General features: G+C 49.5%; 1 protein-coding gene and 1 long non-coding RNA gene across 2 annotated transcripts; one reads left to right on the plus strand and one right to left on the minus strand.

Moving 5' to 3' along the window:
- Nucleotides 1-40,431: 40,431 nt before the first annotated feature.
- RRM2 (ribonucleotide reductase regulatory subunit M2) lies at nt 40,432-46,268 on the minus strand. The gene is made up of 10 exons (XM_006073779.4): nt 46,104-46,268; nt 45,925-45,999; nt 45,426-45,569; nt 45,024-45,140; nt 44,399-44,532; nt 42,991-43,085; nt 42,744-42,877; nt 41,332-41,436; nt 41,134-41,247; nt 40,432-41,053 (listed from the first exon to the last, which is right to left on the minus strand). Exons 1-10 carry the CDS (start codon nt 46,200-46,202, stop codon nt 40,901-40,903), a joined length of 1,170 nt encoding a protein of 389 aa, XP_006073841.1. The 5' UTR covers nt 46,203-46,268; the 3' UTR covers nt 40,432-40,900.
- A 2,159-nt stretch (nt 46,269-48,427) lies between these two features.
- LOC102390730 lies at nt 48,428-55,253 on the plus strand. The gene is made up of 4 exons (XR_006543584.2): nt 48,428-49,005; nt 49,610-49,700; nt 53,834-54,158; nt 55,195-55,253. It is a non-coding gene; the product is annotated as an uncharacterized LOC102390730 (long non-coding RNA).
- Nucleotides 55,254-60,948: the final 5,695 nt, after the last annotated feature.

Genomic DNA, 60,948 nt, shown 5'->3' on the forward strand with positions numbered 1-60,948 from the left:
TAATAGCAAATGAAACAACTGACAAAGAATTAATCTCAAAAATACACAAGCAGCTCATGCAGCTCAATACCAGAAAAATAAATGACCCAATCAAAAAATAGGCCAAAGAACTAAACCGACATTTCTCCAAAGAAGACATACAGATAGCTAACAAACACATGAAAAGATGCTCAACATCACTCATTATCAGAGAAATGCAAATCAAAGCCACAATGAGGTACCATCTCATGCCAGTCAGAATGGCCACTATCAAAAAGTCTACAAACAATAAATGCTGGAGAGGGTGTGGAGAAAAAGCAACCCTCTTACACTGTTGGTGGGAATGCAAACTAGTATAGCCACTATGGAGAACAGTGTGGAGATTCCTTAAAAAACTGGAACTAGAACTGCCATATGACCCAGCAATCCCACTGCTGGGCATACACACTGAGGAAACCAGAATTGAAAGAGACCCGTGTACCCCAATGTTCATCGCAGCACTGTTTACAATAGCCAGGACATGGAAGCAACCTAGATGTCCATCAGCAGATGAATGGATAAGAAAGCTGTGGTACATATATGCAAGGGAATATTACTCAGCTATTAGGAAGAATGCATTTGAATCAGTTCTAATGAGGTGGATGAGACTGGAGCCTATTATACAGAGTGAAGTAAGTCAGAAAGCAAAACACCAATACAGTATATTAATGCATATATATGGAATCTAAAAAGATGGTAACAACGACCCTATATGTAAGACAGCAAAAGAGACACAGATATAAAGAACGGACTTTTGGACTCTGTGGGAGAAGGCGAGGATGGGATGATTTGAGAGAATAGCATTGAAACATGTATATTACCATATGTGAAACAGATGACCAGTCCAAGTTTGATGCATGAAACAGGGCACTCAAAGCTGGTGCACTGGGACAACCCGGGGGGATGGAATGAGGAGGGAGGAGGGACGGGGTTCGGGACGGGGGACACATGTACACCCAAGACTGATTCATGTCAGTGTATGGCAAAACCATCACAATATTGTAAAGGAATTAGCCTCCAATTATAATAAATAGATTAATTTTAAAAAGAAAGAAAAAAAAAAGATGAGGGTTAAAATCACAGAAGCAGATCCAGCATGAATTCAAAATTAACCTTTCCTAATTGCATCCTCACCCCATTCTTCCAGGACAAATTCCCTCTAGGAATGGAATTCATCTGAGCCTGGGACACGCAGCGCGCTCTCCTGAGGGGCCTTAGTGGCAGGAGGAGTAGGTGGGTTCCCCTGTCCAGTGGGAGAGTGCTGGGCAGGCCGCCTGCAAGGCGGGACTGAAGCTGCTCCCCTGGGTTCACTCACTTTGGGTTACTCTCAGTGGGGAGGGGGCAGGACCCAAGCTCGGTGAACTGGGTGTCAGCCAAGGCCACTAGGGCCCTCGGGAGCTGGGAAAACCTGACTCCCATCTCTTCTTGGTCCTGAAGTCAAATTCGCTTCAAGACTTCAGACCCCCGGGGCCTCCAGGATCCTGCTTCCACACCTCAGGGATCCAGGTGTGAAACGCAGCTCAGAGAACCTGAACTTCCAGTTTATTTACACAGCCTTCAGGAGCCAATGGTCTTCAAGAGGATTCTGGAAAGGGCATTGTTCCCTGGTAGCTCAGTGGTCAAGGATCCACCTGCAATGCAGAAGACGCAGGTTCAATCCCTGAGTCTGGAAGATCCACTGGAGAAGGGAATGGCAACCCACTCCAGCATTCTCACCTGGAGAATCCCATGGACAGAGGAATCTGGCAGGCTACAGTCCGTGGGGTCGCAAAGAGTCAGACACGACTGAGCAGGGCCTTTCTTTTCTGTTCTCATGCCGGCAAACCTCCAAGTAGCAGCAGGCCCTGCCAGTCTCAGAATGTCCTCTGCTGGGAGGGCCTTGGTTTCCCCCAACCGCCCCCTGGCCCCCCACCCCGCACCACGCTCGCCTTCTCATCTTTTACTGTCTCTGCCTCAGAATGCAGACTTGTCTCATACAGAGCATCTTTCCATCTTCTCTGTTGAGTTGGTGCCAAGGACGACTAGGCCTCAACAGGGCATATGAGGGCATCCTTGGTAACAAAGACAGTCCCTTTCCTAACAGCAGTTCTGGAACCAGTAGCTAATCCAACCCATCTTTCCCTCTTGTGCCAAGTGTATGTATGTGCGTGAGTAGTCACTTAGTCGTGTCTGAATCTTGGCGACACCATGGACTATTAGCCCTCCAGGCTCTTCTGTCCATGGGATGCTCCAGGCAAGAATATTGGAGTGGGTTGCCATTTCCTCCTCCAGTGGATCTTCCCAATCGAAACCCTGTCTCCTATGTTGGCAGATGGATTCTTTACCACCGTGCCACCTGCAAAGCCAACATGTGTATAACTGTACCTAAAATGGGGGCTCCAACCTGAGAAATTATAAAAAGAATCCAGTAGCCAGGGCATAAAAGGCTGACTGCTTACTGATGAATGAAATAGATAAATAAACAGATAAAGAAAGAAGACTTTTGGGAGTTTCCATCATCAGACTAAAGACAGATGCTTCTGGGAGGGGAGCTGCCATAAATCTCCTCCCTGGCGGGGTGGGGATTCCCTCCAGGAGAAGACACAGGACCACTTGTATAAACAAAGTGGTAAGGCATCAAGCTGTCTTATCTCTTAAAGCCTGTAGGTCTTCCCTAAATAAACTCATTTTTTCTTTCTGTCCCTCCCCTCCCCCTACTGTTAGGTGTACAACCTCGTCTCCAGTTATTAAGCTGCTTCTTTTGTGCTCGCATCTGTATGTGAATCTTTTCTCTTGTTCATCTGTCCCCTTGTCAGTTAAAGTCACAGGGCCCCCTCCTCTGAAGCCAGATCTAAAGAATGAAAGTTCTTCCTCCTAACAATTTGATGTGTCACTGTCTCCAAGAAAGCCCTGGAGACAGTTCCTCTGGGCAAGCAGACGTTTGGCCAAAGGGCTTAGCAAATGCAAGGAGACAGAGACAGGGCCTTGCGTGGGAAGAAAAATCAGAACAGCCGCAGTCATGTTCAATTTGGAAAATGGGACTGGGCAGGCCATAAACAAGGGCCATGAACTACACTGGGAGCACACTGCCCCTGGAGCCGGGGACACTGGCCCCGAGCCCATCTCTCCCATCTCTGTCCAGCCAGCCTGGTTTCTCCTGTCCCTTGCCGTCCCCTGTAATGGATAACCAGGCTCCAGCTGCTCTGGTCTGGGGACCAGGTCTCTGATCCATGCAGGAAGACTCTGGCTGCAGCCTTGACTCCATGGACACCCTGCCTCGATCCCCAGTCGTCCTACCCAGGTGCTCAGCTCCTGTTTTGCCTCCAGCTCCTCCTGGCCCAGAGAGGAGAGGGGCAGAGACAGAGGCAGGAGACCCAAGGGAAAGAGGACCTTCATGACTGCTGTGTTTTGGGCCTGCACCAGCCCAGGACAAGGCACAGCCCATCAGTGGAGAAGATCGGCAAGACGGGATCATCACCTTCGAGCCCCGAGGGTCCGCTGAAAGCAAGCCCACAGACATACACCCACCTTGCACTGCCCAGGAGGGTGCCCACCTTGGGAGGAACTCCAGACCCTGGCCTGCCCAGGCTTGCTCTCACCTGTGTAGGACATGGGCACTTCCTTTCTAGGCCTGGGTACAGAGGAGGTATCTGTCCATCCTCATAGCCTGCAGGGCCAAAAGGTGTCTCTGGGAGCTGAGCAGTGAGGTCCAGGAGCGAGGGGAGGGTGCGATGCCTAGGGACGCCTCCTCCCAACCCACGTAGGGGATCCCCTCACAGACTCTCATTCCTTTCTCACCCACTTGCTAATTCATGCCTTAATCTGCCCACTGCTTCCTCTAACAACCATTTGCCGGATGTCTACCAGGCGGCAGATCTGGGGAAACTGAGGCAAATAAGACTCAGCGGCGAAGGGCATAGTGGAGGGACGTCCTGGCAACCAAGTTCACAGCTGAGAGATGTTCCAGGGGAGCTGAAGACAAGGCCAGAGAGCACAGACACCTCATGGGGGAGGTGGCATCTGAGCCCGGCTCGAGAGAGTCTGGGGCAGGCCTCTGACAGGTGTCAACCCACGTGCCTCGGACAGAATTGTACATCTAGCTCTTGAAGGCACAAGCTCTCATTCCCGCTGACATCCACCCCAGCAAAGGGAGGGGCGCTCTGTGAGAGACACACTTGAGTCTTTACAGGGCGAGTGGACCCCTCCAGGCCTCACAGGTGGGGAAGGCTTGCCCCAGGAGAGATGGTGGGCGCACCGGCTCCTCCTGACCGAGTCCCCCTGGTGGAATGCTCAAACACTGCGGGGTGCAGCACACACGGCTCCGGGGCTTGGGGGTGCCTTTCCTGGCCCCATAGGGCGGGGAACATGCTTGGGCTCCAGAGTCAACAAAGCCAGCCTGAGGGCCCAGCACCGCCCAGCAGGCTTTAGTTTCTCCAGCTGTAAAACGGGATCATAAATAATCGTTTTCCTCTTGGAGCAGATTGGAGGATTAGCGGAGACCAAACATTTCACCCACTTGCCACACAGGGTGCCCTTGACCCTTGCCTACCCCAAGACAGAGGCCCTGGTCACAGGCTGTGGGGGTCCAGGGAGGACAGAGGCTGTTAGGAGCCAGCGGCTGACATACATCGCCAGGTTGGCAGGAGGCTGGGGTATGGGGGCGGTTGATCCGAGGGAAGGAGTGCAGGATCTAGGAGATGGACCGCAACCCGCACTGCGGGGATCCAAGGAGCCTCCCAGCCCCGTCCCCCGCCACCGTCGCCCCCACCCCCTGGGCGAGCCACTCCTTCCCCATGGCTCTTTACCCCGCCCTCGGCTCTGCAAGGCCTGGTTAATTCAGAGTCATTCTAATCAATTAGATGAAGTGTAAAATAACTGCTCTCTGCTCTACTCAGGAAATGGGGCTTGTCATCTTTAAGGCTTTATTGAAAAGGCACTCAGTTCAGTTCATTCACTCAGTCGTGTCCAACTCTTTGTGACCCCATGAACTGCAGCACACCAGACCTCCCTGTCCATCACCAACTCCAGTTCACCCAAACCCATGTCCATCAAGTCGGTGATGCCATCCAACCACCTCATCCTCTGTCATCCCCTTCTCCTCCTGCCCTCAATCTTTCCCGGGATCAGGGTCTTTTGAAATGAGTCAGCTCTTTGCATCAGGTAGCACTGGAGTTTCAGCTTCAACATCAGTCCTTCCAATGAACACCAGAACTGATCTCCTTTAGGATGGACCGGTTGGATCTCCTTGCAGTCCAAGGGACTCGCAAGAGTCTTCTCCAACACCACAGTTCAAAAGCATCAATTCTTCAGCAATTAGCTTTCTTCACAGTCCAACTCTCACATCCATACATGATCACTGGAAAAACCATAGCCTTGACTTGCCATCACTTTATTGGCCAAGTGATGTCTCTGCTTTCTAATATGCTGTCTAGGTTAGGATGGAATTTTGTGTTCCCAGCAGGTAGGCAGCGGAGAGGGCCAGGGGGAGGCCGATGGACAGAGTTCCCCCAGCGGGGCTCCATCTGCCCCAGGCCACCCTCCTACTCGGCCCCACGGGCAGACGGACCGCCAGGCCAGCCAGCCCACCGGCAAACTCCCTCTGCGCCTCCCACCGCCCTTTCCACCTTCAGACACCGTGGCTGTGGGAGGGCCGCTGTACTCAAGCTCAGTAAAGTGGACAGAGAAGCCCCAGGGAGCCACAAGGCACACGACACACACCCGCAGTGAACAGGGACCCAGCCGAACCCCGAGTCCAATCAGTCGCATGTCCTTTCCAGTCTCTTCGGGGGGAGAATCCTCCCTGACCTCTTCACCTCCTTCATCCATCGTGTTTTGGCTCCACTCCTACCGCAGGTCACTCATGAGGGGATGCTAGTCATATAACCCTGAGCGCCTGTTGGCACGATGCTATTTACAGAGCTTGTTTCAAACCATTTTATATCATGTAGGCGTTACTCTACTCTCTCATGTCCAAAAGGAGCGGCTGGGGTCAGGAACAGTGGGTCCCCTGTGGTGCTGGCAGCCCAGTTAGCTTTGCCCAGCCTCCTCCCTGCACGGAGAGGGGTCCTGGGGACATCAGCTACCTGGCCACGTGTCCTCAGCGGCCACCGCTGCTCTCAGCCATGCCATCCTCTGGAAACTTCATCGCTCAGGATTCCACGAAGGTGCTCAGTGGGAAACACGTGTGGCGGCTCCAGAATTTCCTTAAGTGTCAAGATTAAAAAGTTGAAGTTTGCTGCTCAGTCGTGTCTGACTCTTTATGACCCCATGGACTAAAGCCCACCAGAAGCCTCCGTATGTGGAATTTTCCAGGCAAGAATACCAGAGTGGGTTGCTATTTCCTTCTCCAGGGGATCCTCCCGACCCAGGGAAGACCTAGAATTGAACCTAGGTCTGCAGCATTGCAGACAAACTCTTTACCATCTGAGCCACTAGGGAAGCCCAATGTCGAGATTAAGATAACCAAAAGATGAGACTTCCCTGGGAGTCTGGTGGCTAAGACTCCGGGCTCCCATTGCAGGGAATTGGGGTTTGATCCCTGATCGGGGAACTGAATCTCACATGCTGCAGTGAAGATAAGACCCCAAGTGCCACAGCTAAGACCAGATGCAGGCAAATAAATAAATATATGTAAAGATAACCAAAAGAATAGAGTGACTGTCTTCTGAATGTGGAGAATGCAAAGCCTTTAATCAAAGGATAAAGGAATAAGCCAAGGAAGATCCCTCTCATGGCCTGGGTAGCCTCTTCCCACGTGTGTGCTGAAAAAGCCGAGGCTGGTGTAGCAGCTGCATTCTCACCCCTGGGGACCATGGGAGGGGCTATGGGGGCTGGGAGACTCCTGCAGGGCCCTGGGCTCCTCACAGCAGACCTGGGTCACCTCTAGGGCCGGTTTGCTAGCCACACGCACACCTATCCCCAGTTTCTGCACTGGAAGAAGAGGGTCTGTCTCTTCTATCCAGGTGTAGGTATTCACAATAGTTAACAACTGACATGGTCCAGCACAGACCAATAGCACAGATGTCAGCCTGGCAGCCTTGCTGTGAGCACTGGTTGAACCTGAGCCCTGACTCTCTCATTCAGCCGTGTGAGAACAGAGTCATCCCCCAGTCGCCTGCTGGCACACGTGTGGCTCGGCGTGACCCTGAGCCATCACATAATAAGGATGACGACGTTAAACTCTGTTGAGCACTTACAAAGTGCCAGTCCCTGCGCTGAGTATAGTAGTTCCCATCACTTACCTATGAAGTGGATGTGATCATTATATCGAGTGAGAAATAAAGAAACTGAGGATCAAAGTGATTATCACACAGCCGCTGAGAGGTGGAGCCCTGATGCAGGCTCAGGCAACAACCTCAAGGCTGAGGCCCTAACACTTGTTTGCTTCTCTTTATTTATTTTTAATATTTATTTCTGTATTGGCTGTATTGGCCGGGTCTTAGTTGAAGCATGTGGAATCTAGTTCCCTCACTAGGAATTGAACCCAGGCCCCCTGCACTGGGAGCACGGAGTCTTAGCCACTGGACCACCAGGGAAGTCCCTGCTTCTCCTTAAAAGAAAATAAAAAATGAAATATGCACCCTGGACTCCATTCAAAAAAGGTAGGAAGGCACATCCTCTATTTTGAAAATGCTATCTAAACAGCCACACACTCACCCAAGCTTCCATCATGCGGAGAATGAGCTTGCGTGGACCTTAGTTTCCAGATGCTGTAGCAGTGATAACAAGCATTCATGACCCACCGGGAGCCAGGCCACTGTGTACCACAATGTACCTAGCTAAGAAAAGGCTTGGGAGAGGTTAGGGAGCATCCCTAATGCCACAGAGCTAAGAGGAGGCACAGCTGAGATTTGAACTGCCACCTTTCTGAACTGGAAGCCCAACAAGGCACTCGAATTAGGATTAGAATTAGAAATTTTCAGGACTTCCCTGGTGGTCCAGTTGCTAAGACTCTCCGCTCCCAACACAGGGGGCCTGGGGGTTTGATCCCTGGTCAGGGAACTAGATCCCACATGCTGAAACTAAAGATCCTGAATGCTGCAACTAAGACTTAGCCAAATAAGTAACTATTGGGGGAAAAAAAAAATTAAAAACATTCTTCCAGTCCAGGCAGAAAACTGGGAGGGGGAGGAGGAGGGTGCAGCCATGGCCGAGAAATGGCCAGAGGACCGGGGCCGTGCCTGGCTACAGGAGCCCTCTCCTCCGGCCCTTCCAGCACCATCTGCTCTGGACCCCTCGGCTCCCACCTGTCATTTCTGTGATGGATGGCTCCAGCCGGTCCTTTCGCACAGCCTTCATTCTTCAGACTCAGGGAAACCGAGACCCCACTGAGACCCTCGGTTACTGGCCCAAGGTCACACCACCCACCCCTGCAGCCTGAGTGTGCACAGCCCTCCCTGGTCCAGCCCAGAGCTCTCTGCTCCCGCCTAATGGCTGAACCCAGCCACCCACCCCCCAAAGGCAGGCCCAGCAGACGCCCCGCTTTTTTTTGCTGTCTTTTCTCCCAGTTCTGTGCCCTTTGGTTCTCATGGGAACAGGCTGTCATTCACCATGATTAGCTCGCTTCCCCTCTTGCCGCAGCCAAGAGCTAATCGTCCTGATTTCCTTCCAAGAACGGTCTCTCTGAATAGCCTTCGCAGGCACAATTAGGCAGGTTCAGCCTGGCTTTCACACTCCAACTCTGAAAAAAAATAAAATAAAATCAGCCAGGAAGCGGGGCCTCTCGGAAGTTCTCTGAGAGCTCCTTTGTGCAAGGAACAAAGAGCACGCATAATTACCTGCTTAGCTGATGAGCACTGGACCCCAGAGCCACGCTTGCAGCAGAGCAGGGCCCGCTAGCCCGCCCCCACCAAGACCCCGTCTCTTGCCCGCTCCATCAGCAGCTGTTCCTGGGAGCAGCCGGCCGAGCGCACCTGCCTCTGGGATGTGCCATGGGGATGGCGGTGCCCTCAGGGCCCCCTCCCTGGTCAGCCTGGCCAGCTGCGGCCACAGGCCATTAGTCAGGGCCTGGAAAACCCCTGATAGCTCAGTTGGTAAAGAATCCGCCTGCTATGCAGGAGATACCAATGCAGGAGGTTCGATTCCTGGGTCGGGAAGATCCGCTGGAGAAGGGAAAAGCTACCCACTCCAGTATTCTGGCCTGGAGAATTCCATGGACTGTACAGTCTATGGGGTCGCAAAGAGTCGGACACAACCGAGCGACTTTCACTTTTGGATAAACCCGGTCATGCAATGCTGGAGCTGCAATGCCAGGCGCCTCATTGTCATGATGGAGGACCCAGGGTCAGAGAGGAGAGACGTCCTGCCCAAGGTCATGAGGCCAGTCCAGGCCAAGCCCCCACTCGGAACCCAATCTCCCTGCAGGTGTGCCCGCCTCACGCTGACCATACAGCTGGTTTGAGATGCGCAGTCATCTTGGCCAGAAAAAAGCAAAAGCTTCCAGCCAACTAAAGAAAATCATTTTTCCCATCAGACTGGCACATGCCTCAGATTGTCGACAGGCCGAGGAAACTCCAGTACTTTGCATGGGGACAGAGAGTGGGTCCTTTATCTCCATGTGGAGAAACCAAGATCCAGAAGGAACTGGTTCAACTCAGCCAATAAACGGCAGAGCCAAGACTGCTCCTGCATCCCCTGCTCCCTGGACCAGGGCTCCCATCAGCTATCCGACACTGCAAACTCCCAACACTGTACCTGCTGTCCTAATGAGACAGCATCTTGAGTGACTCGGAGAGCCCATGCAATTGACAGGTGGTTCCAGACCATCTCACTAACCAACAGCTTTGGAGACTCTGGAGCTTGGGAGAGACCAGTACAGGCGAGGGACCCCTGGAGGTCACTCAGCTCCTCACTGAACTGTGTACCTGGGCGAGTCCCTCACCTCTTCACACCCCTGCGTGTGTGCAGGGAGTGTCATGCCCTCATGTGTTTGGGAAATACCACATCGTATTCTTCTCCTAAAGCAGTGAAGGCTCTGAGCAGTCCTGCAGGAAGGAAGCCTGATAAACTGTTTCAGTCCAGTGATCCCTAAATCTCATGCCTCCTGGAGCTGTTTTTTCCTTTTTTCCTGCCTGCAGAAGTAGAATCCTGATTTGGAAAACATCATTGCGTGCCCACCTGTCCGTGAGGGCCTCATGAAAAGACCCTGCATCCCATTTCAGGATCCCCAGCACAGAGGACACAGGGTTGTGAGTGGGACTGAAAGGGAGAAGAGCCTCAAGGAGGGTAGCCCCAATCTTGTGAGAATCAGAGGAGCGGACCCTGCACAAACACTGCCGGCCAAGGGGAAGGAAAAAACAAGGAACTCGGAGTGCATCCCTGATGCCGAAGGGCAGGAAGGATGGAGATGCCGTGGCCCCTGGGGTCCCTGGGTGTCACTGTGGCCCCCTGGGCTCCCTTGGGTGTCGCCGTGACACCCTGGGGTCCCTTGGGAGTTGCTTGCCCCGCCCCCCCCCCCCCGCCCCAGGGCCCCTTGGGAGTTGTAGTGGCCCCTTGGGGTCCCTAGGGAGTTGCAGTGGCCCCTTGGGGTCCCTTGGGTGTTGCAGTGGCCCCCTGGGGTCCCTTGGGAGTTGCTTGCCCCCCCCCTTCCCCCGCCCACCGGGCTCCCTTGGGAGTTTGCAGGGACCCCCTGAGGTCCCTTGGGTATTGCTGTGGCCCCTTGGGTCCCTTGGGAGTTGCTGTAGCCCTCCCCCCCCCCGGGGTCCTTCAGGGCTAAGCAAGAGACACCCAGGGAGCATGTGGTGACCACTGTTCATAGCTCTTCTACCACTCAAGCTTGAAGCAAGGTCATCTCCACTCACCGGAGAAGCCGTGCCATCTTATTCGGAGTTACAGACCCCTTTGAAAATGTCACCCGCCCCCTCTCACCTCTTAGCACCAGCTGTGACTAAAAGCAGGACCAGACTTGATCCCCATTTGAAACTGACATCTGTCTCTCGGCCAAAGAGTGCAATATAAATGACAAATTAATGGAAGAAGCCAAGAGAGTCCCATCCAGAGGGCTAAGGCCCTGCCAGCCCCAGGGGCACCACTTTTTATGGGGCACTGTTCTAATCATGAGCAGGTCCTCCAGAGGTGAAGGAGCAGGGCGTGCCCAGGGTGGGTCCACGTGGCCTCAGCTTGGGAGGCCAGAAGAACCTGCCACGCCCTCTGCTGGGAGCAGTTGGCCAAGCTCAGGGCAGAGAGCTCAGAGCTCCGGTCACACGCTAGGCTAGTTGTTATTCGAATTTAAATCAGCCTGAGAGTTCAAGAGGCCCTATTACTCCGGACACAGAAAATTAGTGAGCACAGCCCACGATTGCATGCTATTTTCATTCTCCGGATAAGGAAGTTTGGAGGTGGGAAGGCGTCAGATCCCAGGGCAGAGTCTAAACCAATCTGCTTAATCATTGCCTGATTATGTGCAGTGAGGAGGGTGGGGGGAGACACAGAGGTGTCTCAGGCACAAGCCCCCCTCACTTCCCAGAGTTCAAGAGAGAAAAGGACAGGCTGGGGCTGGAAAGATACAGCCATGACCCCTCCTTGACACTCCCGTATCCCCAGGGGTAGAAATGATGTAGTGAGATGATGTCGGGTTCACAGGTTCAAATCCTGGGTCAGCCACTTACAAGCTACATGACCTTGAAACATAAAGAGGATGAGCCAGAGTTTCTTAAGGGCTTGTCTGTGCCAGGATTGTGCTGACTGCTTTATGTAGATCATGCAACTGTTCTCCCAACCACCCACTGAGACGTACTGTTGCCATTTCACAGATGCGGAAACTGAGTCCAGAAGTTAAATGATCTGGATGTCCTGGTCCTTGAACCTTTTTTCCTTCTATAAAGTCAAGGGAGTCACCCCATCTCCAAGGCTTAAATACAATAATATTTACAAAAATGGCCAGCACCATATTTGACACGCAATAATGTTCTTTTTGGAGAAGGCAATGGCACCCCACTCCAGTACTCTTGCCTGGAAAATCCCATGGACAGAGGAGCCTGGTAGGCTGCAGTCCATGGGGTCGAAAAGAGTCAGACACGACTGAGCGACTTCACTTTCACTTTCCACTTTCATGCATTGGAGAAGGAAATGGCAACCCACTCCAGTGTTCTTGCCTGGAGAATCCCAGGGACGGGGGAGCCTGGGGGGCTGCTGTCTATGGGGTCGCACAGAGTCGGACACAACTGAAGCGACTTAGGAGGAGGAGGAGGAGGAATGTTATTTTTTGAAATGCATTCATGTGTTCATTCATTTACCTCTTTACTAATTCATGCAACCTCTTATTTAAAATAAAAGAGCCAGCAATGGTGCTGAGATGCCGACAGCAGGCCCTCCGTAAGGCAAGGGCATCACGAGCTCCATTAGCATGTGCGCATGTCCCCTTCACCCCACCCCACCACGTCAAGCTAGTCCTTACTCCTGCAGAGTAAGGAGTAAGACTGAGCATCAATTCCTCTTCCAGGATTATTCATAATTCTAAAAATGGAAACAACAAAAATGCCAATCAAAAGTAGAATGAATAAATTGTGGTGCATTCATATGGTGGGATACTCCCTACAGCAACAAAAAGGATGGACCACAGCCACATGGAAACGTGGATGAGTCCCACACATGTGACACTGAGCCGAAAAAGCCAGATGCCAGAGCAGATGTCTTATGATTCCGCTCATGTTCAGCACCAGGCCAGGTGAGACCCACCTCAGGTGACAAGAGTTGGAACCTGGCCACGCCTGTGTGGTGGGGCCACAGGGCCTGAGAGGGGCTTCCTCAAGCTCTTTCCTAGTTCTGGAGCTGACATCTCAACACATTCACTTTGTGGAAAGGCAATTATGCAGGTGCGTTTTTCTGTAACGTGAAACCTGGTTTTAAAAACGTGTATTAGACACCGCAGGGTGGCGCTGTTATAGACTGAGATGCCTGTGTGTGATGATCAGAGGGGTCAGGACTGGACAGTGAGTGTCCAGGACATCAGGGGAGCTGGGAGGCAGGAGACAGAGGAGAAAAAGGCTCAGTCTGAGGCCTGCAGGTGTTCAGAGGTCAGAGGACCCAGCAGAGGAGACAGAGAAGGGGGCCAGCAATGCTGGTGGAAACCTCGGAGGCAGTGGAGACCCCTCGGAGCACTTGCTCTGGGAGTCAGGGAAGATGGGGACGGACTGAGGGCCCGTGTGTGGGTCTCACAATGCGAAGGTCACCTGATGAGAGCATTTCAGAGGTGAAGAGGGGACAAAAGCCAGACTGCAGCCCGCTGCAGAGAAAAAGGAGGTGAGGAGGGGACGAGACGGATGCTACTGTCTTCCCAGGCTCACCTCAATGCTGCCGCCTCCAGGAAGCCTTCCATTTCAAGGCCACACCACTTTACAGTCACTCATGGCTGTCCCCACCATGGGAGCTGGGTGCTCCCCCAGAGCAGGACTGTCTCTTTGATCCTCCCGATCCTAGCGCACAGCAGGCACTTCAGAAACCTTAGTGCCTCTCTCCCTCCTCAGATCACAGAAGGAAGTTCTGAGACTTGTCCAAAACTGTTCTCCCATGTTATGAGTCACCCCTCCCCAAACAATTGTTGTTTTTGTACTGCTGTGCGAGGATTATTAGTATAATGATGAGACCTAATAATGCATTAATTTGGCGGTGAATCGTATTGTCACTGTTATTAACTCAGTGATGGCAATTTTGTTTTAATTTAATCCAGCTCCTTACGTATTCTGTCAAAACCTCCAAAAATCACATAACCCAGAACCTCGTTGCAGAACAGACTGAATATCATATTTATGGAATTCATGGAAATCTGCCTGCAGTGACCATTCTCTGGAGTGAGGAAACCCAAAGACAGCCAGCAGACAGGTGAGCCCAGGGCAAGGCTAACAAATTCTCCCGCCTCCCACATGAGACCCACTCCACTTCCTCTAGACCCCAAGGGCCTCAAGGGCAAGAACTGGGTGGGAGTCTCCTCTCTGCTCCTCTCCAGGCTCAGGGAAACACCCTGCATACAGCATGTCCGTGCTCCCAAAGCAGTGGAAGAGCAGCCTGGGAATGGAGGAAGGAAGGGCCCAGTGCCCAGCAGCACAATTTTTAGTCCACAGGAGGGCAGATGAGATAACGTGGGGTCTCTCTCCAGCTCACATCAGGACCCTGGCCCTACTCCAGGCTGCAAAGGTTGGGGAAAAGCTGACCAAGAGCCTGGGGTGACAGGAATTCATTTGGCTTTTCACTACTGGGCTTCAGTCTCTGTGCTTGAACCAGGCCATGACCTCTTGCTTGCTAAGTCACTGGTGGCTGAAATGGGTTGGCTGTCCTTCAGGAGTCTCTCAAGATGGCACTTACCCCTCGACCGACCCTACTCACTGCTGTGCCAGAATCAGAATTGGCCAGACTCACGTAACTGATGTATGAACCAGAAGCCATGTTTTGTTTTGTTTTGTTTTTTTAACGGACAATGAACAACTGAGGTGTGACAAGGATTGGGCTACTTTCTCCCAGAGATGCAGTCCTCCTTGTCCTCTTTCTGGATAGGGTCTCAGGGCCTGGGAGGTCCCAGGGCACCAGGCACAGCGCCTTCACCTGGCCCCTGCTCTGCTCTCCTCTCCTGCTCCCTGAAACGGAGAGGGCTTCTGGGGCCTCTAAGTTGCTGAAGCTCTGGTTCCACTTTCTGCTGAGACCACTGTGTTTCTTTTTCATTGTAGCTCCTCGCCCTGGGGCTTTGGGGGAGAAAGTCCTAGCCCAAGCAATGGGCTGAGCTCAGCAACTGCCCTCCTTTCATTCCATCCTTATGTCCAGAACCCAGAACAGTCAAGGCTCAGTAAACACGACTGAATGAGTGGATGAATGAACCGGTGAGGTTCCTTTCTCTTTTCCAGGAGGTGAGCATTTCTCAGGAGTCAAACAGACCTGGGGTGGGGGGATGGGGGCTGTCTGCCAGCCCTCCAGACGACCCAGATGTGCCTCATCTGAAGAAGCACAGCTGGACGCCCACCGCCAAGGAGCGTGCAGCAGAGCCTGCCGCTTTCTTCGCTCACAGCGCTCACTCAGCTTCCTTTAGGTCTTCCAGGCCTGCGAGCTGTTCCCCTCTAAGATTGTGAAGTCTGTCCCATAACAGACTGACTTGAATTTAGCTTTGAGAGTAGCTATACTTCCAAGGTTTAGATGAGCTCCTTAGGGTGCCCTCAGGGCTCTTCCCAGGCAGACCTTAGCCAGTGGAATCCAGTCCTTGGACAGCGAAGTGGGACAGGGACTTTGGATTCAGATGGTCTGGTTTAGAAGATGACCTGTGTGACTTTCTACAAGTTGAACAACCTCTCTAGACTGAAGCCGTCTCATTCTTAAAGCAGGGCCAGTGAAAATGTGATGGCGTAATTACACCTCCCTGGGGGCACAGTACACTGCCCTGGTGGCCCAGCAGGAAAGAACCCGCCTGCCAACGCAGGAGACATGGGTTCAATCCCTGGGTTGGGAAGATTCCCTGGAGATGGAAATGGCAACCCATCCCAGTATTCTTGCCTGGGAAATTCCATGAGCAGAGGCGCCTGGAGGGCTACAGTCCATGGGACCTCAAAGACTTGGACATGACTTAGTGACTAAACAACAGTGGGGGCAGAGTGGAGGGTCATGTAACCCTGGCTCAGCGTCACTCCCCCAGCCGGGGGCACTCTGACTCCGGGAGGACTCTTTTCAGTGTCCTAGAGGAATCCCACGCACTGGGGAGGACTGGAAAGAAGGAGGCGTCACCCAGGGAAAGCCCAGTGGCTCCTGTTTCCCAGGCTGCTGCCGGTCAACTGAAAGTCAGAGGCATTGAGGCAGAAAGAAAACACCTTGGGCTAAAACAAAAGAGGGGAGGGAATCAGAAAAAGTGGAGGAAAACTCCAGAAGCCAACCACAGCACGGGGTGGGAGACAAGATACTCTGCATGACTCTCGCTTTTCAATAAGGAAACTGAGGCCAGGGAATAAGGACATGAGCTGGAGACACACCCACCTCAGCCCAGTTCCAGCCCGTGTCCCTCCACTCCTCTGGGCTGACTCATAGCTGACCGGCTGGATGGATGGAACGACCGAGGGACTGAGTTCCTTCTGCTGCAGAACAAAGATTCCGAGAGAAGAAAACCCAGCCCAGGAAGTCTCACATGGCCAGGTTGCAATTTAACACATGACACTCAGATATGCCAAATATTTAGCTTATTTATTTCTCTGCAGTTTATCTTACCATTTTCACCAAATTCCACCCATTTGGAGAATGTAAACTTACCAATTAAAGAAACCCCAGCGGAATGGGGTCTTGCAGCTCAAATATGGCAGAGGAACAGGAATATCCTTTCAAAAACTGTCTCAAAGATGAGTGTATGTATGTTCAGTCATGTCCAACTCTTTGTGACCCCGTGGACTGTAGCCTGCTAGGCTCCTCTGTCCATGGGATTCTCCAGGCAAGAATACTGGAGTGGGTTGCCATTCCCTTCTCCAGGGGATCTTACCAACCCAGGAATCGAACACACATCTCCTGTGTCTCCTCCTTTGGCAGGCATATTCTTTACCATGGTGCCACCTGGGAAGCCCCATCTCAAAGATAGCCATATGCAAAAACAAAAAACAAAAAACCCTATTTTATACCATATTCAAATTTAACTAAAAAATGGATCATAAGCCTATATGTAAAGATAAAGTTTCTGGAAGAAAACAGAACATCCTCACAATCTTAGAGCTGGGAAGCACTTTTTAAACAAGACACAAAATACAAACTATAAAAGAAAACAAGAAGTTCAACATCACCAAAATTTAAAATCTTTGATTTTTAAGACACTGTTTAATGAAAAGGGGAGGCACAGATTGGAGGAAAAAAATCCGCAAACTATATATCTAAGAAAGGACTGGTGTCTAGAATGTAAAGAACCTTTAAAACTTAGTAAGACAAGGCATTTGAATAGACAGTTAGCAAAGATGTGCAAAGTTGTCAGTCATTAGTGAAACATACATTAAAACTATGGCAGATACACTTGACCCCCACTTAGGATGTTAAAATTAAAGACTAGCTACTAGCTCCAGTTGTCAACTAGAGTTCTCACATTGCTCCCTGTGCTCTTTGACAGGGAAAAGGGACAGTCAATTTGGAAAACAGCTTGGCCATTTCTTGAAATTTAACAATACACCTACCAGATCACCAGCCACTTCTGCATCTGAGTTATCTGCCCGAGAGGAGTGAAAGCGTACCTTCATGGAAAACTTCTACATGAATGCTTGTAGCAGCTTTCGTCATAACAGCCCCAAAACGGAAACGCAAAAATCCATCAAGAGGCGGATAAATAAATACATGTGGTGTAGCCACACAGTGGAATACCACACAGCAATAAAAAAGAATGAACCCTCATTGTACACAGCTGGGTAAATGTCAAAATAATTATGGTAAGTGAGAGAAGCCAGTTCAAAAAGAAATCACGATCATGTTCTACTTGAATACATTTCTAGAAAATGCAAACTAACCTATAGTGACAGAAAGCAGATCAGTGACTGCCTGGGGACAGGGTGAGGTGAGGGTAAGAAGGAGCCTGAGGGGGAAATTACCAAAGGGCGAGAGGAAACTGGGGCTGGGAGATGGAGATGGTAACTAGCTGGGCTGTGGGGACGGTTTCCTGGGGGTGTGTGTGCATGCGTGTGCGAGTGCGTGCAAAGTCCCTTCAGTCGTGTCCGACTCTTTACTACACCATGGGCTGTAGCCCGCTCGACTCCTCTGTCCATGGGATTCTCCCATGGAGAATTAGTTCAGTTCAGTCACTCAGTCATGTCTGACTCTTTTCAACCCATGGACTGCAGCACACCAGGCTTCCCTGTCCGTCACCAACTCCTGGAGCTTGCTCAAACTCATGTCCATTGAGTCGGTGATGCCATCCAACTATCTCATCCTCTGTCGTCCCCTTCTCCTCCTGCCTTCAATCTTCCCCAGCATGAGGGGCTTTTCAAATGAGTCAGTTCATGGAGAATACTAAAGTGGATTGACATTTCCTTCTCCAGGGGATCTTCCCAATCCAGGGATTGAAGCCCTGTCTCTTATGTCTCCTGCATTGGCTTTTGGGTTCTTTACCACTAGCACCACATGGGAAGCCCTCCTGGGTGTTACATATGCCCAAACTTAATATACAGTACACATTAAATATGTCCAGCTTATTGTATGTCAATAGTACTTAGTAAAGCCAAGGAAAAACAGAAAAAAGAAAACCACTCCAAACTAACAAGGAGAACATCTCAAATTCCAAAAAGCAGAAATAACATAAAACATTCTCTAATCGCAGTGCAATAAAAGTTTACGACAAAACCTGGGTGGGAGGACGAGGAGCAGGGGAGCTACCGTCTTGAAGGAGAAAAATTCTGCTAACTCATGAGTCGAAGAAGATGCCCACACTCAAACTGCAGAATACGTAGAGATAATAATAAAATACCTGAAACCAGACCCTACAGGAATTCAGCTAAAACAGTCCTCATAGGAAAACCCATGCTCTTAAAAACTTATATTTAAATTAGCAGAACAACAACAACAAAAAAGGAAATAAATTATAAATCCAAAGCTGGAAGTAAGAAAAAGAACAAAATCAATCTATGTGGAAGGAAAGAATACAAACCAAAGTGAACATAACGGGGTTAGAAAAGCAAGGCCCAGGAATGTCCTTCCTGCACCAGTGGGCACAAAGCTCTGCCCTCCCCTCTGCCCTCCCCTCTGGGCTCACCAGGCACCTCAGGGCCTGCTCCACCCCTCTGCCACCCCAGCTCTTCAGCCCTCCAAAGCTGGCCCACCTGAGCGGGAGGGGATGAACACACACCTGGGAGTGGGCATGGGAGGATCGGGGCAGGAGCTCACGGGGCGGCAGGGTCTGGGCTGCCAGGCCCCCAGCAGAGGATCCATCCCGTGCACTGGCTGAATGGACCACCCAACGGAGAGTAGACACAGAGTCCACTCACTCCCCTCCCCACCCTCTAGAGCAGTGGCCCCAACCCTTACCGCACACCAGGTCTGCCAGGGAGCTTTAAACATGCCCAAGTCCTTCCCCCAGAAGCTCGGATTTCATCTAGTTGCAAAATGAAAGAGGTCGCTCAGTCCTGTCAACTCTTTGCAGCCCCATGGACTCGTCCATGGAATTCTCCAGGCCAGAATACTGGAGTGGATAGCCTATCCCTCCTCCAGGGGATCTTCTGAACCCATGGATCGAACCCAGGTCTCCCGTCTTACAGGCAGATTCTTTACCAGCCACAAGGGAAGCCCAGTTGCAAAAGCCAGGAGCAAGTGGAGAGAGGCAGCCCAGGACACAGAAAGGAAGGTGGGCGTGGGAGCCACCCTGGAGTTCAAACCCCTTCTGCCTTTATGAGCTGTGTGACCTCAGGCCAATACCTTGCCCTCCCTGAGCCTCGGTGTTCTCAAATGGAAGAAGCATCCCAGATGATGGGAGGGGATCAGCAACAACACAGGTAACTGTTTAGCTCAGCACAGGTGCCTTAAGAGCGTATGACAAAAAAAAAAAAAAAAAAAAGAGCGTATGACAAGGCAAGCTGGCATCATTGGCCCCCCCAGGCAGCCTCCAATTCCTGCAAGGCAGCTGGGCTCCAGGACCACCTGCCACAGCTGGGGAGTCACAGAAGCCCCCGGGGGAGATGCTGGCCTTCAGATACGGCTGCTATGGACCCCCAGTCCCAGCCTCCAGGAGACTATTCTGGTTCCAATTCAGAATGCCTGGCTCCTGGCTCAATGGGCTTTGTCCCAAAGATGTAATTTCTATTTTGATTCCACTCGACATTTAATGAAATGACTTTCAGACACCACGCAGCCTGTCTGAGTTATGAAACCACATCTTCTGGATCCCGTACTCAGCCCAATCACAAGGCCCTTCTTGTTGCTTCAGGAGCTGCCCCACGTCACCCGAGCGAGCTGAGAACGTCCTGGGGGGGCCAAAGCCTGCAGCGCGGAACCTTGGCTCTGTTTGATCAGGGCCCGGACCCGTGTCCCCGCAGGCTAGACCATGACAGCAGCCTCCACCCTGCCTCCTACCCCCATCTCCCTCTCTCCAATCCATCGCTGTTCAAACTGCAGATTAAAAACTTCCAGGGAGACAGGAAATCAATGGGGAGGGTTGCAAACAGCACTGTCAGAAAAACAGATCAGAGAGAATAGGATAGAAAACACTGGAATATATCGGGTGTGGCAAGAGTGATGGCTGATGCCAGGACACCCTGCCTGTGGGGTGGACACCAGGCCTCTGTGAAATGAGCAGAAGACTGAAAGATGCAGCTCTTGTCCATGACCCTTGAACTTTCTGAAATGCACACCTGAGCGTGTCACTCCCCAGGGTTTAGGGACAGAGTTCAGATTCCTCAGGATGACATCACAAGCCCCCCGAGACCCTCATCCCACCCCCATCCCCACTAGAGAGCAGGGGTATCCAGGCTGCCCAGCCCTCACCCCCAGAGGACTCAAGGGCAGGATCTAGTGAGCAGGGCATAACGTCGGAAGTCATCTCCTAGGTGATCCCAGTCCACCAGCTGACCTCCTCTGGGCTAAGACCACTTTCTGGATTCTTTAGAAGCAAAGATATGAATATTTCTGGAAGCTTCTATTCAAAACAAAGTGGTGATGGTGGCAATGGTTTAGTCACTAAGTCATGTCCAACTTTTACAACCTCATGGACTGTAGCCCACCAGGCTCCTCCGTCCATGGGATTTCCCAGGTAAGAATACTAGAGTGGGTTGCCATTTCCTCCTCCAGGGGATCTTCCCGACCCAGGGATCAAACCTGGGTCTCCTGCATTGCAGGCAGATTCCTTACCATTGAGCCACCAGGGAAGCTCCCCAAAAGAAGTAGAGACCTTAAAATTTCTCCATGACTTGAAGTGATAGGACCAGATGCCATGATCTTAGTTTTCTGAATGTTAGCTTTAAGCCAACTTTTTTACTCTCCTCTTTCACTTTCAGCAAGAGGCTTTTTAGTTTCTCTTCACTTTCTGCCATAGGGGTGGTGTCACCTGCATATCTGAGGTTATTGATATTTCTCCTGGCAATCTTGATTCCAGCTTGTGCTTCTTCCAGCCCAGCGTTTCTCATGATGTACTCTGCATAGAAGTTAAATAAGCGGAGTGACAATATACAGCCTTGACGTACTCCTTTTCCTATTTGGAACCAGTCTGTTGTTCCATGTCCAATTCTAATTGTTGCTTCCTGACCTGCATACAGGCTTCTCAAGAGGCAGGTCAGGTGGTCTGGGATTCCCATCTCTTGAAGAATTTTCCACAGTTTATTGTGATCCACACAGTCAAAGGCTTTGGCATAGTCAATAAAGCAGAAATAGATGTTTTTCTGGAACTCTCTTGTTTTTTCGATGATCCGGCGGATGTTGGCAATTTGATCTCTGGTTCCTCCACCTTTTCTAAAACCAGCTTGAACATCTGGAAGTTCACGGTTCACGTATTGCTGAAGCCTGGCTTGGAGAATTTTGAGCATTACTTTACTAGCGTGTGAGATGAGATCATGACATCTGGTCCCATCACTTCATGGGAAATAGATGGGGAAACAGTGCAAACATTGTCAGACTTTGTTTTTTTGGGCTCCAAAATCACTGCAGATGGTGATTGCAGCCATGAAATTAAAAGACGCTTACTCCTTGGAAGGAAAGTTATGACCAACCTAGATAGCATATTGAAAAGCAGAGACATTACTTTGCCAACAAAGGTCTGTCTAGTCAAGGCTATGGTTTTTCCTGTGGTCATGTATGGATGTGAGAGTTGGACTGTGAAGAAAGCTGAGCGCCCAAGAATTGATGCTTTTGAACTGTGGTGTTGGAGAAGACTCTTGAGAGTCCCTTGGACTGCAAGGAGATCCAACCAGTCCATTCTAAAGGAGGTCAGTCCTGGGTATTCTTTGGAAAGAATGATACTAAAGCTGAAACTCCAGTACATTGGCCACTTCATGTGAAGAGTTGACTCATTGGAAAAGACTCTGATGCTGGGAGGGATTGGGGGCAGGAGGAGAAGGGGATGACAGAGGATGAGATGACTGGGTGGCATCACTGACTCGATGGACGTGAGTTTGAGTGAACTCCAGGAGTTGGTGATGGACAGGGAGGCCTGGGGTGCTGCAATTCATGGGGTCGCAAAGAGTCGGACACAACTGAGCGACTGAACTGAACTGAAAGTGAAGTGAAGTGAAGTTGCTCAGTTGTGTCCTACTCTTTGCGACCCTGTGGACTGTAGCCCACCAGGCTCCTCCGTCCATGGGATTCTTCAGGCAAGAATACTGGAGTGGATTGCCATTTCCTTCTCCAGAACTGGCTATTAAAAGGGCTTCTCTTGTGGCTCAGCTAGTAAAGAATCTGCCTGCAATGTGGGAGACCTGGGTTCGATCTCTGGGTTGGGAAGATCCCCTGGAGAAGGGATAGGCTACCCACTCCAGTATTCTGGCCTGGAGAATTCCATGGACTGTATGGTCCAGGGGTCACAAAGAGTTGGACACGACTGAGTGCCTTCCACGTCACTGGATATTAAAAACAGGAAGGCAGGCAGCTCTCTGCAGCTGGAGCCCTGCCCCAAGGCTCTGGAAACCTCTAGAACCAGAGGGATGCCAAATGCTCCTCTGCCAGCAGCTTCCTAAAGCCCAGTTGCCACCATATCACATGAACATCTGGACAAGCCCAAGTTCCAAGAGAAACTGAAAAAGAAATAAACTGAGGACTTCCCTGGTGGTACAGTGGACAGGAATCCGTCTGCCGACACAGGGGACGCAGGTTGGATACCTGGTCTGGGAAGATCCCACATGCCACGGAGCAACAGTGCGCTACTGAGCCTGCGCTCCAGAGCCCGGGAACCGCGACGACTGAACCCACCTGCGTTTTGCAACTACTGAAGCCCGCGCATCCTACCGCCCCCCAGCTCCACGAAAGAAGCCACCTCGACGAGAAGCCCCTGCACGGCAACTAGAGAGTAGTCCCTGCTCGCCAGTCCTAGAGAAAAGCCCCCACAGCAACGAAGACCAGCACAACTAACAATAAATACATTTATTCTAAAAAAGAAATTGAACGTTAGCCACTGACCACTGACCCCTGAACCCGAGGTCTCGAGCGCTGGCTGGTCTGCATTCTGAGTCCTCAGAAGGGTGCACGGCCAAGGAGCTTGAAGACACCTGCGGAAGGAAGTTCAGGTCCCTGGCTTTAAAGGCTTGAAGCTCTGCTCACAGGACAGTCTCCAAAAGGCCCTGTGAGTGCAGGGGAGGGAAGGCAGAGACATCTACAGCATCTGAGGATGCAGGTTAGCCCCGAGGGTAAGCGGGGAGACGGGCTTCCCAAGTGGCGCTAGTGGTACAGAACCCACCTGCCAATGCAAGAGACATAAGAGATGTGGGTTCGATCCCCGGGTGGGGAAGATCCCCTGGAAGAGGGTCTGGCAACCCACTCCAGTATTCTGGCCTGCAGAATCCCATGGACCGAGGAGCCTGGCGGGCTACAGTCCAAGGGGTCGCACAGAGTTGGACACGACTGAAGTGACTTAGCACTCAGCGTTCATGAGGAGGGACGGTGCGGAGAAAGAGACCCAACCATTATCTCACTTAACCCCTACCGTGTGTGTGCTCCCCAACTCGCTACTGAGTCACAGACAGCAGTTCCCCCAGGTCAGTCACTCACTCTCTCATTCATTCATTCAACAAACATTCAAGAGAATCCAGAACGCCAGACCTGTGCCCGATGATATCTGGTGGTACCAGGGCACATGGCCCCCATCCCTGCCCTCAGGGTACTCACTACCCGAGGGATTGGAGGGGGGGTCAAGAAAGGGACAGACAGGTACCATTCTGTATTATAAACACTCAGAGCCACAGGCACACAGAGGCACACCGAGGCAACCCCGAGCCCAGCCCCACGGTGTCTGAGTAGCACCATGGGAAAGTGACCTGCTGGACAGGTGCTGAGGTCCAGAAGCCCTGAGCCTCAGTCTGGTCAGATGGGGTGAAGCCAGCAGGTGCCTGGACTCCGGCAGTTCGAGGGCAAGGGAGGCCCATCCTTTCATCAGCTTTCTAACAGATCACCTGGAGGCTACGTGGAAAACGGACCGGAGGAGGGCACAGCAGGGGAAGACTATTTTTTGGGCGGCTCCAAAATCACTCCAGATGGTGACTGCAGCCATGAAATAAAAAGATGCTTACTCCTTGGAAGAGAAGTTATGACCAACCTAGACAGCGTATTAAAAAGCAGAGACATTACTTTGCCAACAAAGGTCTGGTTTTTCCAGTAGTCATGGATGGATGTGATATTTGGACTATAAAGAAAGCTGAGCGCCAAAGAATTGATGCTTCTGAACTGTAGTGTTGGATAAGACTCTTGAGAGTCCCTTGGACTGCAAGGAGATCAAACCAGCCCATCCTAAAGGAAATCAGTTCTAAATATTCATTGGAAGGACTGATGTTAAAGCTGAAGCTCCAGTACTCTGGCCACCTGATGCGAAGAACTGACTCATTTGAAAAGACCCTGATGCTGGGAAAGATTGAAGGCGGGAGGAGAAGGGGACGACAGAGGATGAGATGGTTGGATGGCATCACCAAGTCAATGGGCATGGGTTTGGGTAGACCCCAGGAGTTGGTGGATGGACAAGGAGGCCTGGAGTTCACGGGGTCGCAAAGTGTCGGACACAACTGAGTGACTGAACTGAACTGAACTGAGAGTGGGGGAACCGTGAGCATGAGTGCGGCCATAACCCAGGAGGGATGGCTGGGATCTCCACTAGGAGGGGCTGCCTGGGAGCCTCTGGGACTGATTGCCCAGGATGGTGCGGTGCGGACGAGGGTGCAGATGAGGGAGACGGTGGCGGGGAAGGCTCCCCCTCCTGGCCACAGCAGGAAGAGCCGCTCCAGCAGCTTGGATCTCTGACCTGGAGCGTTGGGAGTTCGTCGAGTGAGGAAGCTGCAGATGGTGAGCATCCTGGGGATGTAACTTGGGGAGTGGCCGTGGAACGCCCAAGCAGAGATGTCTACTTGCATGTTAGGTCTGGAACTCGAGAACCTGCGTTGAGGTGAGTTTCGACTCCACAGACAGGCGTGCAGACGGCCTGGGGAAAAACCCTGCAAGAGACAGGAGAGGGCACGGGGAGGGGTGGGGTGGGGGAGGCAAAGGGCACCGAGGAGGGACCCCCAGAGCAGAGCCCAGAGGACACAGGTTAGAATTGAAGGGGCCACAAGCGGGCAGCACACAACAGACTTGAAAGTTCAGAGCCATGGAGCTGGGCTGCCCCCGGCTCAAATGCCAGCTCCTCCCCTTACTGGCTGTGCGACCTTCAGGAAAAAGCTGGCTTGAAGCTCAGCATTCAGAAAACTAGGATCTTAGCATCCGGTCCCATCCCTTTATGGCAAATAGATGGGGAAACAGTGGAAACAGTGGCAGACTTTTTTTCTGGGGGCTCCAAAGCCACTGCAGATGGTGACTGCACCCATAAAATTAAAAGACGCTTACTCCTTGGAAAGAAAGTTATGACTGACTGAACTGATCTTTGGGAAGTGACTTAACCTTTCTGGGCCTCCATTCCCTCACTTGTAAAGGGATGTTGTGAGGAGCGAGTGAGTCAGTATATAAAAAGTGCTTGGAATAGTGCGTGAAAGTCGCTCAGTCGTGTCCAACTCTTTGAGACCCCATGGACTATACAGTCCATGGAATTCTCCAGGCCGGAATACTGGCGTGGGGAGCCGTTCCCTTCTCCAGGGGATCTTCCCAACCCAGGGATTGAAGCCAGGTCTCCTGCATTGCAGGCAGATTCTTTACCAGCTGAGCCTACTAGGGAAGCCCAAGAATACTGGAGTGAGTGGCCTATCCCTTCTCCAGTATATCTTGCTGACCCAGGAATTGAACCCAGGTCTCCTGCATTGTGGGCGGATTCTTCACCAGCTGAGCGACACGACGTATCAACGTTAGGGAAAAGAAAGCAAAGGCCCAGTGTCTAGGGGACATAGTGTCGGGGGTGAGGTGGGGAAGAAGCCAGACTGCGGGGAAAACTGAGGCAGGGATGGTGGGGTGGGGAAGTTGGTGGAAACTGCAGAGGGCCAGATGGACAGAGCAGGGAGAAGTGAGCCGGTGGACAGGAAGGGATGTCGCCCTTCCAAGGACAAGATCCAGGAAGGACAAAGAAACCCAGCCCAGGGCCTGGGAAACTTCCTGGGGGCCCAAGCCCCGACCCAACCCCTGCCTGGTGCCCTGGCAGCGCTGGCTGACGGGTCATGAAGGCCAACCCTGCCCACCCACCCTGTCCTCCCCGCAGCCCTCCCGCCCCAGGTGAGACCACTCGGGCCCAAACAGCTCGCTTCCTAGGAATGCGGATTCTTGAGTCTCCAGACAAGCAGGGGCCCACTGGGCAAGGGGAAAACGCGTGGAGATCCACGGTGTCCACAAGCCATGCAGCCCTGCTGACCACACATCGAATAGCAGAGGCTGGTGGGACCCGGAGGGCTGGGCCTGGGTCAAGTCGGGGCAGAGGTGCCCTGTGGGGGGACAGACTCACTGCTGCTCCCAGCAATAGCCAGGGGCACCCACAGAGAGGGGGGAGCAGGAAAGCACCCCAGGGAGCAGGTGCAGGCCTTCAGGGCCTGCAGCCGCCTGCCCCTCCGCCCTGGGGACCTGGCGTGTCCCCCTCGCCCTCTGCAAGCCACACCCGTCCTCCTGCAACCTGCCTCCTGCAACCCCTCCCCCAGCCTCCCCTGGCCGCCCCGGCTGCCCTCCTCCTTCGGCCCCTTTTCCAGCCTCATGGGGCAGCCCTCAGCCTCCTCTCCCCTTGTCTATACCTGCTTCCTGACTTCAGATCCTACCTACCCATCAAAGCCCCCCAAAGGGCTGTCTCCAGCTTAGTCAGGCCTCTTCCCTGAGCTCCGGCCCCACCTTCTCACCTGCCTGTCCAGCTCCTGCTTGCGCGTGTGCTAAGTCACTTGCAATCCCATGGACTCTAGCCCACCAGGCTCCTCTGTCCATGGGGATTCTCCAGGCAAGAATACTGGAGTGGATTGCCGTTTCCTCCTCCGGGGGATCTTCCTGACCCAGGGATTGAACCTGTCTCTCCTGCATTGCAGGCAGACTTTTTACCACTAAGCCACGGGGGAAGCCCACCTGCTTGTGACCTAGTAGGCACCTCAAAGGTAACCTGCCCAGGACAGACCTCTCGTGTGTCCCTCTGGGCGCCCTGCTCTGGCTACTTCCTCTGACTCCCAGCTCACACCACACCAGATGGCCCTGGAGCTAATCCCATCTGCTTTGTCTTCAAAATTCAGACAGGATGTGGCCACGCCCGCCACCCCTCTGCTGCCCTCCCCACCCGAGCAGGTCACATCGCGTCACCTGGGCACCTGCAACTGCCTCTGAACAGGTCTCTGGCCTCCACCAGGACATCCCGGCTGATGGCTGACACAGAGAAACAAGAGTGCTCCTTTGACAATGGAAGACTGATCCCAAACTCCCCACGCTCCTCATCCCATAACAGAGAACAAAACCCAAACTCTTTCCCCGGGCTTGCAAGGCCCCACGCAACCCTCCACGCACAGACACCCCCTCCCACTCCGCCCACTGACCTGGCCCCGTCTCCCACCCCTCGTTGTGCTCTGACCGCGCAAAGACAACGGAGGTTCCTGCCACAGGGCCTTGGCACTTGTCTGGCGGCCACCAGAAACGTGCTTCCTTCCTTTAAGCACGTTCTGTGTCCCCCAACTCCTCCTCCTGTTCCTGGGAGCGTGCCCTTCGCTGACCACACACCGCAAAGAGCACATTGCCTTCCTGGCGCCCCGCTCCTGACCTGGTCTTGTCCAGAGCGCAACCACTGCCTGACGTACGGCAGGGCGGTGAGTCCCGGATAGGCGGGCTTTCTGTCTCCCTACCAGCACACGCTCTGCGCCAGGGCCCAGTGTCCCCGGTGCCTGGACCAGCAAGGGTACACAGCAGGGCTGGGATTAATGGCCTCCCAGCCCCAGGCCTCACCCCTCCTCTGGACGGCTAGGTCTGCCTCGCCTGGGCTTAGTGTTTCTGACCCTGGACTAGCTCCCCAACTCCCTCCTGCTCTATCCTTCCCAGGTGCATGGAGGGGGCTCCTCCCCGGCCCCCTCCTCCCCACTTCCGGAGACGATCACACTCGGTCTCTGTGACCTTGGAACACAGGACCCTAACTCAGTGCTCCCGGACCCCAGGCTCCCCCCATTCAGTCTCGTCACAATCTATCTTCTAGCTGCCTCTGCTGGCAGCAACCAGGGATGTGAAGGAGATGGGTCCTGCCCAGAAGGGGCTGGCAGTGACCCCGGAGAGACCCTACGAGCAAAGGGACGCCATCCTAGCACAGCCCACAAAGGGCATCGCAGAGCATGGCTGGCTGGCACCAGCTGTCTGAAGCCCTGAGGGGGACCCAGTAGGGGTGGTGGGGACAGAGGGTGCTGCCTTAAGTCAGGCTCTGCCATCTGCAGACTGAACTCCTGTGAGCTCAGTCTGCACACAGCGGAGTGGGACTTAGCCGGGCTCAGTTCTCTCAACTGAAAGAGGCTTCAGAGCATCCCCAGCCCTCCCCCAGCCAGCCCTTGTGACAGAAGCAGCAGGCTCCCGGGTCCCAGCCAGATCCAGAACCTTCTGAGCAGCATCGAGAGGCCCAAGCAGAGGAGAGGGTACACACAGGAGTCACCAATGCAGCCCAGCAAGCGGCAACCTGGGGTCCTCAGCCTCCACATGGCCAGCACTTCCCGCCACAGCTCCGGGGCTGGGCCCTCTGCCCTAAGCTCCTTGGGGGCCAAAACGGCCATCCACCTGGTAGATGTGGCCCTTCCTTGCTGCAACTGCTCTTCAATCGAAAACTAAAGCCGAAACGCAGAACAGAAAGCCAAACGGCTCTCCCTCCCACCACTCTGATTTCACTTCTCCATTTGTGATACCCTGTCTTTATCCAGATGGACCCATATTTCTAGATCACTTATGTCACTGTAACCACCAGGCACATATAATTTTCTGTTCAGCTCTTTCATCTCCCATTACTCTGGAACCAGCTTCCCGCATTGCAACACAGCCTTCATATTTACCATGTGTAATGACTAGTTAGTACTCCACTGGGTCCATACCCCGTGATTTATTTTAACCATTCCCCTTCTGCTTGACATTTAGGCAATTTCCAGCCCCAACTCGACTTGGAGATGGAAGGCTGAGTCCCCTGTTAAGAGATTTCGGAACTAATGGGAGGATGTAGCCTGTCAGCTGGCGTCGTGGAGGCCTTCCACCTGCAGAGGACACGGAGGAAGCAAGTCACGGAGCCCTGTGTCCACACTTCACCCACAGGCACTACCACAAACCCACCGACAGACAGCAACCCCCTCGCCACCCTAGTCTGTCCCCCTCCGGCTGGCTCCATATCTTTCCATGGCTCCCCGTGACCTGACTGCTGGGGCAAGTAGACCCCCCCTTAGCCTGGCGCTCCAGGGCCTGCCCCACCCCTTCAGACTCCTCTCTTCTCTCCCACCAGGTGGCTCACGCACCACCTCTGCCATCACCCCCGACCCCCAGACCCACACAAGGCCTGGGGTGACCGCTGCCTCGGTGCCTAGTGCCCTTTGTCATTGCTGTGCCAGAAGAGGTCACAGCTGGCTCTATGGGAGGGGACCCTGAATTGCAGCATGTATCAGTTTCCATGGTGTAAATACCAAAAGCTGATTCTGAGCTACCAAAGTGATGTCACTGGTCATGGAATTGGAAAGAGATGCCCAGTAATATGCAACAAAAGTAGAGAGCCCGAGACGTATGGAAAATGATAGTAACATGTATTAAGATAGACTCTTGAATATTGATCATGCTTCTCTTTAATATAATTTATTTAATTGCAAGCTTATGTAATCTAACTTTTAGTAGAAAGGCAAGAGAGCAAAGTAGTTGTCTGAGGAGGCCTTACAAACAGCTGAGAAAAGAAGAGACACAAAAGGCAAAGGAGAAAGGGAAAGATATACCCATTTGAATGCAGAGTTCCAAAGAATTGCAAGGAGAGATAAGAAAGCCTTCTTAAGGGAACAATGCAGAGAAATAGAGAAAACAATAGGGTGGAAAAGACGAGAGATCCCTTCAAGAAAATTGCAGATACTAAGGGAAACTTTTTTGTAAAGATAGGCACAATAAAGGACAGAAATGGCAAGGACCTAACAGAAGCAGAAGAAATTAAGAAAAGGTGGCAAGAATACACAGAAGAACTGTACAAAAAAGGTCTTAATGACCCAGATAATCACAATGGTGTGGTCACTCATCTAGAGTCAGACATCCTGGAGCGTGAAGTCAAGTGGGACTTAGTCAGCATCACTACAAACAAAGCTAGTAGAGGTGATGGAATTCCAGCTGAGCTATTTCAAAATCTAAAGGATGATACTGTTAAAGTGCTGCACTCAATATGCCAGCAAATTGGGAAAACTCAGCAGTGGCCACAGGACTGGAAAAGGTCTGTTTTCATTCCAATCTGAAAGGCAATTCCAAAGAATGCTCAAACTACCGCACAATTGTGCTCATTTCACAAACTAGCAAGGTAATGCTCAAAATCCTTCAAGCTAGGCTTCAATAGTACGTGAACCATGAACTTCCAGATGTTCAAGCTGGATTTAGAAAGGGCAGAGGGACCAGAAACCAAATTGTAATCATCCACTGGATCATAGAAAAGACAAGGAAATTCCAGAAAAACACATACTTCTGCTTCACTGACTATGCTAAAGCCTTTGACTATGTGAATCAAAACCAACTGTGGAAAATTCTTAAAGAGATGGGAATACCAGACCACCTTACCTGCCTCCTGAGAAACCTGTATGCATATTAAGAAGCAACAGTTAGAACCAAACATGGAACAACGGACTGGTTCAAAATTGAGAAAAAAGTATGTCAAGGCTGTATATTGTCACCCTGCTTAGTTATGTGCAGAGAGCATGAGTACATGCTAAGTCACTTCAATTGTACCAACTCTGCGACCCTGTGGACTGTAGCCCACCAGGCTCCTCTGTCCACAGGATGCTCCAGGCAAGAATACTGGAGTGGTTGCCATGACCTCCTCCAGGGGATCTTCCTGACCCTGGGATTGAACCTGAGTCTCTTATGCCCCCTGCACTGGCAGGCGGGGTCTTTATCACTAGCACCTCCTGGGAAGCCCCCATATGCAGAGTGTATCATTTGAAATGCTGGGCTGGATGAATCACAATGGAATCAAGATTGCCGGGAGAAATATCAACAACCTCAGATATGCAGATGATACCACTCTAATGTCAGAAAGCAAAGAGAAACTAAAGAGCCTCTTGAGGAAGGTGAAAGAGGAGAGTGACAAAGCTGGCTGAAAACTCAACATTAAAAAAACTAAGATCATATCATCTGGTCCCATCCCTTCATGGCAAATAGATGGAGAAAAAGTGGAAACAGTGGCAGATTTTATTTTCTTGGGCTCCAAAATCATTGCAGATGGTGACTGCAGCCATGAAATTAAAAGATGCTTTCTCCTTGGAAGAAAAGCTATGACAGACCTAGACAGTACGTTAAAAAGTAGAGACATTACTTTGCCAACAAAGGTCGAACTGTGATGCTGGAGAAGATTCTTGAGAATCCATTGGACAGCAAGGAGAGCAAACCAGTCAATCCTAAAGGAAATCAACCTTAAATATTCATTGGATAGACTGATGCTGAAGCTGAAGCTCCAATACTTTGGCTACCTGATGTGAAGAGCTGACTCATTGGAAAAGACCCTGATGCTGGAAAAGATTGAAGGCAGAAGGAGAAGGGGGTGACAGAGGATGAGATGGTTGGATGGCATCACCAACTCAATGGACATGAGTTTGAGCAAACTCCAGCAGATAGTGGAAGACAGGGAAACCTGGCATGCTGCAGTCCTTGGGGTTGCAAAGAGTTGGCCGTGACTTAGCAAGAGAACAACGACAATAATTTTTAATAATGGCTGTAATTAACAACACTCAGTGCTATGGGTTGAATTGAGCCCCCTCGCCCAAAATTCATATGCTGAAGTCCCAATCCCCATTACCTCAGAAGTAATGAAGGCTACATGAGATCATAAGGGTGGACCCTGACCCAATCTGACGGGTGTCCTTTTAAGAAGAGAATAACGCACGCACAGATTGAGGGACAACCATGGGACCACACGGTCAGAAGGTAGTCATTTGCCAGCTAAGGAGAGAGACCTCAGGAGAAACCAAACCTGCCAAGAACCAGATCTTGGACTTCCAGCCTCCAAAACTGTGAGAAAGCAAACATCTGTGTGCAAGCCATCCAGTCCAGGGTGCTTTGTTGTGGTGGCCCTAGCAAGTGAATACACTCAAAAAATTCCTGAAAATGTACTAACCGACTCCCGAGTGGGTACTTGCTGGCTCAAGCTGACCACTACTGACCATCTACCACTTTCCCGTTTCCTGACTTGATCGTGGATCCCTCAAGAGCAAGGTCCTGCCTCACTCAGAGGTCATCAAACACTTTTTAGAAAGGGCCAGAGAGAAAACATCTCAGCTCCACACACAGCACAACCTCTGTCGCGGCACATAAACAAGCCACGTGGCCGTGTGCTGGAGGAAACATCCAGTGGGTGAGATTTCATCATTTCCATGTATCCTGAAATTTTATTCTTTTGATACATTTTTAAGCATTTTTAGCTCAGAGTCCGTAAAAAATAGGCATTGGACCAGATTTGGCCCCAGGGCCTGGTGTTCTGACCCCTGACCTTCAGTACGTCCCTCCCTCAGTAGAGGGAGGAGGGCTCGGTTATTGTTTGATGAACCAGGAAGGGATGGAATGAAGGTCTGCCAGCCTACCCGGCATTTCAGTGAGCCAAGGCCCCTTCCCGGCAATGTCAGGAATCTTTTTTTAATGCAAAATGTTTTTCTAATGTGCCAAGGGAAAAAGAGCTTTCTGAAATATAAATCAAATCTCTCTCTGCAAGGCAGACCCATCCCCTCCTTGCTGCCTCTAACATTCTAAGTGATGTGTCTTAGAAATAAAATCCAGTAACTCTTCCATTAATAACGTCTGTTTACCGAGCATCTCAAAACCATGTCACATCAAACCTAAGGAGACAGAACTGCTGATCACTGGTTCCCGGGGGGCTGGGGCGGAGGGGAAGTGGAGAGGGGCTGCTGATGGGGGACGAGGTCTCTTTCTAAAGTGGGTTATGTTACCCAACTCTGTGACTATCCTGAAAACCACTGAAATTGTATCTCCATAAAGCTGTTTGAAAAACACACCAGGACCAGAGTCGCCTAATTCTCACGGTGACAGTTTCTAAATCTAGTCTTTGCTGCTGCTGTCCCTGCCGTGACAGAAGCGGGCTTGGCAGGAGGGAGGCCCCCCGGCGCCCACCTGCAGGCCTTCCCAAGCAGGAGCGCATCATTGGGGGGGCTCCCTGGGGTCCCACAGGAGAAGCTCTCCACCCCAAGGGGAGGCACAGCGAGACCCCACACAGGCAGCCAGGCTTCTAGGCACCTTCTGGAAGCAACTGGAAACTTCCCATTTTCCACCCCTTGAGGGCGGTCACTGCTCCCATTACTAAACCTGGGATTCAACCTTCCTGGTGCTTCACTGCGAGCTTATTTGCGGGACTCAGGCAGAAGGCAGCCAAGAGTGGCTCCAAAGCCTGGGCCGGTGATGACTTTCTCTGACTTACAAACAGGGGGGCGGGCCACAGGCCCACAGTGGCAGAGTGCAGCCTGCTCACCGCACCAGGTACACAGGGAAGGCAGGACGAGGACATGGGCCGCTGGACAAGGTCCCTGAGCAGCAGGAACGGCTCCAGAAGTGCTTCTTGGGACCAGCATGGTGCCCTGGGTGCCTGTCCTTCATAAAGGAGAACAATCACTCCCAAGGGGTAAAGGGACGGAGTGTGGCCATGGGGCCAGGACACATGAGTTCCAGTCCTGGTCAGCCACTGTTTATCTATGTGGTTCCCAGCAAGACAGGTGACCTCCCTGTGCCTCAAGGCTATATCTGTAAAATGGATCTAATTCTCCCTGCCCCAGAGTGATTGTGGATCACAGGAACTCAGGGCTGTTGTGAACACATTGGCTTACTTAAGGGAATATTTTGGGTGTGGACTTCAGGCGTGGCTGGATCCAGAAAATGAAGTCATGAGCACTCTGTTTCTCTGAAAATCAGCTCTCTTTTCCCGTGTGTGCGATGCACTGTCAATTCAGGCCTGCTTCCTGGTTGAAAGGTGGCTGCAGCAGCCCCAAACCCTCTGTACCCTAAGCCCCAAGGCCTGGGGGAAAAGCAGGGCCTCCGTTGCCCAAACCAAATGCAAGCCCTAAGCCTGGCTCTGGCTGGCAGTAACCAGATCCTCCTTTCACGCCATCTGACCACGGTGACTGTGGTCATGGGACTTTGACTGTGAGCAACAAGGGTCGTCAGTGGCCTCTGTTGGGAGGAGGGGGTAACCAGCCTTCCAAGGCTCTACCCACTCCTAAAGCAGATTCCATCTTGCAGAGCCAGGAGGGATAGCAGCACCGCCCGCCACATCACAACCCGATTCAGAGGGTGCAGAGTTAGAGGCCTTCTCTGGGTCACAGGAAGCCTCAGGCAGAGCTTGAACTCTCAGGTCAAGGGCCACACCCAGGAAGACTCAGCCCCAGCCCCCTAACTTGGAGGGCCCTGCTGTCTCCACACCGGCCTGTGTGCAGGAACAGTCCCCTATGTCTCTTCCCCTGCTACACGCCTGGCCTCAACCCCTCACCTGGCTTGTCCCCAGGTGAGTGCAGCCAAATTGCAAAACTTGCCCTGCTCACATCACGAGCAGTGATGGGTCACACCTGGCCAGCCTACACTGGCCCCAGAACCCTGCTCTGATGGTACCATCTGGATGTGGGAGGATGGGCATCCTTGGACTCTGATTATGAGGACAAGTCAACTCCGGGAAGTTACATGACTACCTCGACATTGCCCACTGTATGAACTCCCTTTTGAAATAAGGTGTCCTTCCATCCTGCCCTCCACGTCTCCTGTCCCTCCCAACTTCCCACCTGCTTTCAGGTAATTCCTTACAGCTACATCCTAATTCATCAGCCATGTCTAATCATTCTAAACAGGCTATTTTTTAAAGCTCTAAGAGCTTGAATCCCAGTAGTGTTGTATTCTTAGAAATTCTAGCTGGTTCTTTAAAAATTGGCCTGTTATTTCTTTATAGTTCTGTTCTTTGCAGTTTGATTCACTTTTTCCTTTGATCACATGTGTGTGTCAGTCACTCAGTTCCAACTCTGCAACCCCATGGACTGTAGCTCACCAGGCTCCTCTGTACAAGGGATTCTCCAGGCAAGAGTACTTATTATCTTATTAATCCACATTCTTGAGATTTTTATACCCATTGTTCCTACAGTCATGTGGCTTGTTCCTTTGAATGTTTTTTTTTTAAATAGTATTTTATTTAACTTTATTTTATTTGACTGCATCGGGTCTTAATTGCAGTACCCCAGTTTCGCTCTAGCTATGGCACACAGGCTTAGTTGCCCTGACACATATGGGATCTTAGTTCCCCAGACCAGGGACCGAACTCACATCCCCTGTATTGGAAGGTGGACTCTTAACCACTGGACCGCCAGGGAAGCCCTTCCTTGTATGTTCTATTATGTGGGAACCATGCACAGCTGGGTTGAGGGTATGCATCTCCCACAAGTTTCTAGACCACAAATCCGAGAGGTGCAGGCCTACCTAGGGTTTTGCCTTTTTCAAAGTCCAGAAAGATCAACACCCTCATCCTCTCCCCAGGGCTAGTGGGATTATTAGACTCTATTTCTATTTCAACATCCTGCTTTGTGCAGATGTTTTGGTTCTAACTCCTCCCCTAGTGCCGATCAACCCCTCTCAGCTAACCCAAGGGTGTTTGGTCCTTTACTCTGATTTCTGTAAGGAACCAACAAGAGAAATTGTTGGTTCCTTAAAGAAACCAATGGGGCTCTTCCAAGCAGTCTCCCAGGGTCACTGTTTTGTTCCCAGCATCTGAGAATCTCCCTTTCTTAGGAAGTCCGCAGCCATTTAACTTTTGTTTATCACTGGGAGGTGTCTGAAGCAGGAAGGTTTTCAGGTGCCATCATGCTGGAGCCACACTTTAATCTTTAGAGCCAAACTATGGTTTGTCCAGTAGTCACGTACAGATGTGATTGCTGGACCATAAAGGCTGTGCGCTGAGGAATTGTTGCTTTCGAACTACAGTGTTGGAGGAAACTCTTAAGAGTCCCTTGGACGGCAAGATCAAACCAGTCGATCCTAAAGGAAATCAACCTTGAATATTCATTGGAAAGTCTGATGCTGAAGCTGAAGTTCCAATACTATGGCCACCTGATGCAAAGAGCCAACTCACTGGAAAAGACACTGATGCTGGGAAAGACTGAAGGCAGAAGAGGGTGACAGAGGATGAGATGGTTGGAAGGCATCATCGACCTAAAATTCATGGACATGAATTTTGAGCAAACTCCGAGAGCTAGTGAAGGCCAGGGAAGCCCAGTGTGCTGCAGTCCATGGGATCAGACACAACTGAACAAGCTGGTTGTAGTCACTGAATCCACTCCAGGGAATGGCTGTGCCGAGAGTACACCAGCAGGGGGAGTCCCCTCTACAGAAGGGGATGGGGTGGATAGGGTCCAAGCAAAGCCTTTGCTGGTCTGAACGGGCCAAGCCATGCAATTGTGTGCCTCAAAGCTGTGGTCACTCACTGAGGAGCTGGGATTATCTTGCTCTGCAGTTAAGACATTATCAGGATCTTAATCCTACTGAACAGCTCCCTGGCCAGAAAGGGAAAGTGAAAGTCGCTCAGTCGTGTCCGACTCTCTGCAACCCAATGGCCTGTACAGTCCATGGAATTCTGCAGGCCAGAATACTGGAGTGGGTAGCCTTTCCCTTCTCCAGGGGATCTTCCTGACCCAGGGATCGAACCCAGGTCTCCCGCATTGCAGGTGGATTCTTTACCAGCTGAGCCACCAGGGAAACCCAAGAATACTGGAGTGGGTACCCTACCCCTTCTCCAGCCTATCTTCCTGACCCAGAAATCAAACCCAGGTCTCCCACATTGCAGGCAGATTCTTTACAACTGAGCTATCAGGGAAGCCCCTCCCTGGCCAAAGGGCGCTTATAAATACCATCTCTGCAAGAAGCCAGTCCTCAGGCTGGATTAAGCCCAGGCAATGCCTGGCAGGCAAGCGGAGGCTCCCACCACTGTTATGGCAGCCAGGCTGGGCCACACCAAGGGAGCAGAACCCCAGATATCAGGAGTGATTAAATGTGCCTCCTACATAAGTGCTGGGGCTCAGTACATCTGGACCCCAATCAGAAAGCACATGCAGTGAAACTGAAAAGTGGGATCCAGGTTACCAGGTTTTTTAAAGCCCATGGGTTATTATAATGCCCACCAGCGTTGAAAACCACTGGTTTGAACCATATAAAGTCCATCCCAATGTCAAATGTTTCAGATTCTCCCAAGGTAAACTCAATGGGGGGTGTATCTGAGGGCTGGGGCAGCCAGCATAGATGGATCACAAGAGAAAACATGACCTTGGGCTGCCTGCTTGGAGGCTAATAGTTGATGGTCCTTAGAGCACAGCTGCCTGGAAGTATCTGATGGTGTTTTGGGGATAAAAAGCAAAGCTCTCCACTGAGACCTCTCCAGGACATAGAACACACTTCTACCCACTCCAAATGCCAGCACAAATTCAATGGCATCCACCAGCCACTCCAAGGGCATAATCCTTGGAGGCTGTGTGATAAGATAGTTGTCTCTTGTGACTTTGTGGTCTATATCTCACAAGGCTCCTCTGTCCATGGGATTCCCCACCCAGGGACTGAATCTATGTCTTCCGCATTGACAGGCAGATTCTTTACCACCTAGCTTCGAGGGACGCCCAAGCTCCAAGACAGGAAGTGGCTAAAATCTGTGCCTTCTAAGTGAACATTCTTCATAGGAGTACAGGGAAGGAATCTCAGTGCAATGAAGCAGAAAAAAAGCAGTTGGGAAGACTCATCCCAACCCGCCTCCACCAGGGAAAGCAGTGTCTCCACACTCCTAAATGCTCCCCTCCACCAGCATCCCCACGGCTGTCTCCCCTGGTTTGGCTCCAGAACTGCATTCTCATCTAACTGGGCTTTACTTAGGCACCCAGCTTCCTCCTGAGGGGTAAACCTAAACCTCACAGGGGCGGCTTTGTCCTCTGCCCCGCCTCTGACATCCGAACAGTGCCCGGCAGGGAGCCTGCAGTTTGCTCAATGAATGACTATATCACCAGTGGGGACACAATGAGTAATTCGTTAGTTTAAGGACGCACAGGTGAAGGGAAGTGGGATTGCCCCAGGAAAGGGCATTTACAGACAGTAAATGTCTGTAAAACAAGGACCGTCTGACAGGGGCCAGGAGACTCAGCCCCCAAGAGGTGGCTCGCCTGAGGCTGTGAGCCAAGCTCAACTCCCTTGCTCCTGGTTTGACAAACCCGTGTGCAGTTCAGCAGATGCTTTGGGGCATCACCTTTCAAGTGAACCGGTTTCCCACACCTTGTGCTAGAACAGCCACGACAAAGCCCCAGAACTGCAGAAAGCACATGAACCCCTACACAATATTTATGAAATACTTTCTAGTTTTTTCTTCCTGGATTGAAACACAAATGTTACCAAGGAACTGACACAAGAACAATTTTATTGAAATCACTGAACACTTGTGCAGTACTCAATATCAGGATTTTGAGATGTTTTAGACAAAAATCTGTTTCCCTTTAAACGGATGAAGAAACCGGATCCTAGTTGGTGGAAGTTAATGCTTGTATCACACAGCTAATGGGAGGTAGAATTCTAAAATTTGCTTCCAACTTCCACCCGTACCTGACCATGCCAGCTAGAGCGTCTATTTTTGTGTTGCCTAAGTTTAAGGACCATATAATCTGGATTAACTTTACAACAATAATTTAAAAGATAGAGAAGGATCCCATATTACAGAAAATTTTAAATCGACTATTTTACCATTTATACAATGAAGAAAACTGACAATGGGACAGGCCAGTGGTCAGCCAACACGCAACACAATGTGTTAACAAACAGCCAAAAGACTGATGGGCATCACTTATTTCCTTCCATGTTACATCTTGCCTTTTTTGGAGGGAGGAAGGAATAAAAAGGCAGATTGATTCAAACCTATTAAATATACCAATTAAGTTTATACTTTCTTTTCTGAAATTAATATTTGAGTGGAACATGTATTAATTATTCACATAACACTAGCTTTCTACTGCAGTTTAAGAATCCAGCAGATGATGCTAAGGTTTAAGCAAATCCTAGAAGTCATTGCACTGAATGGTTAACTACTCAATTATGAACTGGAAAATAATACTGGGTAATTATTTCAAAGTACAAACTACAGATATAATATTAAAAAAACATAGATAGTAGAAAACTTCTCTAACTTAAAAGTATAAATGGTTAAGTCAACAGTACCTACTTACAAATTTCACAAAATCAGAATAAACACTCAACTTTTAAGAGGGGCCATTTCAGTCCTGCCTTTACCACTTAATAGAAGATCTCATACAGGTGGGTCCTTTCGTTCAAGGGTGATTTCAAAACCAACTTACAATGTTAATATTATATCTTGGATCCCTGCTAAGAAGACTCTTCAAGGATCTTTCATACTAACTTGAAGTTGAGGAACATACAATTTGAGAAACTAAATAAATGATACAGCCCCTCCCGCACACCCAGGTTACCTACAGTGAGCCTGGATCTGAACTTTAGTTCCTAGAGATCTCTCATCTCTTATCCTGAGATACTCAACCTGGGCTCTAGAACAGGACACCAACCTGTGTTCTAGAGGGCACCACCTGTACTAACGCATATATATGGAATTTAGAAAGATGGTAACAATAACCCTGTGTACGAGACAGCAAAAGAGACACTGATGTATAGATCAGTCTTATGGACTCTGTGAGAGAGGGAGAGGGTGGGAAGATTTGGGAGAATGGCATTGAAACATGTAAAATATCATGTATGAAACGAGTTGCCAATCCAGGTTCGATGCACGATACTGGATGCTTGGGGCTGGTGCACTGGGACAACCCAGAGGGATGGAATGGGGAGGGAGGAGGGAGGAGGGTTCAGGATGGGGAACACAGGTATACCTGTGGCGGATTCATTTTGATATTTGGCAAAACTAATACAATTATGTAAAGTTTAAAAATAAAATAAAATTTAAAAAAAAATAAATAAAAAGATAAAAAAAATTTTTTTTAAAAATTAAAAAAAAAAATAGAGGGCACTACCTGGCTGATATTAATACCTAGGCGTGCACAGGATTGAGTCAAAAAGCGCTTCAATTCAATTCATTCAAGAAAAGAAGAAAAATAACATGCTTAGTTTACATAGGCTTAACCTACTCTGGTCACCTAGTAAATCTTGAATTGGCTGCCACTACTGGTAAATAGAATACTTTTATATTTGGTGCAGAAACCAACAAATTTAGGTAAAATCAAGCCTTTACCCTGACAGTTCAAACTTTGTTTATTTGTATGTAAAGTGCCAGTTTTATATACAAATCATAAGTAAACTTTAAAATCTGCTCAGAAGCAGTGAGTCTGATGTATTCCTTGTGGTGGTTACTCTTTAATCTTTCAGGATCAAACTCGCTGGAGTCCCTACACTTGGAGGCCAAGAAAGCAGCTGTTAAGACCCAAAGTAAGTCCTGTTCAGCTAGCCTGCTTGCAAAAGCCAAACACGGACAAGATCATTCAAGAACCCGAGTAGCTGTTGCCTACTTTCCATCTAGGTGACCCCACTAGCATTAACAGGATTGATTTTGAGGTAGCTACACAGTGCTAAAGATGCCATTAGTGAACATGATGGACAGTTCATGGTGTAGCTCGTTGATATGGTTCAAGTAGCTGATTTTTTTCTTTTTTGATGAGAAGGAAAAAAAAAAAATCAGCAAGGTAAGAGCACGTCTTCAGGTCACTTAGAAGTCGGCATCCAAGGTAAAGGAATTCTCTGTCGGACTTGACATCACTCCCATCCTCTGATACTCGCCTACTCTCTTCTCAAAGAAGTTAGTCTTCCCCTCCAGTGAAATATTTTCCATAAAGTCAAATGGATTTTCTACTCTGAAAACCTGAAAAGGTTCATAGCAAAACATAAGCACAGAACACCGGTTTCAGAAAGAACCAGAGGGCTACCCACAAAATACTTTACCTTGCTAAAGCCCAGCTCCAGCATAAGTCTATCTGCCACGAACTCAATGTACTGCTTCATCAAAGTGCAATTCATCCCAATGAGCTTCACAGGCAGGGCCTCCGTGAGGAACTCCTAGGGGCCAGAGCACAGCTTCTCAATAAAACAGAAGCATTAAGAGGTCTTCTAGCAAGCACAAGGCCTCCCTGTGTTACCCACCTGTTCTATCCTAACTGCATTGACGATTATTTCTTTTACTCTCTGTTCCGAAGGTTTGTGCAACAGGTGTTTGAACATCAGGCAGGCAAAGTCACAATGCAAACCCTAGAAGAAAAAGGTTTAAAGTCACCAACAGAGCAGTGGCACCCCACTCCAGTACTCTTGCCTGGAAAATCCCATGGACGAAGAAGCCTGGTGGGCTGCCGTCTATGGGGTCGCTAAGAGTCGGACCTGACTCAGCGACTTCACTTTCACGCATTGGAGAAGGAAATGGCAATCCACTCCAGTGTTCTTGCCTGAAGAATCCAGGGACAGGGGAGCCTGGTGGGCTGCTGTCCATAGGACACGACTGAAGCGACTTAGCAGCAGTAGCAGCAGCAACAGAGCAGTAGACTTCTATCATTAACGTGGAAGAGGAAGCTGTGTTAGGCTGGCGTTCTTGTTAGACATCCTGTGTGGTCAGACTAAAGCATTTCAAATGTCAAGGGGAAGATGACTCAACTGCTGTGTCACCTAGGCAGGCTCAGGCCCCACGCTGGGCCCCAGTGCTGCCCCTAGAGGACAGCGAGACAGGTCTGGTCCTCACTCTGTGGTTGCCAAGGAGTGGGAGGAACTTTTTCTCAGCATTTTTCCTTCCTACAGCCCTGAGCTTTAACATTCACCACCACTACTTCCAGCAGAAAAGGCAAAACTCTGAATAGGCTGGTTAGTTTTTAGATTTATAACCTAATGTCTGGGAAATCAGTAATAGTAATGCAATTTCAAGTGAATCAAGTCTGCAAGTCTTAGTGCATTAAATCCCAAGTAATGTTGATGGAAGTGGTTTCCCTGGTAAGCTCAATGGTAAAGAATTCACCTGCCAATGCAGGAGATGCAGGTTCGATCCTGGGTTAGGGAGATCCCCTGGAGAAGGGAATGGCAACTCTAGTATCTCTTGCCTGCAAAATTTCATGGAGAAGCCTGGCGGGCTACACAGTCCACAGGGTCACAGAGTCAGATATGACTGAGAACACACACACCCAGACAACGCTGATGGGAGTTAAACAGAACATCTGGGCACTAAACTTTCCGCTTTGGCATTTTAATCCAAGTGCGTTCAAAGACATACTGGACCTGAATGGATTCAGAGATGTTCGCCAACTAATTCTGAAGTACAGAAGGATCACACACAGGTAGAAATAATATTACTTCCCCTAGGAAAAAATTCCATACATAGGGAAATACCTATGTATACTGAGAATATGAGTAAAATAATTTCAGCAAATTATTTCATTCTCTTCCAAGATGCCTATGGTTGAACCCACATGTTAAATGTGCATTTAAGGCAATCTCACATCTTGGGTTCCCTTCAGTGAACATGGGGTTGTAGGTGTTTGGGGTGCAGGTCAGCCTATTATCTGAATTAGACCCACCTCATCTCTGCTAATAAGTTCATTGGAAAACGTGAGGCCAGGCATCAGTCCTCGTTTCTTGAGCCAGAATATCGACGCAAAAGAACCGGAAAAGAAGATGCCTTCCACTGCAGCAAAGGCTACCACACGTTCTCCTACAGTTAAAAACAAAATATTTCTGTGAGTATTTGCCTGTGTTCATAGGAACAAACCAGTAACATCACTTAGAAAATGAAGCTCAGGGGTAAGTAGGGCCAAGGTCCCTTACCATATGTAGCTTCTTTGTCCCCAATCCAGCGCAGGGCCCAATCTGCCTTCTTCTTCACACAAGGCATCGTCTCAATGGCGTTGAAGAGAAATTCCCTGGTAGGCACACACAGATGATCAGTCATTCTAGCAAAGACTTCTAGTATCAGCTTCTAGGTAAGAGCACTGGGACCAAGACCAATTTGGGATTCAAACTGAAATGTTTTCTTTTTACTAGCTTGCTTTTTCCTCCAATGTTTTAGAAAAAATATCAAAAATCCATTTGGTTTATGTTAATAAAATTTAGGTATTCATTAGTTCATACTGAGCCCCACAACCTCAGTCTGTTAGATCAAGAGCATTGATTGGTTTCATTATTTCAAGTTCAGGTCATACCCTCTTCCTCCTGTGCCTACTTTGGGAGTCCGGAGATTCCCCAGCCTGTCCCAGTGAGCTTGTTTTCATCAGACCTTGGGCTCCTTTTATTCTCTTTGCTTGTCAACCTGGGTCTTGCCTCTCCCTAGCTTTCAAAGCTCAACCATCAGGCCTTTCTGATCCCTCCCTTCTGGTAATCTATTCCAATCATGCCCTACCTTTACTTTCTTTTTTCATTTCCATCTGCAAACATGTTCAAATCGTTTTACAACCCCATCCCCCACCCCTGCAAAGAGTTTCCTCCATCCTGCTGGCCTTTCAAGTCACCACTCATTTTCCCTCTTCACTTTCTTCCACATCATCTACAAAAGGCTACTCCTCAGCTTCACCACTTCTGTTCTACACAGGCTCTTGTCCTGAAGCTGACCTTAGTATCTAGACTACTCAAATGCCTATTTCTAGTGCTCCCCTCCTCTCCAGTCAATCCTAACAATGTAAAATAGGCCCTAAGCTACTTACATTTCTTCTCTGTTATCCCCCAATATATACTATCATTTCAGGCAAATTGCTGTGTGCCTGAATTAATTTCATGGTTCATGGTGCTATTTAGTATGTAATTCCTCCACTTATATTCCACTTATATTATGTTGCAAGCCCCTTAAGAGGCTGGTTTTATCTTCAAGTTTGCATCCTCCACCCACTCCACCCTGAGCCAGCCTTACACTGTAGGTTGACAGATTTGCCAGACGTGAAAACTATCAAACCTAAGTTTTAGCTCATCAGACAGACTCTTGGAATGTTTTTTCAGAAGGCATTAGACTGGATGTTCATTAGTATGTTTCCAGCTCTAAAAGGATGGAGTAACCTTATAACTGTTTTTAGCAATTGACTAGTAAAGTGCATTTAGGCCTGTTCTTAAGAGCAGACATGACCATGGGTGCTAGGAATTTCTTTGACTTGCTCATTTTAGAGTCATTTTTCTATCCCTATATGATTTCAAAAAGTAACAACTAGTAATCTTAAATATGTTGGCATATCACCACCCAAATACTCACCTTTCTTTGGAATCTTTAATGTAAGTGTCAATGAGGAGACTATACATTTCAGAATGTATGTTTTCCATGGCAATTTGGAAGCCATAGAAACAACGGGCCTCGGTAATCTGAACTTCTTGGCTAAACCGCTCCACCTAGTGGTAAAACACAAAGATCAGTTTAAGGAAAATCTACCAGCAGCAATTCAGTCAATGAACACTGGTTGCCTCACACTTCCTTTTTTGTATCATTATAAGCTAGACATAGTAATTCATTTTCATTCATTGCAAGGAGGATGCACTCAAGACATATATGCAACCAGTTATTAAAAAAAACAGCAAAGCCACAAAAAGAAGAGCAAATAGATAGTTACTAGGGTTCTGGATCTATTACTATCACTTAATATTGTCTTAACATTGTTTCTCTACAGTTGGGGGGGAAAAATACCATAAGGAAGAAATAACTGCAAAGTACACTATAGAACAGAAAATGCCATAGAATATAAACTCTGGTTTACAGAGAGAGAGAGAGAGAGATACCCATTCAGTGTGCAAAATTTTAAAAGACAAAAAAGAGAATTGTTAGTTCTCTCGTAAATCTTGAATAAAGGTACTTTTTCTAGGGGGGGGGGACGGGGGGAACTCACCAAGTTTTCATTTACTATGCCATCACTTGCTGCAAAGAAAGCCAGCACATGGGAAATAAAATATCTCTCCTCAGGCTTCAGGGCTTCCCAGTGCTGAATGTCCTTGGAAAGGTCCACCTGAAATACAGAAGTTCACAAAGGGTTCAGGCCGGCAGGACCCTCACACATACGCCTAATTGTTCAACTTTAATAAGTCTACTAGCACCACCTGATTTATATACTCCTCACATATTCTGCCAATTTGAACATTTCACGTCCTGAGTGAACAACCATTCCAAAGAGGGACAGGGAGGACAGCAAAGCATATTTCAAACATGTTATAGCCGGCCCGGCTGGGGTCTTCCTCTAGAGAGGCAATGGGCAAAGGGTCTTTTAAGTCTCCTAGTTGCTGCGTCTGATTACCTCCTCAGCTGTCCAAAAGGAAGCCTCAGCTTTCTTATACATCTGCCAAATATCATGGTATTCGATAGGAAAGACGACAAAGCGGCGGGGGTTTTCTCTCAGAAGTGGTTCGTCCCCCACACTGGGGGCAGATAGCTTAGGATTCTGTTGGGAGAGAAAAAGTAAGGAAAAAAAAAATGTTAAGTACAGGGCGAACCATGAAACTGTCATTTTCTTTTTTCAAGCAGAATACCTCCAATGATCAGAAATTTCATGGGGCTGAATGTAAGTCGGTTGTCATACTTGGATTCTATAGGAGTATAGAGAAATAGGAAATGTCCAGATGGGAAGTGGTGCTGGGGAGGGAACAGACTTTGGCGGGAAAGCAGCGCGGGCCCGGGAGAGGTGGGTAGGGTTTGAGAGCAGACAATACGGCTTTGGCGCCAAGCAGGCTCCGCCCGCACCGCCTTGCCTGCAGCGCCCCCTCGCCTGGCGCCCCCGCCGCAGCCCACCTACTTACCGGCTCGGAGGGCTCCTGGAAGATCCTCCTCGCGGTCTTGCTGGCCAGCACGCGGGTCCCGCTGAGGGAAGGGGGCTGTGGGGAGGCGCGTGGTCAGAAGCCTGCCCGCGCCCCCAGCCACCCACAGGACCCCGCCACCCTGCCCCCGACCCCCGCCCCCCGCCCCTCGTGGCGCTCACAGTGTTCTCCTTGTCCGCTAGGCTAAGCCCCTTCAGGGGCGAGAGCTGCTGCTGCTGCGGGTCAGCGATGGTGGCGAGCGGGACGCGGACGGAGAGCATGGTGGTGAAATAGTCAGGGAGATGGGGCTGCACGCAAGTCCCGAGAGCCCCTGCACTGCCCCGCAGGGGAATATTTAAAGCTCCGGGAGCCGGCCAGGTGGGCGGGGCCACTTCCCCATTGGCTGGATCCCGGATGGCCCCGCCCACCCTACAGAGATTCAAGCGCAGCGCGGGAGCACAGGCTGGCCCCTAGTCCCTGCCCTAGCGGGACCCCCCGGCACCTGCCTCTCCCAGGCCTCTGGGGGGCCGCGGGCGCCTCCGCCCGCCTCCCCGAGGGCCTCATCGCACAAAGGCTGCAGCCCCTGCGCGCTCCGTGCGCCTGAGCAGGCGCGCAGGCTCTCTCGCTTGTCCCCAGGACGGTTTGGGATTGAATGAAGCAATGCGATTGGAGCCCGCCAGCCCGTGAGCGGGAGCGAATTCCCCACCCCCGCGGAGCCCCACCTCTCTGAAGACCTCTCTGGAACCCAGGCTCTCGGTTACGCGGGCTCTCGGTTCCGCGTAAATGGTTTTTGCAGATGAGCTTGGTACGGAGGCCCGTAAAACGCCCCTGGCTGCGAGGGAGATGTGGCTGTGGCGATCTGGATACATGTGTGTACCCGGGTGGGGGTGCCAGGTCCCTGAGGTCCGGCAAAGGAGGGGGCTTGGCGGTGGTGACCGCCTAATGGTTAGGGCCGCGGAACTACAGGGTCCCCGGGGTGCAATGGCTGTGTCCTTTGGACACGTCATCTGTTGTCCCCTCCCTGGTGAAATGGGCTTGCAGCCATATCTAGGCTGTGGACTTTTTAATAAAATGAGAAGACTAAATGAGGTAATTCATGAGCAATACGAAGTCCATTGTAAACCTTCAAGCTGATAACAGAGAGAGAGGGTCTTTGGTGAAGTTTCCCCCTGAAATCTCGTCCTCAACGTAGACAGTGTTTGTTGTTGTTGTTGTTGTTGTTTTGTTTGTTTGTTTTTTAGACAGTGTTTTAAAAATTGCAAACTGAGCGAAGATTCAGAGAAGAAGTTCAGAGAATGATTGAATAACTATGACTTCATTTACTGCTTTAAAAGTGAAGTCGCTCAGTCGTGTCCGACTCTTTGCGACCCCATGGACTGTAGCCCACCAGGCTCCTCTGTCCATGGGATTTTCCAGGCAAAAGTACTGGAGTGGGTTGCCATTTCCTTCTCCAGGGGATATTCCCAACCCAGGGATCGAACCCCGGTCTCCCGATCGAACCCCGGTCTCCCGCACTGCAGGCAGACGTTTTACGTCTGAGCCACCAGGGAAGTCCAAATAAGCCCATTTACTGCTTATTGGGCCTCAAAAAGCTTGAAGAGGAGGTTGAGAACCTCCATTGGGGTGATGGTGGAGACATAAACTTAGTAACATTTTAATTTTACTTTACACTTGGCCTTTCAAATTTGCCATAGATTTTTGCCCTGCATGTGGCAAAACGCCAGGAAAGAAATGATTAACCAGGATAAGTTCTAACAGCGCACACACTCAGGGCTGTCACTGAGTGAGGCTTGAACTTTGTACAATGTCTTTTCTAGGTATAATACTTTAAAGAGGGGGGTAGGGAAGATACCCTCCCCACAGAGGTCTATTTCTTAGAATACTGTATACTGTGTTTAAAGTATTCTCTAAGCCTGAGAAGAAAGATCAGCGACCATCACATCTCTTAGACAAAGCAAAAACTAAAACTTTGGTCCCAATCATGTGTTTGAAAGCAACTAGCCGACATTGTCAATTTCCCCATCGGCATGTACCTCCAGAAAATGGGTATTTTTTATTGACAGATGTGATCATAGCTTTATCAGCCATAAAACTAACAAAACTATCGAGGAGTCCTTGGTATCCTCTGATACTTGACTCACATTCCGATTTCGGGTAATCCATATCCGACCTGCACCTTTTGGTTGCTGCCCCAGGCACCATGTGCTTTTTTATAAGCTCCTGCTATATAGTCTGTGCACGGGTACCATAAAGGATCACTCTGAGAGCCAGAAGCTGTGACTTCATTTTCGGTTGAACAGCCACGAGGCAGTGGTGGTGGGGGTGGGGGGCGGTAAGCCGCCTTCCTCACCGTCCCCTCCTCCCACCTCTGAGTCATTCCGGCTTGTCCCGACTTCCCCCTACATCGGGTTTTTACTGCTCTCACTTTACAAAGGAGGAAGCAAGGGCCGAAGGCTACATGGCCCCTCCGAGGGGTCACACAGCCGGGTCAAGGTTCTGGTCTGCAGTGGCCCTGTCCGTCTCTTTGCCTGCGTACTGTAGATGCAAAGGGCCCCGGCGGGACCAGGTCAGGCCCAGTCCCCGGAAGAGAGGATGCTCCCGGCAGCCGCCAAGCTCTGAGATCCGCCTGAGATCTTCCCGCTTTTCCCTTCCGCGCCCGTTTTGACAGCTACTCTGCGACTGGTCAGCACACGGAAGCTCCGCCCCTAACTTCCGGGAGGCCGCTCATTCATAGCTTTGCGATGCCACAGTGGCCACCGGAAGCCTCAGCCCGCTTCCGCCGTCCGCCCCCCAGTGGCCACGCCCGCCCAGAAGTCGCTCTTTTTTACCGCCTGGAGGCGAGTGAGATGCGGCGTAGTGACATCTACCCGGCCCCTCGCTCGCTCCACCCCTAGGCAGCATCACTAAGCGTCGGCTCACCTATGGAGCTCAAGTGAGTTTCAGGGAGCTCGAGTTTCCCGATGCCGCTCATGCCTCCATAAATACCTGACATCGTGCTGGAGACTGTCATAATAATACTAATGACGATGACCCTATAGCCGCTGGACCAGGCGATTTACACTTTAATCCAGAGACAGTGGGAAAGTAGGTGTTTTCAGCCCTGTTCTTAGGTTGAGACTAAGGCCCGAGAGGCAAGGAGACTGCCCAAGGTCACACAGCTCCTTTCACTGCACAGCTGCAGCTTTTCTCTCCCAATTTTTTATTAACAGTATTTTCAACAGGGACTTCCCTGGTGGTGGCCCAGTGGATAAGAATCTGCCTGCCAATGCAGGGGACTCGGGTTCCATCCCTGGTCCAGGAAGATCCCACATGCCTTGGAACAACAGAGCCTTCGGGCCACAGCTACAGAGGACACGTACCCTGGAACCCAGAGCTCCAGAACAAGAGAAGCAGTGGCAATGAGAAGCCCCTGCTCCCAGCAACTAGAGAAAGCCCCCGCACAGCAACCAAGACCTAGTACAGCCAAAACATAAAATAATAATAAATGATTTTTTTATTTTATTTAAGGAATGTATTCTACAGGGACTTCCCTCATAGTCCAGTGGCTAAGACTCCAGGCTCCCAATGTAGAGGTCCTGGGTTCAATCCCTGGTCAGGGAAGTAGATACCACATGCCGCATCTAAGACCCCACACAGCCAGATAAATATATATATATATATTTTTTTTTTTAATGTTTTCAACATACAGAAGAATGGGAAGAAGTCTACAGTGTTCACCCATCATCTAGAGTTCAACAGTTGTTTCCCTTTTGCCCTATTTGCTCCATCCTGGTCTACAGGTATGTGACACTTTGTTTTTTTCTGGATCATTTGATGGTGTGTGTTGTAGATATGACACTTCACGCCTAGATATTTCAGCATACTGCAGCATGTAGCTCCTAAAATTATCCACATTTTCTAACATAACCACAATACCATATTCAGACGTAAGAAAACTAACATCAATTCTGTATATCGCTTCCTATCTAGTCCATAAGTCTCTTAATTTGGTTTGTTCATTTTTGGTGCAGGATCCTATTAAACACATGCATTACAGTTGGTTGTTGTGTCTTTTTAGTCTCTTTTGATTCGAAGAACTCCTCCACCTTTTTCCCCCATGACGCAAACTTTTCAAAGTCCAGGCTACTTTTCTTGTAGACTGTCCCACATTCTGCATTTCTCTCATGTGTCTTCACTTACCATTTAACTTGTTCTGCTAATCCCTGTATTTAAACTGAAAGATCTAAAGGTTTTATTAGATTAATTTATCTTTTTTTGCATGTGGTAAAATATATATAAGCTAAAATTCACTATTTGAACCATTTTGAAGTGCACATTTACAGCATTATGCAAACATTGTCACCATCCATCTCCAGAACTTTTTATCATCTCATTAAACACTAGCTCCCCATTCCTCCCTCCCAGCAATCTCTTGTAAAAAACCATTCTACTTTCTGGACTTCCCTGGTGGCGTGGTGGATGGAAGTCTGCCTGCCAGTGCAGGAGCCACGGGTTCAATCCCTGGTTCAAGAAGATCCCACATGCCACAGAGCAACTAAGCCCATGCCCCACAACTGCTGAAGCCCTGTGCACCCTAGAGCTCTTGTTTCCCAACAAGAGAAGCCACTGCAATGAGAAACCCACTCACCACAATTGCTGCAATTAGAGAAAGCCCTCACAAAGCAACAAAGACCCAGTGCAGCAAATATAAATTAAATTATTAAAAAAAAATTCTACTTTCTATATGAATATAAGTGCCTCATGTGAATGCATTCTTACGATATTTGTCCTTTTGTGTCTAGCTTTTTTAATTTAGTGTAATGTCTTCTTTATTCTTTTTTTTAATGAGAGAAAATAGTCTTAGGTATTGCCATATTTTACAGCTTTTTAAAATTGAGGTACAGTTAACATATAATGTTATATTAGTTTCAGGTGCACAACATTGATGATTTAGTATTTGTGTGCATTGCAAAATGATCTCCACAGTAAGCTAGTTAACGTCTGTCACCATCATTCAGTTCAGTTCAGTTGCTCAGTTGTGTCCAACTCTGCAACCCCATGGACCAGAGCACACCAGGCCTCCCTGTCCATCACCAACTCCCAGAGCTCAGTCAGACTCATGTCCATCGAGTCAGTGATGCTATCCAACCATCTCATCCTCTGTTGTCCCCTTCTCCTCCTGCCTTCAATCTTTCCCAGCATCGGGGTCTTTTCAAATTAGTCAGTTCTTCGCATCAGGTGGCCAAAGTATTGGAGTTTCAGCTTCAACAGCAGTCCTTCCAATGAATATTGAGGACTGATTTCCTTTAGGACGGACTGGTTGGATCTCCTTGCAATCCAAGGGACTCTCAAGAGTCTTCTCCAACACTACAGTTCAAAGGCATCAATTCTTCGGCACTCAGCTTTCTTTATGGTCCAACTCTCACATCTATATATGACTACTGGAAAAACCATAGCTTTGACTAGATGGACCTTTGTTGGCAAAGTAATGTCTCTGCTTTTTAATATGCTGTCTAGGTTGGTCATAACTTTTCTTCCAAGGAGCAAGTGTCTTTTAATTTCATGGCTGCAGCCACCATCTGCAGTGATTTTGGAGCCCCCCAAAATAAAGTCTGTCAGTGTTTCCATTGTTTCCCCATCTATTTCCCTACATAGTTACAATTTTTTTTCTTGGGTTGAGGACTTTTAGGATCTACTCTCTTAGCAATATTCAAATATGCAATACAGTATTATTAACTAGATATGCATTACACCCTATGACTTGTAGCATAATGTCTTCAGCATTCAGCCATGTTATAGCCTGTGTCAGACTTTCATTCCTTTTTAAGGCTGGACAATATTCCCCTGTGTGGGTATCCCACAGTTTGTTGATAAGACTTCCTTTCTGCAGTCTATCGGGCCCTGCCCTCCATGGAGTTCTTTTGTTTCCCAACTGCTAGGAAGCAAGTCAACCCTCCTCTAAGCCGAGCTACATATGTGACTCTATAGCACCTCCTTCCTCTTCCTGAACTTGGCACCGCCCACTTCAGACCTTATGGATGCTCAGACTGCTCTGTTGAAAACACATCGTTGGGAAGCAGGAAGATGGAATATTCCATTCCAGCCATGACTGTGGGCTGTGGAATTTCGAGAGCAAGACAGTGGGCTGAGGGGTGGGGTTGGGTCCACCTCCCTCTGCCCTCCAGTCTCTCTGCCTAATGCCAGAAAACTTGCCAAGGGATGTCCCCCTCCATATATCTATCTCCTTTGAAAATGCACCCCCCTATCTTACGCCAGGGGGACCCCATATTACCCTCCCTCCTCCAGGCTGGGCCTTTCCTTGCTCTCCTGTCTCCAGAGCCCTGCTCTGGTCTTCCTGGGCCCAGGTCAAGCCCCTCTCCCAAAGGCTGTGGGTTTGCCCCTTCCAGGCTATGTCTGAAATACTGACTTGAAAAAGAAAGAAAAATAAGAATGTTAGACCATGATTGTGCAGGTCTAAGGTTAGTTTATTTCTCTCCCCAATTCAGCTTACTGTCAGCTTATTACTGAATAATTTCTTCTCTAATAGCCTTCTTCCCTGGATAAAGAGGCCATCATAATGACTTTTTTCTAAGTACAATGGTGTGGGTGTGTGTATGTGTGTGTGTTTGGGAGGATGGGGGTGCAGCCAGCTTAATGTTACTCTGAACTGGTCGACTGAGAGCAACCTAAGCAAATAGGATGCAATTCCTGCTTTTAGTGAGCGTGTAGGGGGCTGGGGGCTTGCTTCCCTGATGGCTCAGTGGTGAAGAATCCTCCTGCCAATACAGAAGACTCAGTTCAATCCCTGGGTTGGGAATATCCCCTGAAGATGAAAATGGCAACCCACTCCACTATTTTTGCCTAGAAAATCCTGTGGACAGAGGAGCCTGGTGGGCTACAGTCCATGGGGTTGCAAAAGAGTCAGACATGACTTAGGGAGTAAACAATAAAGGGGCTGGGGAGGGGAGGGGGGAAAGCAGGGTCAGCTCCAGCAAAGAGATAAAATATCCTAGGCCACCACCCACCATCTTAGCTAAATAACAACTTCAAGAGGGAGAGAAGAAAAGCTCAGGAGAATCCACCCAGCAAAACCCTGACGATTGACTTCCTGGAAGTTCAGGTGCTTTTAGACCAGATCAGTATAGTGGAATAAAGGGCCCAGCACTGGATTCAGGTCTGAATTTGTGTCACTTCTTATTTATTCGATGACCTTGGACCAATCACTTGACATTTCTGAGCCTGCTGCTCTACTGATAAAGTGGGTGTGATGATTTCTACACCACAGGTTGAGCCTAAGGACTAAATGGGGTAAGATATTTAGTTCAATCCTTGCCATTTAGCCAGTCTCGCTGACCACTCTTAGCTCCTTGGAACACAAAACTCAAATAACTCCAGGGTGTTTTTCTTAGGTTCCTAGCTCAGTGCATCTCTGGGTCGTTGGGTAACCACAGCCCTGGATTTGTTATTCCAGCTCCTCTGTCCCCATCTTTTTTGTCTCCTCCCCGTCACCACCACAGTATTCCTCATGCCGGTGAGTGAAGCAGAAGCAGCCCCTGTCACCCAAGCCAGAGGGCCCTGCTGCACCTGCCGGCCATCACAAGTGGGGGCCAGGTTTCCTCCAAGGAAACAAAGGGGTAACTCATTAGGAAGAGGGAAACAGGCCCAAGTGTCTCAACTCCACAAAGCCCCTATGCCTCCTCTCCCAATTCTTACTCTTGTGAAAGCATCCATCTCCTGACATTCTGACCTGAGGCCTGTCCTAACTAGCCAGGTCTGATGACATCCATGCTAAAGGGTGTCACCTCTGGACACCCCAGCTACAGTGTGTGCCTGGTCTGGGCAGCAACTTGACTGCTCTCTGCAGGCCTGATGTCTGTGTTATGGGGCTGCCCCATCACTCCTCAGCTTGTCATTGTCTGCTGTGCCCTCTTAGGTCGTCACATTGAGCATGGGGATGGGGATGAAGAAGGCAGTGCCCATGAGTGGGCACACAATGGTTGAATGAAAAGAAGAGGCATCATGGCATAGAGATCTTGAACCTAGACTGTGCATCCCAGCTGCACCGAGAAGCACTTCCAGCCTGCAAGAACCTTGCACTGGACCAAATTCAAGCACAGCCTTGATGCCAAAGAACAAAGAGATACATGGGGCGGCTTGGGTCAAAAGCCCAGGAAAAATTTTGTGCTCCTTCGTGTATAACTCTTTGCAGCCCCGTGGACTGTAGCCTGCCAGACTCCTCTGTCCATGGAATTTCCCAGGTAAGAATACTGGAGTGGGTTGCTGTTTCCTGCTCCAAGGGATCTTCCCCACCCAAGGACTGAACCCATGTATCTTGAGTCTCCTGCATTGGCAGGTGGATTCTTTCCCACTAGTACCACCTGGAAAGCCCACTCAAAAGCCCAAATTTTCTCCTATTTAATGAGAAGGAGGACATCTTTGAAATTCACCTTTTCACTGTTCGAAGAGAACTAGCATTTGCTAAAGAGAATGTCTCTTCTTGGAAGAAATGCTGCCCACAGCTTTTCTCTAGTTGCGTCCAGCAGGGGCTACTCTCTAGCTGTGGCAGGCAGGCTTCTTGGGGCAGTGGCTTCTCTCCTTACAGAGCACAGGTTCTAGGGCATCAGCTTCAGTAGTTGTGGCTCGAGGGTTAGTTATTCTCATGGCATGTGGGATCTTCCCGGACCAGGGATCGAACCCATGTCCCCTGCATTGGCTGGCAAATTCTTAACCACTGGACCACTTGGGAAGCCCTGGCCTACCTTTTAGTTAAAATTTTGAAATTAATTTATGTACAGCTCACCAGAATTGGGCAGGAAATGGTTAAACAGGAAGAGCCCCACCCCTCCTTGCCACAAGCAGTTGGAGCCTTTGATGTGGGCCTCAACCACACCAAAGATGGGAGAAGAATTTAGGCAGTTCTTGCCCGCACAGCCTGGTGGAACCGTAAATTCCAGACAAGCAGATTCAGGGCATCAGTCATCCAGGTAGAATCAGGCAGCCAGCACAGTGCAGGGCTGAGACCAGGGCTTTTCTTTTTGCTGGGGTAGCCCCTAAAAACTGACATTGAAAAGTAGCATGCTCCTTTGTACCCATGTAAGTTGATCTTTAAACATCTTCATGGTAAGTTAAAGTGGTTGCAGGGGATGTCATTTCCACCATGTGGCACAAATATTAGCATCTCAAAAACAATGTGTTTCTTAAAATCCCAAATCCACAGATTTTTGTAGGCTTATGTTTAAATTCTTGATCTTTTCCTTCTAATCTCCAGTGTTGATGGTATGACTTCCATTCCAGGTGGCTCAGTGGTAAAGAATTGCCTGCCAATGGCAGTAGATGCAGGAGATCTGGTTTGATCCCTGGGCTGGCAAGATCCCCTGGAGAAGGAAATGACAACTGGCTCCAGTATTCTTGCCTGGGAAATCCCATGGACAGAACAGCCTGGCGGGCTACTGTCTATTGGGTTGCAAAGAGTTGGACATGACTGAGCAGGTACGTGCACGTAATCCAGTTTATTGTTTTTCTTTTGAAGTTAGTTTACTTTGTTCGCCTGGGAAGGGTATCAGCTCCCCAGGTAGAGCCGGCCTTGGAGCGCTCTGGAGAGGGTGGTCCCCCTACATAAGTCAGCACCTTCTGCATCCTCCTGGAAGCTTCACCTTCACCTCGAGGGAGGAGCCCCAGCCAGAGGAAGAGCTTTGCAAGACACACGTGGCCTGGCTGGGGTGTGGGGGCTAAGGGCGGTGCCCCAGGCTGTGCAGTTCCTATGTATGCTTTTTTCTTCCAGTTTCATTGAGATATAGTTGACATACAGCGCTGTGTATGTGTACAGCACAATGAATTCTGTTTTTTGTTTTTTTTTTTTTGCTTACGAAAACATGTATTTCATGGAACAAAACATAATTTAGGAAATGTTGATATAAAAAAACAGCATAGGCTCTAGAGTCAGGCTTGGTGGGGACACACCACAGCTGTGTGATCCTGGGAAAGTTACAGAATTTCCCTAGATCTCAGGTTTCTATCTCAAGGAGTTAGGAAGACTGATCCTGCCTATCTTAGCATCTCCAAGTTGTGCGTGCTTAGTCATGTCCAACTCTTTGAAACCCCCATGGACTGTAGCCCCCCACCCCAGGCTCCTCTGTCCAAGGGATTTTCCAGGCAGAAGACTGGAGTGGATGGCCATTTCCTACTCCAGGAGCAGAATGATTTTTGAAACCATTTGATGTCATTTCAGGGGCTCCGAAGAGCTCCTGTATCCCAGTTCTTTATGTCTCAGAGCAGAAAAGAATTCAGTGAGAGGCAAAGTAATAGATAAGAAGTGTTATCAGAATAAGATGCTTGTAAGGTTTACAGTCGGGTGGGCAAAGGGATGCCACACTCCCAAAAACTTACTGCGCTACAGTTTTATAATCAAAGGAAAAGTGGGGAGAGTAAGAACTTTTTTGTCTTTCTTGAGTAGACGTCATGCTTCCGTCATCAGCTCCTCACTGGCCCGTCTCCCCAGTGGTAAAACAGGCATAATAACAGTGTTTAGAACCTACCTCATAGGATGGTTGTGAGGATTAAACTGAGTTACTACATGTAAAATACTCAGGAAAGTTCCTGGAACATTGAAAGCAACAAGTGAATAGTAGTTGCCATTATTGCAGTTTGTCTAACCAGCCCCCTGTAACAAGTATGCAAGCCATCTCCAGTTTTTTACTTTATAAATGATGCTGCAACATGTATCTTTCTGTTTCCTAGAAGCAGAATTACTGGATCCAGTGAGGTAAACATTTAAAATTTGGATAGGTGCCACCAAGTTGCAGGTTAGACCGTTGGCCAATCCTTACTCTCACTGGCAGTGCCTGGGAATGGCTCTTCCTCTGTATCCATCAGTCTTTATGGATGGAAACTCAGATTTCCTTGTCTTAATCTGAATGTATTTGATTATTAGTGAGGTTGAATGTAGACATATGAACATTTATATTTCTTCTCTGAACTTCCTGATATTTGTCCACATGTTGATTGAGCTATTTATTTTCATGGTGATTTATAGGAGCTCTATACATTTTGAATGGCACCTCTTTTTTCTGTAATATATGTTGTAGTTTTATTTCATCATTTTTCATTTACATCTTTTTTTCCTAAATGATAAGTTTTTATTTTGAAAGATTTCGAGACACACAAGAAACTGCAAAATTAGAACAGGGTTCTTGTATATTTCACCCAGGTTCCCGTCACACCTTACACAACCATCGTGCATTGTTAAATTAAAATTAGAACAGGGTTCTTGTATATTTCACCCAGGTTCCCGTCACACCTTACACAACCAGCGTGCGTTGTTAAAACCAGGAAGCTGGCACTGGTGCAATCCTATTAAGTAAATTATCAACTTTATTTGATAATTTCACCAGTTACTACACGCACATTTTACCAGTTACTACGTGCATTCGTGTGTGTGTGTATGTACATGATTCTTGGAAATATTATCGCATGTGTAGATTTGAGTAAGCATCACCAAACCAGGATGCAGAACTGTTCTGTCACCAGAAGGAAACTCCCTGGGCTAGTCCTGGGCTAGCTGTCTTTTTAAAACCATATATAATTTATTTATTTTTTGGTTGCACTCAGTCTTCATTGCCCGCAGGCTTTTTCTAGTTGCAGCGAGCGGGGACTACTCTTGGTTTCGGCATGTGGGCTTTCATTGCAGTGGTTTCTCTTGTTGCAGAACATGGGCTCTGGGCACGCGGGCTTCAGCACTCGCAACCCGTGAGCCCAGTCGGAGTGTCACAGGGGCTCAGTTGCTCCACAGCACGTAGAGTCTTCCCGGACCAGGGATCAGACCCGTGTGCCCTGCATTGGCACGTGGTCTCACCAGTGTTTTATTATTTCAGCTGTTCTAATAAGCCTGTAGCATTGTCTCATCAATGCTACATGCCTATTTGAACACACTGATCTGAGTTACTTAGAAGGTCAAAAATGTTAATTATCCATGTTGGTTTGATTTCAGTTTGGGATTCTTATACACTGCACCACCAGGGAAGACCTAGTCCTTAATAGTTACACCCTCCCCAACCCCCGACTCCTGGCAACCACTGGTCTGGTCTCCTTCCTCACAACTCTGTCACTTAGAGAACATCATATAAATGGAATCCCAGTGTGTACCCTTTGAGACAGGGTTTTTTCACTCAGCATAGTGCCCTTGAGATGACCCAGGTTGCCGAGTGGATCAGAAGTTTGTTCCTTTTTGTTGCTGAGAGGTATCCATGGTGCAGATGCGCCACCTGGTACAGGACCTCGGGGTTTTCTCCAGGCTTTGGTGAGAACAGATCAAGCTGTTAGGAATGTGTGCACACAGGTTTCGGTGTGAACACACGTTTTTATTTCTCTAGGATGACTACACGGAGGTATCACTGCTGCATCACATGCTGAGGGGATGCTAAACTTTACAAGAAACTGACAAACAGTCTTGCATGGTGGTTGTGCCCTCATTTGCATCCTCACCAGCAACAAATGAGAACCCCAATCACTCCCCTTCCTCACGAGCACGTGGTATCACCAGTGTTTTTTATTTCAGGTGTTCTAATCGGCCTGTAGCATTGTCTCATCAATGCTACATGCCTATTTGAACACGTTGATCTGAGTTGCTTAGGTCAAAGCTGTTAATTATCCATGTTGGTTTGATTTCAGTTTGGGATATCTTTTAGTTTCCACTCTCAGTTTTTACTGCAGTAGTTTGAACATTCTTTGGCATTGTGATCAGAAGACGTGGCATGTTTTTCTTCCTCTTTAAAAAAAAATGTCTTTCAGGGGACTTCCCTGGCAGTCCAGTGGTTAAGACTCCCAGCTTCTGATGCAAGGGGCACACGTTCTATCCCTGGTAGGGGAACTGAGAACCCATGTGTCACACAGCCAAAAAAAAAAAAAATGTTCTCAAGTAAAGAGAATAATCTAATTTTTTGAACTGCCATATTGTTTTCCACAGTGGCTGCATCATTTTATATTCCCACCAAGAGTGCATAAGGGTTCCAATTTCTTTATCTCCTTGTCAACACATTATTTCACGTTTTTTTTTAAAAAGAGGGACTTCCCTGGTGGTCCAGTGGCTGGGACTCTGAGCTCCCAATACAGGGGGCTTGAGTTAGATCCCTGGTTGGAGAATAGGATCCCACATGCCGCCTCCTGAATGTCACAGCTAAGACCCATCACAGACAAATAGACAAATATTTTTTTAAAAAGTTGTGGTTTTTATGTACATTTCCAGCATTAACTTTTATAGGAGTATTTTAATAAGTGGACCATGTAGAGTCTGGAACAAAATTGATACTATTATCTGTTGCATATCACATGACACCATTCAGTGAAAAATGTTGACAAGAGACCAGATTCATGTGAGGTGGACACAGAAACGGCAGGGGCCATTGGAGCCAGACACCCGAAGGCAGATCCTCCCTGCCACCTCCTGGCTGTGTAACTGGACAAGTTGCTTTTCCATCACGCTTTACCTTCCTCATCTGTGAAATGGGTATCCGCACTGCAGTAGGATGTTGTGAGGCTTAAGTGAGGATCCACAGCAGGTCTGACACAGTGGCTGGCGTGCTGCAATCCTCAGAAAATGGTAGCTCTTACTATGCTTTTGAATTTGCTCCAGGAGTTTCCAAGGCCCCCGCCCCGTACCCCTCACCCAAAAGGCCCACTGCCACATTGCCCAAGGAGACCGGGGAGGCGTCGCTCTCCTCTCTCTGCCTGCGCCTGATGGGAGACTTATCTAGGCTCAGCCCCAGGCAGCAGCGGGGAGATTAGACAGGTGGTGACTGGGCCTGACCGATGCACATTTTCAGAAACCTGCAGAATCATACTTAGGGTGGGTAGACATAACCCAAAGGGGCCAGAAAATGTCCCACGAAGTAGAAGGATGAGGATAAGGTCATGGAGAGAGTGCGGACAGGGTCCAGGATGCCAGGGTCCCACATTCTATGCTGATCCTGATGCCCTTTGTCTTCACCTGTCTCATCCCATGCAGAGCAGAAGTACAAGTCTTTACAAGGCCCACAAGGCTCGTGAGATTTAACATACAACTCATTCCAAACAGTGGTTTTCCAAAGGGCATCAGTCAAGGTCCGTCGCCACTCCCACTCCCTCAATTTTGGGGCAGGTGACAGCCCCTCCACCTCTCCCATGTGGAGGTTCTGGGAGCCCCCTTGTTGTTGCTCTTCAGTCCCTAAGTCATGTCTGACTCTTTGTGACCCCATGGACTGCAGCATGCCAGGCTTCCCTGTCCATCACCATCTCTCGGAGTTTGCTTAAACTCATGTCCGTTGAGTCGATGATGCCATCCAACCATCTCATGCTCTGTCGCCCCCTTCTCCTCCCACCTTCAATCTTTCCCAGCATCAGCGTCTTTTCCGATGAGTTGGCTCTTCACATCAGGTGGCCAAAGTATTGGAACTTCAGCATCAGTCCTTCCAATGACTATTCAGGGTTGATTTCCTGTAGGATTGACTGGTTGGATCTCCTTTCTATCCAAGGAACTCTCAAGAGACTTCTCCAGAACCACAGTTCAAAAGCATCAATTCTTCGGTGCTCAGCTTTCTTTATATTCCAACTCTCACATCCATACATGACTATTGGAAAAACCATAGCTTTGGCTAGACAGACCTTTGTTGGCAAAGTAATGTCTCTGCTTTTCATTATGCTGTTTAGGTTTGTCATAAATTTTCTTCCAAGGAGCAAGCATCTTTTAATTTCATGGCTGCAGTCACCGTCTGCAGTGATTTTGGAGCCCCCCAAAATAAAATCCGCCACTGTTTCCATTTTCTCCCCATCTATTTGCCTTACACAGCTCCAACTGGGATTCTTGTCCTGGAGAAAGTATCCCACTAGTGGTCAGCAGGGGGCGTGCTTGGCCTTTGGGACGCAAACAAGTTTTTTCCGCTCAAGGCTGGGAACCAAACGGAAGGCAGCCTTGCTGCTCTCCAGAAGCTGTGAGAGCAACTGTGAGGCGAAACATGACAGAATAAGACATGGAAGAAGGAAGCCCAGGCCCCACGTGCCGAGGCCGAGAGAAGTGGC

Source organism: Bubalus bubalis, chromosome 12, assembly GCF_019923935.1.
Source record: "Bubalus bubalis isolate 160015118507 breed Murrah chromosome 12, NDDB_SH_1, whole genome shotgun sequence".
Taxonomy (NCBI): Eukaryota; Metazoa; Chordata; class Mammalia; order Artiodactyla; family Bovidae; genus Bubalus; species Bubalus bubalis.

Excerpts from the sequence above, each read along its gene's own strand:
- RRM2 (XM_006073779.4), bottom strand. The coding sequence starts at position 46,202 with ATGCTCTCCGTCCGCGTCCCGCTCGCCACCATCGCTGACCCGCAGCAG. Across the intron at positions 43,086-44,398 it reads ATTAAAGATTCCAAAGAAAG|GGAATTTCTCTTCAACGCCA; the intron begins GTGAGTATTTGG and ends TGTGCCTACCAG. Across the intron at positions 41,054-41,133 it reads TGGAGCTGGGCTTTAGCAAG|GTTTTCAGAGTAGAAAATCC; the intron begins GTAAAGTATTTT and ends GAACCTTTTCAG.